General features: G+C 42.8%; 1 protein-coding gene and 1 pseudogene across 1 annotated transcript; both read left to right on the top strand.

The window, feature by feature from the left end:
* Window positions 1–14,930: 14,930 nt before the first annotated feature.
* LOC118653558 (melanoma-associated antigen B16-like) lies at window positions 14,931–15,929 on the top strand. Its single transcript, XM_036304206.1, has one exon. It carries the CDS (start codon window positions 14,931–14,933, stop codon window positions 15,927–15,929), a length of 999 nt encoding a protein of 332 aa, XP_036160099.1.
* A 29,228-nt stretch (window positions 15,930–45,157) lies between these two features.
* On the top strand, window positions 45,158–48,955 carry LOC118653557 (annotated as a pseudogene).
* Window positions 48,956–72,089: the final 23,134 nt, after the last annotated feature.

Raw genomic sequence — 72,089 nt, 5'->3', positions numbered from 1 at the left:
AACTTCTTTCTGCTATATAGCTATAACAAACAGTAAACTTTCCAATCAAGCATATACCAATTTTATTCTAGTTCAGAACAGTCCCTTTTAAGTAAACTCACTCTATCTTGGGTTTCTCTCTGAGTTCCTCCCCTATTTTCCTTCCTATAGCCATGTAGGTGGGAATGAACAGTAGAGTGGAGTGTTTTTCCCTTCATGAGAGTGGTATCTCTAGATCACCAGCTGAATCCTGTTACTATCCTTTTGGTCTTTGGTGGTATTTTTCCGTTTAAAACCCAAGTCTGGTGAAAGGCTTGGGCTGTTCTCTTGTCATAGACAAGTTCTAAGGGCTGATCATCAGTTTGACTACAACTTTTTTAGGAACCACAGAACAGGCATGACCTTCCCCTTTTTTCCCCCTGCATTCCTCCCTCTCTCCTTCCCTTCCCATTTTCTTCCTTCCTTTCTTTCTCCCTCCATCTATTCTTTTCTTCCATTCTTCTTTCTTTTGCATTAGTTTTCAAATGCATTTCTTTTAATGGAAGGTTAGAGAAATTTAGAATATACGTTATGAATGATTTTGGTTATTCATTGTATATGCTTAATATCAATTTTGAGAGTAAGAGTTTTGGTACTCTGTAAAACATTGTTTGCAATCCAGAGCAAGACAATGTGGCATTTCGATCCATTTTTTTTTTTTTTAATTTGAAAGAACTCAGTAATAAAATTCTTTGGATCAAGAAATTGATATAAATAAATTAAAATGGTAAATTCGTGGCTTTCCTAGTAATTTTTCAGTGTCCTTTCATAAAATGAAAAACATGTACATGTATGTGCTTAGCTATAAAGAATGTAGGAGAAATTAATTCTTAATAAATTAGATACCAAGCTCATTTCCAAATATTGAGCATCTGCTCTTTGGAAGACACTGTGCTATTGCTTGCAATGCTCAGATTTTTGTGTCTACAGTTGGGAGTGAGATAGCATGGTAAACCAAAGGGAAAAATAAAAAGGAGTGAGCAGACATGAGTCCAAGTGAGGACAGCCAGCTATAAATGTCCTTAGGCATGGCCTTTTGTGCATTCAGAAAACTGTATTTAGTTCAGTAAGAATAAAGTTTAAATTTAGCTATCGAGTGGGCAAATCAAAGGTACTGGAGTATTCGACAGAGGCCAGATCACTTTTTGCAATCCAGGATTGCAAAATGGGTCTTAGCATTTACTCTCCAATCCTCCATAAACTAGAGAGGAACATTTGACTAATAGACCCACAGTAGGTGTTTGGGGCCATCTCAATGCATTTGATGAGTTTCCAAAGTAATTGCTTTGCATACTCAGTTGCAAACACATGCTACCTTCCATAACAAAAGAAGGATAACTCCAAAGGAGGTACCAAGAACACAGAGAATGGCCTTTGGAAAACTCTTTGCGAGTATTAGAAATGTAATTGAGGAATTCATGATATTTGCCCAACAGGATCTCATAATGATGTAGTTCAGGAACTGCTTTATACCTTTCATTTTTCCTGTTATAGTAAAACAGCAATCCCTATAGCTATTTTCCTATGTCTGTCCCACTATTATATCTTGGGTGTGTTGGGTCAGATAATTTGTTTCTTTTATTTCAGAGGTCCAAAGAGAGAAAAGTATTGTGCCCCAGTTGGTATATATTCTCTGGATTTCTATATATTCTCTGGATTTCGGCCCTCTTCCCACTCAGACTCTCCTTAACCTCAGCAAGTAGAAAGAACTGTCCCTTTGCCATTAAATACACTGAACCCTCATCAGGGGCGTCTATAATAGGGTCTCTACACTAAACAGAATCTGCAGGACACTTTACTTGGTCAAAAAATGAGAGAGAATTCCACTCCCCAATTTCTTCACTCCCAGCAGGAACACTTTTCCCAGCAGAAAAATAGGTAAGACTCTCTTCCTACCATACCTGGACAGCCTGACAAGGAAACACATTTAAGTCAATATGTCTTCTTGGTTCTCAGTGTGTCTGCAATCAACATATTTCCTGGTGTCTCTTCTCTAGAACAGTCCAGTCCAGGGTACAACTCTTGGAGGCACTGAGACAGCATGGGGAGATGATGTAGCATTCTCTCAATCCAGCAACAAGCCCCAGTTGCCACTTTTTGAAAGTAAAGGTCCAAGAGGGAAAACTACCTGTGGGACATTGGGGGAAAGAGCTACCGTTTCTTTTTTTCTCTTGCTCCTGTGCTCTGAAGCCCTATTACTGACATGATAAATATCCCCAGACTTTTTCACTCTTTCCCTTCCAGATCAACTGATGTCCTTAATGATCAGTGTTGCTGGCTCTATGGCAGGGGTGGGCAAACTTTTTGACTCGAGGGCCACAATGGGTTCTTAAACTGGACCGGAGGGCTGGAACAAAAGCATGGATGGAGTGTTTGTGTGAACTAATATAAAATCAAAGTAAACATCATTACATAAAAGGGTACGGTGTTTTTTATTTTTAGTTTTATTCATTTCAAACGGGCCGGATCCAGCCTGCGGGCCGTAGTTTGCCCACGGCTGCTCTATGGTTAGTAGGATATGTGAAGATTCTTTATGCTATGTATTGTTATGTAAGATCTATATCACAGATAACATAAGTATTGTCAATGACAAAAGTAACAAATGGTATCTATATATATAAAAGCCTAAGCGACCGAGTGACCGAACGACGGGTCGCTATGATGTGCACTGACCACCAGGGGGCAGACACTCGACGCAGGAGCTGGCCCCTGGTGGTCAGTGTGCTCCCACTGCAGGAGCGCCACTGAGGTGATGGGCGCCAGACACAGGGTTCACGGCTGGCAAGTGCCGCTGTGGTGGTGCAAGCCTCTCCTGATCGGGACTGACTAGCCGTGAGCCCATGGCAGGAGCAGCAGGCCCGGATGAGCAGGAGAGGCAGGTAGCATTGGACTGCTGGTTTCGGCCCAATCCCTGCAGGCCACACCAAGGGACCCCATTGGTGCATGAATCTGTGCACCAGGCCTCTAGTTCATTAAATAATTTTGTATCTACAATAATAAAAGCCTCATATGCTACTTAGACCGGACATCCTTCCATCTTTCTGGATGAAGCTGGGGCTGCAAGGGAAGCCCGGGTCCCAGGTGCCTGCTGGCAGCCAGAGGGAGGGCTGGGTCCTGGATCCCGGGTGCCTACCGGCAGCTGGAGGGAGGCCCTGGTCCCGGGTGCCAGAGGGAAGCTGGTGCCGGCAGCCAGGGGAAGGAAGGTCTACTCTTACACTAATTTTGTGCATCAGGCCTCTAGTAAAATATAAGTACAGCAGAGATTTAACCATTATAAAGGAACACTTGAAATAGGTTATAAAAATACCACAAGATAAACAAATAGCAGACAAGAAGAGATATCCCCCTATAGAAGAATTTCAGGTAATAAGTTAAAAAGAAGTGACAGAATAAGAGATTTAGCATTCTATAGTCCTTAATGCAGCTTGATAATGGCCATAAATATCAGAGTGCCAGGATTACCAAAAAGGAAGACACACAGACATTACATCCCTCCTAATGGAAACTACATATCACCTCTATAGTGATCTTGCCAAAGAGCAAATATATTGAAAAAAAAAAAAATACTAATCTGACCAGGCTTCTACTTATACCTATTGATGATTGTTTTTGCTGAGTGCCAGGTAAACAGGCTTCATTGTATTGTTTTGTGTACTATAGTATATGCTTAAAATTCAATGCAAATGGTTGATTATAAATATAATACCTCTAAATTTGAATACCCAAGTGAAATTATATTTTTTAGAAAAATATAAATTTCAAAGACAAACCATTAGAAATAAAAAATTCTAATGGAAACTTAACAACATGAATATCAAGTCCAAAAGCTCATAGATCAGATCAGGTTTGAAAACCAGTCACATCATATGATCAGGCAAAAACTAATCAACATCATAGGTAATATTTTCCTAATTACACAAAAAAGGTATAAAATTACTGCAGTTTCACAAGCTAAGTCTCCTTGATACAGATCTGACAGATGAGACCAAAAGAAAATACTTGAGCCAAGACCACTCCACTGTTCAAAGCCAGATACAAAAACATAACCAGAACAATGATAGGAGCAGCAAAATAAAAAGAGAAGTATGAAATGTAAAGAGAGATAATATTCATCATCTGTATATGATTTCTGCATATTGCAATATCGAATAACCTAAAAAATCAGCAACTTTCAAAATCATTCACCTCAGTCCCTCCCTGTTGCAAAGTAATTTTTTTTATTCTCACCCAAGGATATGTTTATTGATTTTAGAGAGAGAGAAGGGAGAAAGAAGAGAAAGAGACACAGACAGAAAAAGAGAGTTCATTGTCTACAGTACCTGACCCAACCAGGGATCTAAACATAACCTAGGTAGGCACTCAGACTGGGAATTGAACCTTAAGTTTTGGTGTACGGACAACACTCCAACCAAGTCAACTGAGCAACACCAGGCAGGGGTACAAACTAATTTTTTTTATAGAATAAATTATATGAGACAAAGTCTGACTGTTGAAGTGAAGGAATAGGTCAGCGTGATCTTTCTCCGGCAGCCGCCCAGCTGCCCCGCCCGCCATGTGCTCTGCCTTCGTCTTTGACACGGAGGCCGGGACAGAACTTGGTCCAAGCCCTGCAAGTTGCGGAAAGTCAGCGCACCCAGGGTTCGCTGGGATGTGGCGTTTCCCAGGAAGCCTTGGGTCCTGAGAAAGGAGCCCCAGCGGAGCCCCGGGAGTGTGGTCCGCGGGCCGCCAGAGAATACAGGCGGGGTGGGGGTGGGGTCACACAGAGAGGGGCCAGCGCCGGCTTTCTCCCCAAAAGGCCCTGCAGAGCAATGGTCTGTGGCGACCCCTCGGTTACTCCCCAGGCTCTCCGGGGCCCGAGGACATGGGCATGAGGGGTACGACCCCCTCGGTTACTCCGCAGGTTCTTCGGGGCCGAGGACATGGGCACGAGGGGTACGACCCCCTCGGTTACTCCGCAGGCTCTTCGGGGCCCGAGGACATGGGCACGAGGGGTACGACCCCCTCGGTTACTCTGCAGGCTCTCCGGGGCCGAGGACATGGGCACGAGGGGTACGACCCCCTCGGTTACTCCGCAGGCTCTCCGGGGCCCGAGGACATGGGCATGAGGGGTACGACCCCCTCGGTTACTCTGCAGGCTCTCCGGGGCCGAGGACATGGGCATGAGGGGTACGACCCCCTCGGTTACTCCGCAGGCTCTCCCGGGCCCTAGGACATGGGCATGAGGGGTACGACCCCCTCGGTTACTCTGCAGGCTCTCCGGGGCCGAGGACATGGGCATGAGGGGTACGACCCCCTCGGTTACTCCGCAGGCTCTCCGGGGCCCGAGGACATGGGCATGAGGGGTACGACCCCCTTGGTTACTCCGCAGGCTCTCCGGGGCCCGAGGACATGGGCATGAGGGGTACGACCCCCTCGGTTACTCCGCAGGCTCTCCGGGGCCGAGGACATGGGCATGAGGGGTACGACCCCCTCGGTTACTCCGCAGGCTCTTCGGGGCCCGAGGACATGGGCACGAGGGGTACGACCCCCTCGGTTACTCCGCAGGCTCTCCGGGGCCCGAGGACATGGGCACGAGGGGTACGACCCCCTCGGTTACTCCGCAGGCTCTCCGGGGCCCGGGGACATGGGCATGAGGGGTACGACCCCCTCGGTTACTCCGCAGGCTCTCCGGGGCCCGAGGACATGGGCACGAGGGGTACGACCCCCTCGGTTACTCCGCAGGCTCTCCCGGGCCCTAGGACATGGGCATGAGGACCATGAGCTGGCTCCGCAGCGGGAGGGATTCCGGGGCCTGAGAGACCTCACGTGAGGACCGTGAGCAGGACCAGCAACCACCGCGTTCGGAAGCTCGGCTGGAAGTGGGGAGGGGGTGCGCAAAGCCCGCCCCTGCGGGGACCCCAGCCACTCAGGGGTGCTAACCACTAGCCGGATGTACCGCCCCTGGACTTCCGCCTCAGACTCGGGGGTGAGAGGGCTTCCACTTGCGGCGCGGCAGGCGTGTGGGCTGTCCACTGCTGAGGGGTCTCCGGCAGGGCTGCGGGGCGCCAGGTGAGACTATTCACGAGGAGTCACAGAGAAAAGAGGGAGCCCCACCCGGTAGCAGCCCCACCGTTCCTTTGGCGACCCGCGTCGGGTGTGAGGTGGCCTGGCCCACACTGCCTTCTGCGCAACGGGCTGAGGGGACGGCGACCATTCTGTGTGGGCCTTTCTGTGTGAGCGGACATGCAGTGGGGGGAGACTGGGGGGCACGGTGTGGAGGTTGGGGGTGGGGGTGGTGGTGAAGTGGGGGTGGGTGGTACAGGTTTCAGAGCCCCGGTCGTCATGGAAAGGCCCGTGAGTGAGGACCCAGGGCTAGGGGACCGAGACCATTCTGTGCCGGCCGCCATTTTATACGGGCCACCATTCTGTGTGAGCGGACACGCAGAGGGGGGAGATGGTGTGGGGGTTGGGTGTTGGGATGAAATGGGGGTGTATGGTAAAGGTTTCAGAGCCCCAGTCGTCATGGAAAGGCCCATGAGTGAGGTCCTAGGGCTAGCGGCCGCCATTTCGTTTGGCCGCCATTCTGTGGGAGCTGACGTGCAGTGGGGGGAGATGGTATGGGGGTGGGTGTTAATGGTTTCAGAGCCCCAGTTATGGAAAGGCCTGTGAGTGAGGACCTAGGCCCTAGAACTAGGGGAGCAGGTCCATTTTGTGTGAGCCCACATGAAATGGGAAGTGGTGTGGGGGTGGGTGTTAATGGTTTTAGAGCCCCAGTTATCATGGAAAGGCCGTGAGTGAGTACCCAGGGCTAGGGGACCACTGCCATTCTGTGCGCACCGCCATTTTGTGTGATCATGCCAGTCTGTGCGAATGGACATGCAGTGGGGGGAGATGGTGTGGGGGTTGGATGTTAATGGTTTCAGAGCCCCAGTCACCATGAAAAGGCCATGAGTGAGGAACCGCAACCATTCTGTGCGGGCCGCCATTTTGTACGATCGGCCAGTCTGCGTGAGCGGACATGCAGAGGGGGGAGACGGTGTGGGGTGGGTATTAATGGTTTTAGAGCCCGTCATCGTGGACAGGCCCGTGAGTGAGGACCTAGGGCTAGGGGACCACGGCCATTCTGTGCCGGCCGCCATTTTGTGCGAGCCCACATGCAGTGGGGGGAGATAGTGTGGGGGTGGATGTTAATGGTTTCAGAGCCCCAGTCACCATGAAAAGGCCCGTGAGTGAGGAACCGCGACCATTCTATGCGGGCCGCCATTCTGTGTGATCGGCCAGTCTGTGCAAGCGGACATGCAGAGAGGGGAGACGGCGTGGGGGGTGGGGGTGGGGGTGGGTGGTAATGGTTTCAGAGCCCCAGTCGTCATGGAAAGGCCCGTGTGTGAGGACCCAGGGCTAGGGGTCCGAGACCATTCTGTGCGAGCGGACATGCAGTGGGGGGAGATGGTGTGGGGGTCGGGGGTTGGGGTGAACTGGGGGTGGGTGGTAATGGTTTCAGAGCCCCAGTCGTCATGGAAAGGCCCGTGTGTGAGGACCCAGGGCTAGGGGTCCGAGACCATTCTGTGCAGGCCGCCATTCTGTGCGAGCGGACATGCAGTGGGGGGAGACCGTGTGGGAGTTGGGGGTTGGGGCAAAGTGGGGGTGGGTGGTAATGGTTTCAGAGCCCCAGTCATGAAAAGGCCCGTGAGTGAGGACTCAGGGCTAGGGGACGACGCTCCCCTCTGGGCCCTTCCCTCAGCCTGAGGGCCCGAGCAGCGGGGCTGCAGTGTCGCTGAAGGATTTCGGCCCCTGAATCTGAGGGATGTGAGGCCTGGGAGGAGCTTGGCAGGGTCATGTCAGCAAAGGAAGGCGTCCCAGGCCCCGTGGAGATCCCGAGTGCACCGCGGGGAATTCTTAGGCTTCCACCGACCCCAGGGCCAAGAGTGTGACTGCTCCCTTCTAGTTGGGGGTCTCAGAGAGATGGCGCCTCCATTGGAAGGTGGTGCCTGAGGGAATAGTGGAGCGAGCATATGGCCATCCTGTACCAACCTGAGGACAGCATTCAGAGACTGAGGGACTAGCCAGCGCTTCCCCTGCTGTCAGCCTTGCATGGCCCGGGGACGGATGGCAGCCACCCCTCCCTTGCTACTCTGGGTCCCACAAGGTGAAGAATTGGTTCTGAATAGATTACTCAGCAGAAGGAGTTCTATGCTTTGGCAGGTGTGAGTGATGCCTGAAGGGCAAACTCAGCACGTGAAAGGGTGGCCCAGGGGTCTCAGGGAACCCTTGGGAGATCCCAAGCCGTGACGGTCAGATGAGACAACTAATCACTCTGCCATGGTGTTCACTGGGAAGTGAGGCTTTATGATAATGGGCAAAATCAGAACAAAGGGACAAGTCCCAGGCCATGCCAGGCTTCCAGGTGAAGAACCCATGACAAGACCATCTCATGTTTTGCTTCTCAGTGTCTCAGTGAAAAAAAGCCTTTTCTGTCAGAGTTACATCAGGTATCAGAAGCTAGGGACTGAGCGAGGTCTGACCAGTCGCCAGAGTAAATACCTTGACCAAAGGCTGAGAAAGCCGTCCATCCCATAAGTCAGGAGCCAGCATAACTCTGCTGAGCCTGCGGTTGCCCCTGGGAGGCCCTGGGCAGAGCTTTGAGGCTGAGATATCACCTTACATCCTGTTCCTTGAACTAAGGATGAACATGATTGTTCTGTGGAAGTACTGATCTCAGTATCTATAATTAGTCATGGGAAGGACCCTAAGTGAGGCCTAACTCATGGGGACACGCACTCTACAGCAGACTGTTCTCAACAGAGCCCTGTCCTGCTGTCACACTTGGGAAACTGGATGTGACAGCCTCTTAATTCACCCTCAGTGGTCACAGGGACAGAACTGTTTAGTGGGAGAGAGTGACATCAGGTTAGCAGAGGGGAGGCGTCTCAGATACTGTCAAGTTTCAAGGCCTAGACCTTGTTTGAGCAAAGAGCAGACCATCCACTTGTGAGGATGGGATCCCTTGGTATGTATCTACCCTGCCCCTGTAGTCATCCCTGGGAGGTTTCAAGCAAGTATGGCTAATAGTCTTTTTGTCTTTCTTGCAGTTTACAAGTTTGTTATACATGTTTTCAATATCAAAATATTTTTGTGTTTCCTGATTATAAAAAATGATATGCTTGTATGGAAAAATTAAAACAGTAGAGCTATGAATAACATTCTCCAAAATACCCCACCTCCACAGACAGCCAGAGTAAATATTTTGGTGTATATCCTTCCAGAATTTTCAATATGCATATACATTGTTTTTAAATATAATGAAATAATGCCTATTGCAACTTTTTTATTGAAATATAATTCACATATAACATATTTTTTAATTTTAGCAAAAGTTTGAAACCACCACTGTACATCAGTAAGCATATAATATTTAATTATAAGGTGTCTGTATAGCAGAATACCTTGCAGCTACTAAGAGGAAGAGTTAGATCTATACACATCGACAATGGCAGATGCTCACAGTACATTTTAAGTGAGAAAAGCAAGGTTTAGACTAGTAAATGGCATTCCAAAGTTTAAGCATCTTGTCATTTTATCTCATTTTTTATTACTTATATTTGGGTGAATGCAAAACTGCCAGGTCAGCATATAGGAGGTCGAGGGTACTCATTCTCTGGGAAGTTTTTTTTTTTTTTCATACAGTGAACCACTTCCTGTGGACCACCAGCACTCGCCAGTGAAATTGTTAGACTGGCCCGGGGGACCAGTTCCCAAAGGACCTCATCCTCTAGTGAGCTCTCCCTCTAAACCAGTTCAGGCCTGAGACCTCTGGCAGAGTTTTTCACCACCAATACCCTGAATGGAAACTCATAGACATGCAAATTCTGTCCTATCTGGTAAAAGCTTAAATAAATGTATTTATTCTTTAGTGGGAAAAAAAAAGATTGCTCTCCCTTTGCCTGTTCATTTCAACATTCTTTATTCTGCATACATTTGTGCTTCGTGACTTTTTTTTTAACCCGTTAAAACCTCAGCTTGTTTTCACATGAGTTAAAGTCTCTAGCTTGTATTTACTTTTATTTCTGTGTGACAGCCAAGATTTTCCAGTTTTTCGAAAGTTTTTTAAAATTTATTTTTTTATTTTTTATTGTCTAAAGTTTTACATATGTCTCCTTTTTCCCCAACTGACCCCTCCCCCCCGCCCCCTAGCCATTCCCACCCTGGGCAAGCCCCCACCACCCCAGTGTCTGTGTCCATTGGTTATGCTAATATACATGCATACAAGTCCTTTGGTTGCTCTCTAACCCACCCCCCCCCCTACCAATTATCTCTGGATCTATTCTTGTCCGTCAAATTATGTTGATCATTATATCCCACATATGAGTGAGATCATGTGATATTTATCTTTCTCCAACTGGCTTACTTCGCTTAGTATAATGCTCTCCAGTTCCATCCATGCTGTTGCAGATGGTAAAAGTTCCTTCTTTTTTATAGCGGCATAGTATTCCATTGCGTAGATACACCACAGTTTTTTAATCCATTTATCTGCTGATGGGCACTTAGGCTGTTTCCAAATCTTAGCTATTGTAAATTGTGCTGCTATGAACATAGGGATGCACATGTGCTTTCTGATTGGTGTTGCTGGTTTCTTGGGATATAGTCCTAGAAATGGGATTACTGGGTCAAATGGGAGTTCCATTTTTAATTTTTTGAGGAAACACTATACTGTCTTCCACAGTGGCTGCACCAGTCTGCATGCCCAACAGCAGTGAAGGAGGGTTCCTTTTTCTCCACATCCTTGCCAGCATTTGTTCTTTGTTGATTTGTTGATTATAGCCATTCTGACAGGTGTGAGATGGTAATTCCTTTTGATTTGCATCTCTCAGATGATTAGTGACTTTGAGCATGTTTTGATATGTCTCTGGAACTTATATATTTGAAAAGCGTCTAAGTCCGTTGCCCATTTTTTTCATTTGATCATTTATCTTCTTTTCGTTAAGTTGTATGAGTTCTCTGTAAATTTAGGAGATTAAACCCTTATCGGAAATATCATTATCAAATATGTTCTCCCGTGCAGTGGGCTTTCTTGTTGTTTTGCTGATAGTTTCTTTTGCTGTGCAGAAGCTTTTTATTTTGATGTAGTCCATTTGTTTATTTTCTCCTTAGTCTCCAATGCCCTAGGAGCTGTGTCTGTAAAGATATTTCTATGACATATGTCTGCTATTTTGCTGCCTATGGAGTCTTGTAGGATTTTTATGGTTTCCCGTCTTATATTTAAGTCCTTTATCCATTTTGAGTTTTTTTTGTTTTGTTTTTTTAATATATTTTATTGATTTTTCACAGAGAGGAAGGGAGAGAGAGAGAAAGTTAGAAACATCGATGAGAGAGAAACATCGATCAGCTGCCTCCTGCACTTCTCCCACTGGGGATGTGCCCGCAACCCAGGTACATGCCCTTGAACGGAATCGAACCTGGGACCTTTCAGTCCGCAGGCCGACGCTCTATCCATTGAGCCAAACCGGTTTCGGCTTGAGTTTGTTTTTGTGCATGGTGTAAGTTGGTGATCTAGTTTCATTTTTTTGCATGTATCTGACCAAATTTCCCAGCACCCTTTATTGAAGAGACTGTCTTGACTCCATTGTATCCTCTTGCCTCTTCAGTCAAATATTTATTGAGCATAATGGCTTGGGTCGATTTCTGGTTCTCTGTTCTGTTCCATTGGTCTATATGTCTGTTCTTGTGCCAGTACCAGGCAGTTTTGAGAACAGTGGCTTGGTAATACAGCTTGGTATCTGGTATTGTGATCCCTCCAACTTTGTTCTTCTTTCACAAGATTGCTGTGGCTATTTGGGGTCTTTTTTTTTTTTTATTCCAGATGAATTTTTTGAGAGTTTGTTCTAGATCTTTGAAATATGTTATTGGTATTTGAATGGGGATTGCATTGAATCTGTAGATTGCTTTGGGTAGTATCGACATTTTAATGATGTTGATTCTACCAATCCATGAACATGGTATGTTCTTCTATTTGTTTATGTCTTTTTCTATCTTTTTTTTTTTTTTTTCAGTGTCCTGTACGTTTCTGAGTACAGGTCTTTTAAGTCCTTAGTTTATTCCTAGGTATCTTAATGTTTTTGTTGCAATGGTAAATGGGATTTTTTTGTTGTTACTCTTTCTGTGAATTCATTATTGGTATATAAAAAGGCCATAGATTTCTGGGTGTTAATTTTGTATCCTGCTACATTACCAAATTCACTTATTAGGTCTAGTAGATTCTTGATGGAGTCTTTGGGGTTTTCTATGTATAGTATGTCATCTGTGAATAAGGACAGTTTAACTCCTTTTCCAATTTGGATGCCTTTTATATCTTCTTCTTGTCTGATTGCTATGGCTAGCACTTCCAGTCCTATATCGAACAGGAGTGGTGAATGTGGACATCCCTGTCTTGTTCCTGTTCTTAAAGGAAATGAGTTTAGTTTTTGTTTTGCCCATTGAGTATGATGTTGGCTGTAGGTTTGTCATATAAGGCTTTTATTAGTTGAGGTATGATCCCTCTATTCCCACTTTGATGAAAGTTTATATCAAGAAAGGGTGTTGGACTTTTGTCAAATGTTTTTTTCTGCATTGATTGATTCGAAAGTTGTTGTTTTTTTTTTTTAACAATGGTAACAAAGTATGACCAGTTATTAGTTTCCCATTGCTGTTGTAATGAATTAACACAAACTTAATGACTTACAAAAGCAGAAATCCAAAATGAGTCTCACGGATCAAATCAAGATGTCTACAGTGCTGGTTCCTTCTGAAGGCTCCAGGAGAGATTGTGTTACTTGTCACTTCCCAGCTTCCAAAGGCTGTGGGCATCCCCTGACTTGTGGCAGCAACATTATAATCTCTGCTTTCATCATAATATTCCTCTCATTTCTCACTCTGAATCTCTAGCATCTTCCTTTCTTTATTATTTTTTATTTATTGAAATTACAATTTACATTCAATATTACTTTGTACTTGTTTGAGGCATACAACATAGTGGTTAGATAATCATATACTTTAGAAAGTGTTCCCTCTGGTATTTCCAGTACCTGACTGGCACCATACATGCTTATTACAATACTAGAGGCCCAGTGCACGAATTCATGCAGGGGTAGGGTCTGGCTGGCCTGCCCCGATTGGGGCTGATCTGGGCCTGGCCACTGCCAGAGGTTGCCTGGCCAGCCGTGCCCCCCACCAGGGTGAGGGGACCTATTGGGGGTGGGACTGGCCATGGGGAGGGGCCATGGGTGGTTGGCCAGCCAGCCCCGCCTCCAATCAGGGTGGAGGACTGGCCAGAGGGAAGGGCTGCGGGTGGTTGGGGGGACGATTGGCTGGTTGGCCACCCCAGTGCACGTCATAGCGACCAGTCATTCTGAAATTCCAGTCACTTGGCTTTTATTTATATAGATTATTGACTGTATTTCCTATCCTGTACTTTACATTCCCATGATAATTTTGTAACAATCTATACTTCTCAATCCCTTCACCTTTTTCACTCGGTCTCCCAACACCCCTTCTTGCTGGCAACCATCAGTCTGTTTTCCTATCTGTGAGTCTGTTTCTGTTGTTTGTTTGTGTGGATGGCTAATAGTCTTAACACCTCACTTCGCTGTAACTGTAGCCTCTCCCTGGCAGTTTTGGTCTGAAGGGGACAGTTTGAGATCAGTTTTAGATAGAGTTAACAAACAGTACAGATTCCTTAGGGAGATATAGAGTAAGGACTGAAAAGAGATGTGACTTGGTCTTAGGGGGACAGTATATATAGCATGAAGAAGATGACTGACAGTCCCTAGGGCAGGGATGGGCAACCTCTGGCACGCTGGTAACTTTTGCTGGCACACGAAACCCTCTCTTACAATCTTCCATTTACAATTTTTTTTCTTAATATCGACTTCTTTATTTTTCAGGTAAATTCAGTGTAGGTGCATCTTAGATAAATAAATAATTTTACGTAACAAGTTATCTTAAAGACCATAGGCGTGGATTGACGAGAGAGGGGAAGAACAATTTCAATAGTGTCGAAAACAAACTATTGAGGACTTGGAATGCCATTCCAGAAAATTTTTTCTGTTTAAAAAACTTTGCAACAGCATTACTCTCCCTGTTTTCATCCACATACGCTTGTGAATCTTTGTTCTCAGTGATGAATTTTGTTAAGTCTCATAATAGGAGTAGCCTGACGGATGAAAGCAGTAGCTCGTGCGTATCTCTGAAGGTCACAAAATATAAACCTCATGTAAAATTTCTGTCATCAGTGATGCAGCAGCAAAAGTCCCACTGATAATATCAAACAGAGTTATAAATTTTTTGTTGGACTATCAGTGTACATGTATACATTAGAAAATAAATGTATTTTTTATCATCATATACTGTTTTTGTCGCTCGAATGAATTTTATTATTTCTTCAAGGTTCTTCACATACGTACACCTTAAGAGATATCAAGTAGGCGTAACATGTTCTCAAAAAATTAGGGTGGCATGCAGAAGAATGTTGAGTCAGAGATTTTGCTGGTTTTGGCACGCACTCATAAAAAGGTTGCCCACCCCTGTCCTAGGGAATGAACCTGAGTAAAGACTTGAAGGGACCATACTTCTCAGAAACAAATGGTTCTACAGAGCCCAGCCACACCTGCCTACTATTATCCCTGAGAATTCTCAGCCTGGCTTGCCTTGTTGTACCCTGAGGAGCATTGAGTATTTGTCTTTCATGTCCCTGGGGGACACAGCATCCAGGAGGTCAGGTGATCTATGAGGCCCTGTAGCAAAGTTGTCAGGAGAGGACCATTAGAGGTGGCTTTTATCAGAGCCATCACAGTTGAGATTGGAAGCTGAGGCCACTCACATCTTCCTTCTTTCCCTTAGGGAGTGATTCCCCATTGTCTTCCTGTTCACGCTCCTGATTACCACCACCCACAAGAGTCCTCATGGCTTTTCCTCAGAAGAATCCACAATGCTCACCTGATCAACTCCTTCAGGCCCACAGTGAGACACAGGGCCTGGAGGTTGCACAGGGGTCCAAGGCTCTAGAGGCGGCCTGTCTCTTCTCCCATCCTGAAATGCCTGGCAATCTGAAGGAGGCTCTTGATGCTGCTATCCCCAGTACCTCTCAGAGTGCTCAGAGTTCCTCCTCAATTGTCACCACAGTCTCATCATCAAGAAAATATGGTGAGGGCTCTAGTAGCGAAGAGGAGGAGGATAGCACCTTAGAGGCTGATCCAGACCCCAAGAAGGTGCTCATAGATGCTATAAATGAAAATGCGGCTTCATTGGTGAATTACCTCCTATTCAAGTATCAAATAAAAGAGATAACAACCATAGAAGATATGTTGAAGGTTATCAACAAAGAGTATGCAGACCACTTCATTGAGATGTTCCGGAGAGCACGTGAACGCCTGGAGATAATCTTTGGCCTTGATGTGAAGGAAGTGGATCCCTACAACCACTGCTATGTCATCATCATCAAACTGGGCCTCACCTATGATGGGATGCAGCATGGTAAAGTTGGTTTGCCTAAGACTGGTATCCTGATACTCATCCTGGGTGTGATCTTCATGAAGGGCAACCGTGCCACCGAACAGGAAATCTGGGATGTTCTGAGTGTGATGGGGTTATATTCTGGGAAGAAGCACTATATCTTTGGAGAGCCCAGGGAGCTCATCACCAAATATTTCGTGGAGGAGGAATACCTGAAGTACCAGAAGGTGGCCAACAGTGATCCTGCACAATTTGAATTTCTGTGGGGCCCAAGAACCCACGCTGAAACCACCAAGATGCAAGTCTTAAACTTTCTGGCAGACGTTCATGGGACTGACCCAAGTTCTTTCCCATCTCAGTATGAAGAAGCATTGCGAGATGAAGAAGAGAGAGTCCGAGAAAAAATTTGGGCCATGGATCTCGACATCTATGGCCCCTCCCATTTCTAAGGCCAAGCCTGGCAGCTCCTCCCACACCTTAGGGAAGTCAGGGATAGTTTACTTAGGCATTGTTTGAAGAGGCAGTTTGTGTTCATAGAATTTAGGTCTGTGGTGAGGCTGAAAGGAACACACTATGCTTGTGTTCCTCTTTTATATGTGTAACTTGAAAATTTCTTTGTTGACATGTATTCAAATACTGGTTTTAGTATGCCTTTAAGTAGCTTTAAAATCTCCAAGTTTATGAAAGATAATGGTCACATATTTAATGCTCTAAGGCGGTTTCATAGTAAGCTTTTGTTAAAATATGAAACCATCCATCTGTTGTCACCTGCAATAAGATAACATCACATTGCTATAGACACTTACTAGAAATGTGAAAGAAATTTGTTTTAAGATACTTGGGTTCAAGAAATAGAGCAGAAGTAAAAGATTGTCAGTTTGCTCCTTATACCTTTTATCTTTATAAAAGAAAATTACATATGCTTGAATTTGGTTAACTTGTTTGTGTATGCATAAGAAATAAATCTCATTAAAGTATATCCTATGCTCACTCCTTCTATTATTCCCATACTTTATTGAACTTTTGCTGTTTGGAAATCACCACCTTAGCCCTGGAATTTTTAGGATAAATAAGGCCTAGGACTTGCCCTTATAATTTTTACTTACAGAATCGGCAATTCTATAATGAGATATCTTCTAATATCTAGAGGTCAAGTGAAAGAAGGAGATAACAGGTGAGTGGAGTTGTTTTATTTGATCCAGTCAAGCATAAATGCCCTGAGTCAAGGAAATTGGGGTTTGGAGAACGCTTCAATTCCTTCAATTGAATGCTTCAATTCTGCAATTTTAAGGTGGATTTTAGATGTAGGGCAGGAAACGTTTGAGGGTTTGGTGATCACTGATCAGACCTACAGATGGTAGGTTGCAGAGTTGAGAATTGAAAACCTGGAGGGGAAAATTGTTCACATATAACTTTTGGGTCATTTAAAAATAGAAATCTCCACTGGGGCAGGAATGGAAGTTGTTCTGTGGTCTTGCCTCTCTTCCATTACAATCTTTTATGCACATCGTCTTCAGGGAGTTTTTGAGAGAGAACAGTGATACTTCCTGAGATGAGATACCCAGAAACCACTTTGTTAGCATTTGCTGTCCTGGGCTGAGAGAGTCAGAGACAGCTCCGTTTAAGGATATTTTAAATGTTATTTTTGGTATAGTCTTAGGAAATGCTTATAATTTCGAGGAGTGTAAAATTAATGAAAATAGGGGTTGTTTGAATGGAACAGAAAATAAAAAGGTGAGTAATTGGTCCTTGTCAGAAATACTAGGAATTTGGAGTTGCATCAGCTAGAGAAGAATTTCCTTCCCCATTATTAAAGAATACAGCATAAGATACATATATGTTTACTGTGCTTTACTTTCTAAGCAGTATTTTGGTAGTTCTGATATCCTATGTTCTGTAGTACTTCATGCTCTCTGAGTCATACTGGATTTTTAAAAATCACCTAGGTAAGGGTAGTAGGGTCAGTGCTCAAAATCATTACATTAATAACAACTACCATTTATAAAAAACCTAAGGTATGCCAGGAATTACACCGGGTGCTTTACATACAGTGCATTCTTTCTAACAGTAAATTGAGACACAGCTTATCAGACTTATTCCTCAGATGAAGAGCCTAAGAGTCACAAAACTTGGAAATGTGCTGGAGTTCACAGGTCTGGTTAGTGTTCGAGCCGAGGTTAGACTTCGGGTCTGAATTCTTCTAGAGCTCACTGTATTCCAGTCCTCCAGCCTTAGACCCACCTTCTGTCTCTCAATTCATTTCTCACTACTCCATAATGCCTCTTGGGATAAAAAGGGACTTCTAATCCAAAGTGCTAAAATCACATGTAAAGAAAAAAGGTAAAAATAATAAGTACAATTTGGGCATTGTCTGTGGGCTTCATTTACCAAGGATCTTGCTGCCCTTAACCCCAGAAAGCTAACTATGCCTAGGGGCTGGCATTTTTGTCCAGGTCCAGCTCTTTTGCATGTAGAGGTTCAGAATGTCACTCAGAATATTCCACTTCCGTATATTGAATATTATAAATTAAAAGTACTTGAGGCCCTAGTCAGTTTGCCTCAGTGGGTAGAGTGAACTGAAGGATCCCAGGTTCAATTCAGGTCAAGGGCACGTACTTTGTGCAGGCTCTATCCTCAGCCCTGGTCAGGGCGTTTGCAGGAGGCAACCAATTCATGTGTCTCTCTCAGATTGATGGATCTCTCTGTGTCTCTACCCCTCCCTTCCACTCTCTCTAAATAAAAATCAATGGAAAAATATTCTCGTGTGAGGATTAACAACAAAAGTACTTGAGAAACTACAGCAGAAGCAACAAAGCTGATAGTGCTTGCATTCTTAGTGTGAAAATGTGGAAAATATAGACAGATCACAATCTCCACCTTGACAATACTCCTTCATAATTCAGCCACATTCTCAGAGATTGCCACAATTAATCTAATAGGTTATTTTAAATTTAATTTTAGGCTTTCCCATACATAATTGTATTATAAAATATATATTGTGATTTGAAAACATAATGGGTAGTGATACACGTATTTTGTCGTATTTTCCACTTAACATGAATACAGGATCTTTCTATGACAACACATAGATATACTTTTATAACTGCTCCCATAGCATGTATGAGCCATAATTATTTTAACCATCTTCTTCTGATGAGCACATAATTTGTTTCCCATTTGTTGCCATGACTTATAAAACAAATATTTTTGCCTGGCTAGCATGGCTCAGTGGATGAATGTCAACCTATGAACCAGAAGGTCATGGGTTCAGTTCCTGGTCAGGGCACATGCCTGAGTTGCAGGCTCAATCCACAATAGGGACATGCAGGAGGCAGCCAATTGATAATTCTCTGTCATCATTGATGTTTCTATATCTCCCTCTCCCTCAATTAAAAAAAAAATGTTTTTAACATGACTTATTGGCTTAAAGTCTATTGTTCACCATGATAGTGAAACGTGAAAATTGAACTGGAACACAAAGGTGATTTCTTTCCTGAGTTCTTGTCTCGATGGTTTCAAAGAATGAAGCCACAGACAAAAGGTGACAGGTGAAAAGTACAGAAACTTTATTGCAAGCAGATACTACCTCTAATCAGTGGAATTCATTGATGAGTTGGATGTCAGGTGACAGGGTAATCAAGACTATACAATATGTTTGAACTTAGCAAATGTGGGTGCCATTATTAAGATGAAGAAAACCTTGGGTGGGGGGCAGTAAGGGCGGGCTAGAAGGGGTCAATGGGGGAAAAGGGGGACACGTAATACTTTCAACAGTAAAGATTTAAAAATTTTTTTAAAGATGAAAATTAAAAAAAACCTAATTCTAAATTCTAAGCCTACAACTCTGTCCTTCCTGGACAGACACAGGGGCCCCTGAGATGGGTGACTGCTGCTTCTTTGTCTTGAGGCATTGAATAGGCTGCAGTTCTTTGTCTGAACCTGAACCCTTATTGGTTATTTTGCTACATAGAATTAGTTTCCAAAGCTCATATGGTGTCCCCCTCCTTCTCTCCCCCATGTTGGTTGGAGTCACTTTTGATTTATCTCATAGCTCTTCCAGTTGTGTTGGCAGAGAAAGCCTTATCTATGGCTTCCCAGCTACTCGTGGGTTCAATTCCTGGTCAGAGCACATGCCTGGGTTTCAGGTTCAATCCAGGGCTACTTTTGGCCGAACTTATGGTCATTTTAATTGCTCAGGCCGGAGATACCCTTGGTTTATGGCTGTATTAATTGCACGGGCCAGATATATTTCTATTTGCCTATTCCATTTCTCTACTCTCTGTACCAGTAAAATAAACACCCTGGCATCTTCAAGTCTCCATTATATATTCCTCTACTATAGACTCCTTTCATTCCTAAAACTTTCTAAACCTGCCTAATTAAATTAGCTAGCTAACTCAATAGCAAGGTAGAAATAGGGTTAAAGTGTAGAGTGTGTGAAGACTGTGAATTTTTGTAAATATTGCCAAAATTATATCCCAAAAATATTTCTCCAATTCATATTTTCACAAATTAATGCATATAAATATCATAAACATTCACATATCATTTTAAAAGTCAAAAGTACATAATTTGAGAAGCAAATATTTCATCAAAATGACCACTTGACAGGGAATGGGACCAGATAGGACATTTATACTTAGTGAGGGATGAGGATTTGGGGAAAGAGAAATGTCCAGGATCTGTGAGAGAGACCACATGTAAATCCAAGTACAGAGAACCAAGAGCAGGTTGGTAGTCAAAGTTCTGAATCCAGAGTTCAATGTTGAATGGAGAAAGGACCAGAAGGAATGGAAGTGGGGAATCTGGACGGTGAGTCCAGGACAACTCAGATGAACAGGCTTGGGAAATCTCTGAATCACTGCTAACAGCTAAAAATTATATAGTTATCTGAGTGAGAAAATCTACTTGAAATAGCCATCATCTCAGGGAATTCCCCCACCTACTGTTAGGCCAACTATACTGTCTCTCCTGCATCATCCAGTAATATTACTGGTCGAGTCTGGAGAAGCTACATGTCTTGACCACTCTAGTAGTCCTTTGCCAGTATATCAGGGTTGGGGTCTGCCTTGATTCCTACTGGAAGTGGGCATTTTGTCCTTACTATACACTGGACACTCTCTACTGAGTTATGGCCTACATCAGTGGTTCTCAACCTTCTGGCACTTTAAATACAGTTCCTCATGTTGTGACCCAACCATAAAATTATTTTCGTTGCTACTTCATAATTTTAATGTTGCTACTGTTATGAATCGTAATGTAAATATCTGATATGCAGGATGGTCTTAGGTGACCCCTGTGAAAGCGTCATTTGATGGAAAAAGGGGTTGCGACCCACAGGTTGAGAACCGCTGGGCTACATGAATGTTAATGAGTGGTGACAGAGAGTTGAGGCAGACCAGAGGTACCAATGAGCAGTGCAAGATGGCATATAACTGCAAGGAGGAAATTTAAAGTGGGATACCCTACTACTAATTTCCTTAGTTAGTGTTCTGATAAAGGGCTAAATGTGGACATGTCTTCTGAAATAATGCAGGTGGTGTTCCCAGTACAGGTTGCTTCCCATGTTTTCCAAATTTATGGTACACCAGAGTGTGGGTATCTTCTGAGTATGCTCATGGTTCTACTGCTTAAAGGAGAGGTTAAGCAATGGTGCAGAGATTTGCAGAACTTGTGGAAATTGTACTCTTCCTTTTTGAAGTGACTGGGGGTGGTGAGGTTGTGAAGTGTCCAATGCAGGAGTATTATATGCCGTCCTATTGTGAGCATCCCCAACTATAAGATAGTGTTTCAGCCTTCAAACATCACAGGCTATTAAAAAACTTATAAATATCATTTATAATGGGGGCAAATTTTTCTTTTAATTAACTACTTTATTTCTAGTGGCCATTAAAATATCATTTTAATTGTCATATTTATCTGCAACATGATTGAAAATACTAATTGCTATTGTTAGGAAGTAAATTTTGAAAATCATAGTAGATTCGATGTGAACCATTATTAGTTGATAGCCCTGGAACTCCCATAACCACCCCTGAAACCTTAAGGAATGAATTAAATCTAATTATGTCTAATGACACAAAGACATTGAATGCATCTATTTTACCAAACTTATATTTCATGGAGTAGTAGTGAGAGGTAGATGGGGAAAAGAGAAACTGCTCAAGAGAAGGAGAAAAAAATGGAGTCTCTACTTCTCTTTTGTAAGAGATTTTTATTTTAATTGCTGGGCTTCTATGTAAATTTTGTTAAAAAAATAGAGAGTTTTGGTCAAGATGGCTGTGTAGGTACTACAGCATGGGAATTAAAGAAGCACATGGAAGGACACTTAAGACTTAATGGTTTGGGAGAACCAAGGTGGTAGGGTAGGTAAACATTATTACTTGCCGCCTCCCGCAACCACATCAAAATAACAACCAAGATACAGAACAACCATTATTCAGAACTGCCTGAAATCTAGCAGAATGGAAGTCCTATTACTAGAGAAGTAAAGAAGAAAATACATTGAGACTGGTAGGAGGGGCAGAGGTGAGAAACGGGCTGGTCTGGCACCCACATATGGTATTTTTAAATCGGGAGGGATATCTAGGCTGTGGAGGCCTCCCATGAGAAGCAAGGAGTCCAAGTCTCACATAAGACTACTCAGCACAGGGTTTCAGAGCAAGGAAGAGAAGTCCCTGTAACTTTGGGCTGTAAAAACCAGTGAGGATTGTGGCTGAGTGACACAGAGGCTGCTGGAGTTTCAGGAAGTTCCATTTAAAGGGTCAGCACACGGACTTACCTGGACTTGCTTCCTCTGAGCTCCAGCACTAAGGCAGCGACTTGGGGAGATCCAGGGACATATGGGGAGGAAGTGGATTGTCTAGCATCAGGGTAAGAACTCGGGGCTGGCTTTCTCCCACACAAAAGTGTTGGCAGAGGTCATTGTTCCTATGTTGAGACCTCCCCTTATCCCAGAGCTGACCGGAAAGTGTCATATCTGACTTTCCATCAGCCTGGGTCACACTGTTTGCTCCACTCTGATTCCCTGAGATTCCCACCCCACCCAATTTGCAGCCCCACCCAAGCTGTTTGAAGTGGCTTTTCCATATGAATGGCCTGTCCAGGCTCAGGAATCAGATCTCCCTAAAAATCTCTCAAACAAGCAGCTGCTAGAGTCAGCATGCCCCATTCCTCTCAGTAAGAGGCCTCAGGCCTGGCACTAGCAGCAGCCTGCCTTGTTTCACAGCTTGGGCTCTTCTGGGCATTTACAAGCCCAAAACAAGTAGCAGCCATCTGCAGATGGCTCTGTAGCTACTGATGGGTGGCCCCAGGCAGGGCACAGGCCATGGCTGACTTTGCACCTCCCACGGGGCCACAGCCAGTGCACCTGGTGGATAGCTTTAGATTACTCCGGACGACAAGTCTAGACATCCAAGTTCAACACACTCAAGGGGAAGACTCAGTGAACACCAAAGTCACATTGAAGCAGGTCCTGCTTGATAGGGGTATCTCCAGCACAGCAATTCTTCCATTGTAGTTGCAGATGCTCCTCACAGCCAGTTGGCCAGGAGGTCAGTTCCTCCCAGTGACAACAACAGCAATTAAGGCTCAATTACAACAAGACAGTGCACACAGCCCACACAGGAACTTACCTAGAATGCCTAGCTCAAGTGACTGGGGAGGCTGAGCCACTGGGTTGTACAGGACACCTACTACACTAGGCTGCTTTACCAATTCCAGAGGACATAGAAGCTCTACCTAATGCATAAAAACAAACACAGGGAAGCAGTCAAAATGTAAGACAAAGAAACATGTCACAAATGAATGAACAGAAGAAATCTCCAGAAAAAGAACAAAAGGAAATGGAAGTAAGCAAAATTCTAGATACAGAGTTCAAAACAATGGTTGTAAGGATGCTCATGGATCTTAATGAGAGCTTCAAGGGACTAAGTGAGAATTTCAAGAAAATTAGTGAGAATATCAATAACATGTAAAAGAACCAGTGAGAAATGAAGCATACACTAACTGAAATGAAGAGTACTTTGCAGGGAATCAACAGTAGAGTAGAGGATGCTTGAATACCTTATAATCTTTTACTGAAAAACACGATAGTTTGTCAACTTGTCATTGTTCATTTACTTAATTACATATTTATTTAAGGTAGAAATAGTGTTTTAGTCCTTTTAATCATTATTTATAGTGCATATATTCTCTCTGATGTCTTTTATGGGATCTTTGAAGGTCTGAGGTCAGTGTTATTTTTAGAACACTCTTAATTCATGTTTCTAATTAGTTTTTAAGCACTTAGGCTAAGATCTTGTGATTCATCTCAATATACTGTTTGCTGTGTCACATTTCAGTGTATTTGTCACTTAGTAACATTTTTTGAAGTAATGCAATGATTCCTGTACTATGTTTCAATTCTTTTAATATATTTCAATTAATCTGCATATCCTCTTAGTTTATATTTTTCTTCTTTGTAACTAGGCTACTGACATCTGTGACCCAAATTCAATCCTGATGCTCATGCTTTTTGTCTCCATATATGAGAGTTTTTCTACACACCTCCCCAAGAATAGGAAGCCCTTTCATTGTACTTCCTTACCACTGTGCTGATACAGGTATAGATACTCTCGGGCAACAAATACACATGAAGTTAAGCACTTAAGAAGGATTTTAGCTATTTTTTCCCTAACCTCAAATTCACAAGTGCCTTCTTGGTGAAAGGTTTAGAAGAGTGAAAGAAACATTTCTTGAGCTGTATTGAGGTATAATTGATGTATAAATAACTGCACATAACTAATGTGCATAATTTGATGAGTTTTTATGTATGCAACTTCTGTGTTACTGTCACCACAATCAAGGTAATAGGCATATCCAACATCAATAAAAAAATATTTTTTTTAAAAAAAGAAGAACAATGTATGCTAAATTATATTTTTTAAACAGTTATTTTTAGCTTCTTGTGAACACCTACCAAACTTTCAAGGGCTATCTTAAACATTGTCCCATGCAGTTTTTCCTGGTTCCTTTATCAGTGTCCTCTAGAGACTTTGAGTCTTACAGCGCATTGTTTCTGTGTTGATAGTGGCATTAGTTGTCTGTGTTGCATCAGCCCTGTTTTATGTACTTGTCACTATTAGTCTGTAAGGTCTTTTGAAATCATGAGTATAGTTTAACCATATCTGTACACCTTTCAGATCTTATCCATTCACAGAGAAGGGTCAATAATTTGTTGCCTTGAAGGGAATTGTAACATTACAATTCTTCCAAATAGCTTGATTTATAGTTGATATAGCTTGTCTTCACAAATATATCAATATGAAAGAATGTAAATAACAGCCCTAGTACAAAGCGACTTTAACATGCTTATATTACAAGGTGAAAAGTAAATATTTACAAACCATCTTTTCTCTGGCAAGTATATGTAACTACTTTCTATCAAGTCCTATTTTGTCAATCTCTCTATATCAAAAACTGGCAAACCCAGTCCTTTTTCTGAGCCCTATTTTTGTGGCTGGTCACTAGGTCTGGGAAACCTCAGGATCTCTCCTACATAAGCTCTTACTTTAAGTCCTCAGCACAATGATCTCAGTAGAGATCGTTAATAGTTTCCTCCTTCAACATTTGGAAGAACATTCTGATTGGTCTGTGCTTTTTGTCTCCAGTACCTCTCATTTTAATTCATCCCATTTGTTGAAAGAGTAGATGCCTTTATTCCCATAATGCCCACATAACAAGCTCCTAACTTTTTATGCTATTGCCCAATATCTCAACTATATGACAATCTAATTTTCTAATCTCAAACTTCCACTACAACAATCTAGTTACACAATTTCCTAAACGTATATATCATTTGTTCACACTCTATGCTCTATTCATGCCATTGCCTCTTAGCAAACATTTTTCTCTCCACTTCTGGTCCAAATTCAAAACATATTTTAAGAACTTAACTAAAGAGGTAAAAGACCTCTACTCAGAAAACTACAGGATGTTGAAAAAAGAGATAGAGGAAGACATAAACAGATGGAAGAACATATGATGTTCATGGATTGGTAGAATCAACATCATTAAAATGTCCATACTACCCAAAGCAATCTATAAATTCAACGCAGTTCCTATTAAAATACCAATGGCATATTTCAGAGACCTAGAATAAACTCTCCAAAAATTCATCTGGAATAAAAAAAAGACCATGAATAGCTGTAGCGATCCTGAGAAAGAACAAAGTAGGTGGGATCTCAATACCAGATATCAAGCTCTATTACAAAGCCACTGTTCTCAAAACTGCCTGGAACTGGCACAAGAACAGACATATAGATCAATGGAATAGAATAGAGAGCCCAGAAATCGACCCAAACCAATATGCTCAATTAATATTTGACAAAGGAGGCAAGAGCATACAATGGAGTGAAGACAGTCTCTTCAATAAATGGTGTTGGGAAAATTGGACAGACACATGAAAAAAAATGAAACCAGACCACCAACTTACACCATACACAAAAATAAACTCAAAATGGATAAAGGACTTAAATGTACGACGAGAAGCCATAAAAATTCTAGAAGAATCCAAAGGCAACAAAATCTCAGACATATGCTGAAGCAATTTCTTCACTGATACAGCTCCTAGGGCACTTGAAACTAAAGAGAAAATGAACAAATGGGACTACATCAAAATAAAAACTTCTGCACAGCAAAAGAAACCATCGGCAAAACAACAAGAAAGCCCACTGTGTGGGAAAACATATTTGCCAATGTCATATCTGATAAGGGCCTAATCTCCAAAATTTATAGGGAACTCATACAACTTAACAAAAGGAAGATAAACAATCCAATCAAAAAATGGGCAAAGGATCTAAATAGACACCTTTCAAAACAGGACATTCAGAAAGCCAAGAGACATATGAAAACATGCTCAAAGTCACTAATCATCCGAGAGATGCAAATCAAAACAACAATGAGGTACCATCTCACACCTGTCAGACTGGCTATCATCAACAAATCAACAAACGACAAGTGCTGGAGAGGATGTGGAGAAAAAGGAACACTCGTTCACTGCTGGTGGGAATGCAGACTGGTGCAGCCACTATGGAAGACAGTATGGAGTTTCCTCAAAAAACTACAAATGGAACTCCCATTTGACCCTGTGATCCCACTTCTAGGAATATATCCCAAGAAACCAGAAACGCCAATCAGAAAGGATATATGCACCCCTATGTTCACAGCAGCACAGTTTACCATAGCGAAGATCTGGAAACAGCCTAAGTGCCCATCAGCAGATGAATGGATTAGAAAACTGTGGTACATCTACAAGATGGAATACTATGCTGCTGTAAAAAAGAAGGAACTCTTGCCTTTTGCAACAGCATGGATGGAACTGGAGAGCATTATGCTAAGTGAAATAAGCCAGTCAATGAAGGAAAAATACCCCATGATCTCACTCATTCATGGATAATAAAGACCATTATAAACTTATGAACAAAAATAGATACAGAGGCAGAGCTGCCTCAAACAGACTGTCAAACTGCAGCGGGAAGGCCAGGGAGGGTAAGGGGGCAGAAGTGGGGGAGGTAAGAGATCAACTGAAGGACTTGTATGCATGCATATAAGCATAACCAATGGACATAAGACACTGGGGGGTAGGGGAGGCCAGGGGATTGTCAAGGATGGGGGAAAAAAGGAGACATATGTAATACTCTTTGTAATACTTTAAGCAATAAAACAATTAAAAAAATAATTTCTGCTTCATCAGAGTCTTTGGTTGATAAATTTAAATCCCATTGATCTTTTTCCTTTTCTTATTTATTGAATTTATTGGGTTGACATTAATTAATAAAATTATGTAGGTTTCAGGTGTACAATTCTATGATGCATCATCTGTATGTTGTATTGTGTGCTCACCACCCCAAGTCAAGTCTCCTTCCATCACCATTTATGCCCCCTTTACCTTCTGCTATATCTTTCCTTTTCTGAATTCTACTCTTGTCTTTTGCATGTCTCCCTGTTAGTTTGCATATTACTTTAAAGGCAGGAACCATTTTTATATCACCAAATTCCCCCACAAGAACAAACATGGTGCTCAAAAAAGCATAAGCAAAAGAAAAAAAGAGAAAAAATGATTGCTCTTATGGATTTCATGTGAAAGGCCAAATAGAATTATAAAAAGAAGCCAAACACAATGAAATATGCTATTATTATTGAGATCATCACATATATACTTAATTTAAAAACAACAAACATTTAAAAAATATTTATTGCTACTAAAATAAAAATGATAATATAACATCTATATAAATGCCACTTTGCTTTTGAAATATTATTTTTTAGAGCATAGGTAATATTAATAAAGTACTCAACCTTCATTCTCCCAACTTATGAAACCTGGTCGTTCTCACTAGGACTACTTTCTCATGCACACTTGGATGTACATACTTCTACATATATTTTAATGTGGTGGATTTATATAGAGTCATATTTCAATTTCCACTCTGGTAATATCCCACAAAAATTCTTTTTCAACTCAGACATTTAAAATGTATGAATAAAACAATAATACAAAGGAGTAAAGTAACAAAGACTCTCAAAAAATGTTTATACAATGCATGTCATAAAGGCACTGACTTGTATGTCCATGTTAAATACAATGTCACAAAGAACTTCCTTAATAATCAGTCAACATGCAGCACTTTTCAGGACTGTTCAGTCATGTACACACACACACACACACACACACACACAATGAGAATAAAACCCACTATTATTCTTTTAATAATCATCTTTCTTAATTTTATCCTGAATCTTCACATGGTGTATTCTAGATCAGACATAGATTTATCATTCATTTAAAATGCAAATTAACTTAATGCAAATATTGACCACATTGTCAGATCTTGATTTTTACTCCTGAGATGATATGATGAAGATCATGTCAAATGTCCTATGCTCAAAAACTTTGAAGTTGTTATAATAGGGAAGCAATGGAGAAAAATTATTTTTTTCTGCTTATACACAGGAGTAAGAGGCAACTACCTTCTTTTCCCCTGCTACTTTTGCTCTATGGAGATGGGATGGAAAAATCCCCGAGTTCTCACTCTAACCTTTTGGAATATAAATACATCTTTCCAAGGGTAAGATAAGCTCTGATGTCCCAGGACTCTACAACCTAGAGATGTCTCCAAGGTCTCATTTTTTGTTGAAATCCAAATAATTAACCTATGGATTTAGCTAAATCTCTCTGGAGTTCTCTCTGACTTCCCAAGACTTGTTCTTATGCTAGTGGTCCAATGGTTTTTCCTGAGCAGGATGCAAGGGTGGTTTCTTTCCTGGGTTCTTGTCCAGGTAGATTTGAAGAATGAAGCCACAGACAAAAGATGGTAGATGAAAAGGGTGGAAATGTATTGGAAACAAGTACAGACTCCTACATAAGGAGGGGATTCCAAAGGGGGTGACCCACTAAGCTCTTTTTTCCTAAGGTTTATAAAGGCTGCAGTTCTGTTTCTTGATGCTGCCTTCCAATAGGTAGAATTATCAGCTTCAAAGCTCAAAAAAACCCACGTGGTGTCCCTCATGTACCCGCTCCCCGCCCCCTTTAATGATAAAATTCTCTATCTCCTGTGAAAATCTGTTTTCCTCAGCATTTCTCTATCCTCTGTGAAATTTTGTTTCCTCTTTCTCCCCATACGCTATGGCTTTTCCCTATCTTCTGTGAATGGATGTCTTCCTCTCCCCTTATCCCGTGGCACCCTTTTTTCTTCTCTGTGAATGTATGCCTTTTGGCAACTCCAAGCCCTCACCTATGGGCTCTAAGCTTTCCTCCCCCATGGACCCCCTAATTCCTAAAACTCCTAAACCTGCCTATTTTACCCCTAAGAACTCCTTTTACTAGGATCTCAAATGTAAGTGAATTTTTTTTTTAAATCTTCAACTCTGCAAAAATACACACAGATTTTCTCTCCACCCTGGGTTTATAGCATGTAATATTTTTTAAATCATCAATATTGATGGGATACATAATGTCAGATTTCCCACTTTCTATTGTCCATGTATATTCCAATCTTGTAACATCTATGATAACAACAGGCCATTGCAACATCCATCATAGATACTTAATGCTGAAATTTAAAGTATGATTTGTAAACTCTATAAAAGAAACAAAAATTATTTGCAAATAATGATTACTTTCTGATTCAATGAAATAGAAAATTAGACACATTTGAAAAAATTCAATGCATACAGATTTAAGGCTTCAACACCACATTAATTTTAAGAATACACACAATTACTAAAAGGCCATCACAATGTCCCATACATTTATTGAATATTCTTTACTGTAGCAAACTATTACAAAATGAACACTTAAATTTCATTCAAAAAGTCAAGGGAATCTTTAGGTGATACATAACATTGAACATAAATGTTACCAAATACTTAAAAATAGCAGTATTTTTCATTCATAAGAACTACAGTTATTGTTTCATCAAAAATGTCAAAATAGACATAAGATTAATGGTAATAATTTATTTGGTAAAGCAGTAGTTCTTTAAACTGCCAGTTCAAAATGCCCCAATTGACAGATTTTGCTAAGAGTGTGGTGCAATGAAAGTACTGAGTCCTTATGACAAACCCACAGCCAACATCATAATCAATGGGCAAAAACTAAAACCATTCCCACTAAAAACAGGAACAAGACAGGGATGCCCCCTCTCACCACTCCTGTTCAACATAGTACTGGAAGTACTAGCCATTGCGATCAGACACGAAGAAGAAATAAAAGGCATCCAGATTGGAAAAGAAAAAGTAAAACTGTCCTTATTTGCAGATGACATGATACTGTACATACAGAACCGTAAAGACTCCATCAAAAAATTATTAGACTTAATAAATGAATTCGGCAATGTAGCAGGATACAAAATTAATGCCAAGAAATCCATGGCATTTCTTTACACCAATAGTGAACTTACAGAAAGTGAAACTACAGAAGCAATCCCATTTACCATTGCACCAAAAAAATTAAAATACCTAGGAATAAACTTAACTAAGGAGGTAAAAGACTTATATGCTGAAAACTACAGGACACTGAAAAAAGAGATAGAGGAAGACATAAACAGATGGAAGAATATACCGTGTTCATGGATTGGTAGAATCAACATCATCAAAATGTCCATACAACCCAAAGCAATTTATAGATTCAATGCAATCCCCATTAAATTACCAACAGCATATTTCACAGATCTAGAACGAACGTTCCAAAAATTCATCTGGAATAAAAAAAGACCCCGAATAGCTGCAGCAATCCTGAGAAAGAACAAAGTAGGTGGGATCTCAATACCAGATATCAAACTGTATTACAAAGCCACTGTTCTTAAAACAGCTTGGTACTGGCACAAGAACAGACATATAGATCAATGGAATAGAATAGAGACCCCAGAAATCGACCCAAACCACTATGCCCAATTAATATTCGACAAAGGAGGCAAGAGCATACAATGGAGTCAAGACAGTCTTTTCAATAAATGGTGTTGGGAAAATTGGACAGATACATGCAAAAGGATGAAACTAGATCACCAACTCACACCATACACAAAAATAAACTCAAAATGGATAAAAGACTTAAACGTAAGACGGGAAACCATAAAAATACTAGAGGAATCCACAGGCAGCGAAATCGCAAACATATGCCGAAGAAATTTCTTCTCTGATAATGCTCCTAGGGCAATGGAAACTAAAGAGAAAATAAACAAATGGGACTACATCAAAATAAAAAGCTTTTGCACAGCAAAGGAAACCATCAACAAAACAACAAGAAGACCCACTACATGGGAGAACATATTTGCCAATGATACCACCGATAAGGGTTTAATTTCCAACATTTACAGGGATCTCATGAAACTTAACAAAAGGAAGATAAACAATCCAATAAAAAAATGGGCAACGGACCTAGATAGACACTTTTCGAAAGAGGACATACAGAAGGCCGAAAGACATATGAAAACCTGCTCAAAGTCACTAATTATACGAGAGATGCAAATCAAAACGACAATGCGTTATCATCTCACACCTGTCAGAATGGCTATCATCAACAAATCAACAAACAACAAGTGTTGGAGAGGATGTGGAGAAAAAGGAACCCTTCTGCACTGCTGGTGGGAATGCAGACTGGTGCAGCCACTGTGGAGAACAGTATGGAGCTACCTCAGAAGACTAAAAATGGAACTCTCATTTGACCCAGTGATCCCACTACTAGGAATATATCCCAAGAAACCAGAAATGCCAATCAGAAAGGATATATGCACCCCTATGTTCATAGCAGCACAATTCACCATAGCTAAGATTTGGAAACAGCCAAAGTGCCCATCAGCAGATGAGTGGATTAGAAAACTGTGGTACATATACACAATGGAATACTATGCTGCGGTAAAAAAAAAGGAACTCTTGCCTTTTGCAACAGCATGGATGGAACTGGAGAGCATTATGCTAAGTGAAATAAGCCAGTCAGAGAAAGATAAATACCACATGATCTCACTCATTTGTGGATTATAGAGAACAACATAGACTGATGAAAAGGGACAGACCCAAAGACTGAGAAACAGCAATCAGGCTATCAATCCCCAGAAGGAAAGTAGGGGAGGGCGGGGGTAAGGGGAAGAGATCAACGGAAGGACTTGTATACATGTATATAAGCCATACCAATGGACATGGACAACAGGGGGATGGGAGCATGAGTTTGTGTGTGGGAGGGAGGTTGGGGGTTAATGGGGGGGATGAGGACACATTTGTAATACCTTAACTAATAATAAAAAAAAAAAGAAGAATATCACTATCCCAAGCAATCAGTGGGATCTTTATTAATCCTTACCCTCCATCTCACAGATAGTTAGCATGGAAGAGCAAGGTCACTGTCACCTAACCTAATCCTGCATCTGCCCTTCTTTCCTGAGAGGTCCCGTGCTTGGGCACATGGTTTTGTGTGTCTTCTAGTTCTTGGTCACTTTCTTACCAATAATTTATGGGACTAGGTTGAGACAAGCCTCAAAGAGTGTGGCAGAATGAAGCCCAAATCAGTAATGAGCAGATGGCAAGAGCCAAGACAGATGGAAAACCAAAACCAAATTTTCAGGGACAGAATATAGTGTTTGATTAATTTAACAAAAAATATATATATTAGGGGAGAGAGTGCCTATTTTCCTCTTACACTGTGTTTTTCTCTCATTCTTTCTCACACACATTCTTATTAAATTTAAAGCTCGGAAAACATGCAAAGAAGGCAAAATATTTGTCATATTTGTCTCTTATATTTTCTTCTATAAAATATTGCAATGGCTACTGTTTTTCTCTCAAATCTTATACCTCCCCTCCCCTTTAGGCAATCACGGTCCAGATTTGGTTGAATAGATTCTTGGAACTCACAATGTTTATGTATTCAATAAATAAAATATCACTTTATATAGTAAAAAAAAAAAGAAAGTACTGAGTCCTGTTAGAAATTGTACTTAATGTTACAAGGTCTGATGTTGCTCTCAGAATCACTAGGTGACTATAGGATGACAAAATTTCTGTTAGTAATCCAATATAGCAATTGAAGCTGTTGGGGCCAAGGAAACCTAGCTATTATTACCCTTTTAGATCTTCTGGCTGATTAAATAATTTAGACAATATATAGAAGATTAACAGGGAAAAAATCAAAAATTTACTATGCATCTGCAGGTCACTCAGGTAAACTTGAAAATTCCCAAAGCAGTGAGGCAACATTAAGTATATATGACATTTTGGACAAAGGGGAAAAAAGAGGAATGGGTATTACATTTCAGAAATGAGAATGGGTGATTTACAGGTAGTTGCGGAAGAGTGGAACACATGAAACAGGCAAATTCTTGCTCAGCAACTCAAAAACAAAGGGGCACCTGGCAATCTAGAAAACATGCTTGGAGTCTTCCTGACAAAAGCTAGGATGAAAATGCTTCAGGTGATTATGCCAAGGTTCCCTTTCTGAAGTAGGTTTTTTTCCTATCTGAATCTCTTTAAGAAAAAGGGGAAGTAAAAAACTTTCTGAGTTTGTCAGGTTTTAATTTATTTCAGTTAGAAATAATCTATAAGCCATGGTAGCACATTCAGGGGACACTCACTCCCAACCCCCACAAGCAAAGGGTCCAAAAGATTCACATAGAAGGCACTTCCTTGCAGCCATGATCTACTGAAGAAGATACTGTCACTGAGGTGTGAGAAAATGTTAATCAGTGAAAAAAGTTAACAATAGTGTTAATACTAAAAGGGTTTAAGCACATTCAGTGCAATGAGTAAGAGCAACCACTAGCAGGCATTACAAAGCAGGTATCAATTTATTAAATGGAAAATATTGAAGCTAGACCACCAACTTACACCATACAAAAAAATAAACTCAAAATGGATAAATGACTTAAACAGAACACCATAAAAATCTTGGAAGAATCCATAGGCAGCAAAATATCAGACATATGTAATAGAAATATCTTTATAGACACAGCTCCTAGGGCAATGGAGACTAAGGAGAAAATCAACAAATAGGACTACATCAAAATAAAAAGCTTCTGCACAGCAAAAGAAACCATCAACAAAACCACAAGAAAGCCCACTGCATGGGAGAACATATTTGCCAATGTTATATCTGATAAGGCCTAATCTCCAAAATTTATAGGGAACTCATGCATCTTAACAAAAGGAAGATAAACAATCCAATCAAAAAATAGTCTAAGGACTTAAATAGACACATTTTGAAAGTGGGCATACAGAAGGCCGGGAGGCATATGAAAACATGCTCAAAGTCACTAATCATCCAAGAGATGCAAATCAAAAAGACAATGAGATCCCATCTCACACCTGTCAGAATGGCTATAATCAACAAATTGATAAATAACCAGTGCTGGTGGGGATGTGGAGAAAAAGGAACACTTGTGCACTGGTGGTGGAAATGCAGGCTGGTGCAGCCACTGTGGAAAACAGTATGGAGTTTCCTCAAAAAATTAAAAATGGAACTCCCATTTGACCCAGTAATCCCACTTCTAGGAATATATCCCAAGAAACCAGAAACACCAATCAGAAAGGACATATGCACCCCTATGTTCATAGCAGCACAATTTACCATAGCTAAGATTTGGAAACAGCCTCAGTGCCCATCAGCAGATGAGTGGATTAAAAAACTGTGGTACATCTACACAATGGAATACTACACTGCTGTAAAAAAGAAAGAACTCTTAACATTTACAACAGCATGGATGGACCTAGAGAGCATTATGCTAAGTGAAATAAGGCAGTTGGAGAAAGATAAATATCACATGATCTCACTCATTTGTGGAATATAATGAACAACATAAACTGATGAACAAAAATAGATCCAGAGACAGAGAAGCATCAAACAGACCATCAAACTTCAGAGGGAAGACTGGGGCGGGGGTGTTAAGAGATCAACCAAAGGACTTGTATGCATGCATATAAGCATAACCAATGGACACAGACACTAAGGGTATGAGGGCCTGTGCGGGGGTGTGGGGATGGCAGGGGAGAGGTCACTGTGGGAAAAAGGGAGACATATGTAATACTATATGTAATACTTTAAACAATAAAGCATTTAAAAAAATAAAATAAATGGAAAATATATTTTTTTATTTTATCACTTAGAATAAATCACCACATGTTTTAAAAATTTTCAAACAGAATGGATATATTCTTTTTTTTTAATGTGGCTCTCAGCAACCATCTGTGGTTATGAAAGTGAGAAGGCTAAAAAGGGCTAATTCAAGTATAACCCTGATATTTGGGGGCTAGCAATTGGAATTCATGCCAGCAAGTTCAGTGTGCATTCTTGATGACCTATAATTAGGTCATTGCCTCCATCCCAGAAACTGGTCTTGTAAGGACTTGTCAGGAACAATGAACTTCCCTGGGGGAGGGCGGGGAGCCATTATCACGGGCGCCAGGACAGATAATCAACACCGGGGGTCTTCCTGCAGGGCCATGAAGGGGGGAAGGGGGGAGAGGGCATATCTGCAGAACAAAAACCCTGAAGGTTATAAAAAGTGAAGCCTTCCAGGTGCTGCTTCACTCTGATCTGGGAATTATTCCCGGAGTCCGCCGGTGTAATTAAAACAGTGTCTTTCCACTTCTTCAGAGCGTCGCTTGGTTTTTCTGGCGTCTTCTCCAACAAAAGGACATTTCTCCAAACTGTGATTGACTACCTAATACCTTGTGCTCTGGGGCAAGTGCACAGAAAGCCCAGGTCTAAGACATTTCAGTCAGTTTTCATCTCTGCTGCCAGATCAAATGCTGATTTTATCGTACAGTCCCCATTCATTCATCTCCCATGACTCTTCCAGGCTGGTATTTTAACAATTAATGTTGCTTTCACACAATAAATAGTTTAATATAACTGCAGATCTATGAACTATTCTTTGACATTCCAAAGTATGTTTTTTCAGACCTACTCCCCAACCCTTCTCTTCAAGAGACATCTTCCAAGCTTCATCATCAAAATTGATCATCTCCATTCTCTAGATTTCTTTAGTGTTTATCATTTATAACACTTGCTTTAGAGACCTAACAAATATACAGCTCTGAATGACACTTAGCTGTTACCTATGTATGGTTAATTCCCTTACTGAATTTCGAAGAGCAAGGACCATGTATTCAGTTATTTTGCATCTATCTCCGCAACTTGAAGTGTTATTCAAAATAAATCCAAAATCAGTAATTTTGATGCAAATAAAAGGAATTTTAGAGACAGGAAAGGAGTTAGGAAAAAGGGGGGTCCATGGGAGAGGAATGGATATGTGAGGGGCAGAGAGCCACCAGAATTCTTATCTTAAATACACAGAGGATAGAGGAATGTTACAAGTTAAGGGGAAGAGGAGACATACATTCACAGAGGATAGAGGAATGTTATAAGTTAAGAAGGAGAGGAAGAGTGGGCACCGGGTGGGCTGCTTTGAGCTTTGAAACTGATATCATGCAGAAAAGTAGCCAATTAGGAGAGCATGGGGGACATAAATTAAGGAAGGATCCAATTAGAAAGAGGAACGTTCAGACAAAGAGCTTCCAGCATTTATAAACCGGTAGACAAAGAGATTCAAAAAACTATATTTTTTTCCCATTTAGAGAGAGAGCAGATTTTTCCCAGTTGGGGACACCTGCCCAGGGGAAGTCTGTGTACGCTTGCAATAAACTTCTACACGGTTGCTTAAAAATCTTTCAGTCCGCAAATTTTATTCTTCAAACTTTGTAGGACAAGAACGCACAGGGAGAGTCTGCTCGCCCCGATTCCATGTAACACAAAGATTGCAGTGGATTAAGTGGAAGGTACACTGACACTCTCCCAGGCCCAAACTGGAATTATAACTAAAATATAGAAAAAGCATCCTGAATAATCAACTGAAGACTAGTTGGAGAGAACCCTGATGACCAAGGATGGAAAGTGGAAACCACATAGAGACTGGTAGGAAGTACGGTGGTGAGAAAGGGCTGGCCCAGTTCCCACAGGCAGCAGATGAAGTCCTGGAGAGATATCTCAGCTGTGGAGGTTCCCACTGAGAATTCTGGGGTCTAATCCCAAGCTGGACTCCCCACCCCAGGGCACCAGAACTGAGAAAGGTGCCCACATAATATCTGGCTGTGAAAAGCAGTGAGGTTTCTGTCAGGGAGAGAGGGCTGGAAACACAGGCACCCTCTTAAAGGAAGAACACACAAATTCTGTATACAGTCACTCACCTTGGGCTCCAGCTGTGTGAGGAGAATCCACAGTAGGGGGCTCTGAGGATGGAACTTGGAAAGCAGCCACCCTGGTTTTCTGTGCTGAGTCATTTCCTCACACTGTAGAGGACAGCTTTCTCCAGCAGACCTTTACCAACAAGGCAGCTTTGCCCCACTCTATGGAGTACAGCCTGAGGTTCATTAAGAGACTGAGAATAACAACCAGCCTGCAGGCTTTGCCTAATCTGTTTCTGGAATTCGGCTAGGAAAAGCAGATCTCAGTGCACATCTTGATCCTTTCCAAACGCACCCAGCCCCAGCAGAGGGAGTCACAAGCTGTGGATTGCTGATAGCTCCAAACAGGGTTCTCAGGGCCAGTCACAAACAGCATCTGATGTTGTCCTGCAACAGAGACCCTCCAAAAAGACTGGAAGTCCTAACAGATCTACCTAATACATAGAAACAAACCCAGGTTGCGGGCTCTATTAATGTTTCTCATGGATGTTTCTATCCCTCTCCTTTATCTCATTCTAAAGTGAATAAAAACATATTTTTAAATAAATAAATAAATAAAAGACTGTTGATGCAATTGTTTCTGTTTATAATAGTCACCTTCTGTAGTCTGTTCCCTTCTTTTTTCACACATTTCTTTGTCTTCTATGACACTTCTTCTGTTCCCTCCCTAGTTCTACTACTTTGTCTTTTCTTTTCTGCTCCTTCATAGAATTATCCTCTCCAACATTTTCATTCTCACTCTTTCTATTTATCCTAGTATCTTTCCTTGGCCTTTATCAAATGATTCCCAAACCTATCTCAATAACTTCAACCTCACTCCCACCTTTCAAAATGTTCTCTGTATCTATAACTCTGTTTCTCTTCTGCTTATTCATTTATTTTGTTTTTTGGATTTCACATATAAGTGAAATCTTATGGTATTTGTCTTTTTCTGTCTGACTTATTTCACTCAGCACAATACCCTCTAGGTCCATGTTGTTGCAGATAGAGTATTGCTATCCTATATAATAAAGAGCTAATATGCTAATGGTCATGATGCCCTCATGCCATAATGACTAATCAACAGGAGGCTGCATGCGCGGCAGGTGCGAGTGGGCGGGGCCACATGTGCGGGTGGGCGGGGACTTGATGCTGCATCCCCCGCCAGTGGGGCTTGACAAGGGTGGGGTCAGCTGGGTCTGGGTCTTGCCCAATGGGGGTTGGGCCAGCAGGGTCTGGGTCTCTTCCCTTTTAATGTGCATGAATTTCATGCACTGGGCCAGTAGTACTTTTATACATCTGGTAGCACAGAAGGTTTTCTTACATCAGCATCACCACAAACATGTTAGTAATGCATTGTGTAAAACATTACAATGGCTAGAACATCATGAGATAGGAATTTTCCAGCTCCATTATAATCTTATGGGACCACTGTTTTAAGTGCAGTCCGTTGTTGACTACATTATGTCGTGCACACCTGCATTCTATTTTTCAGGTAAACATTTCATCTTGGGGTTTTATTTTTCTGATAGGGTGTTTGGGGACAGAGATAAACTTACTCATCTTTCTAGGCCCTGCAGGACCTTGCATACTTCCTCATATAGAGAAGATTTTATTGTTTTATATTATAAAAATATATTAGAAGAGTGGATGACAAATACCTTATACTTCAAAAGGAAAATAAAAGGGTTTTTTGTCAGAAGGAAGAGTTGGGGGGGGGGAATTAGAAGGCATAGGGATAGACCAACCATCAGTTGGTCTGCCAAACCAAAAGTACAGCTAAAACAATTTTACCAATGTATATTTAAGGCAAGTGAGAGATGATGAGAGAATGATGTAGCAACAATGGGTTTGTTAGATGTAGGTAATGCTTGGTTCCTTATAACACACTTGTGACCTGAGTTCCTGAGTCTTCAACCATTCAATTTGTTCCTTCTGAGCAGTCATATCTTGGCACACAGCTCTGATCCCAGCTGTGTATGAGCAAAAAAAATACATTTCAGTCTTAAAATTTTCTACTGAAAAGGATTTTTCTATAGTACTTTGTCCCCTGTGGCCTTTGGGAAATGTAAGTAGTGGCTTCAAGCATCCACTTTTCTTTTCAAGTACCATGTGGTCTCAGTTCATTTAATGAGTACCAATGCACACCTTATTTCAAAGAAACATTAAAATCTCCTACAAAAAATAAAACAAAAGAAAAAATTCTCCTATAGTTACCGTAATAAGAAAAAATAATAATTCCCCCTCCTGCCATAAAATTTGGAACATGACCATGGGTTAAAGGAAATTATCAGCAACAAAACCACTAGTAATTAGTGGGCTGACTGAGATAAGGAAAGAGTGTGAGGGTGGGGTGGCAGAGGGAGGGGGAGAATGCTGCCACATCCGGGGGAAAAGTGGTTCTCAAGGTTTAATGTGCACAGTAATGCAATGGTAAATTTGTTAAATAGGAGATTAGCAGGTAATAAGCCCAGAAATTCTAATTAAGGCCATCCTGAGTAAAGCCTCAGAACTGCATTTTAACAAGCATTCTCAGGTGATTATATGCCTGAAGTCTGTGGTGTCTATTTTGAGTTAAATTACTGTAGGTTCTGGCTTTGCAGTAATTTTCACATCAGCACCTCCTAAGGCCAACAGTCATATTTAAATAATATAAAACATCCTATTTACATGAAGATACATCTTATGCTAATTTTTAAGATGAACTCTACTGAATATACTGATGCCATATATTAAAAAGTTTATTTGCTTATTCTAAATCACCATCAGTAATTTCTCTAAAGCAGTGGTTCTCAACTTCTCAACTTTGGCTGCACATTAAAATCACCTGGGAATCTTTTGAAAATCCTGATTTCTGGGCCTCATCCTCCGGACATTCTGTTTCTTTGTTACTAATGTTGTGGCCCCACCCCATAACAAAGAAACAGAATTTCTGGAGGATGAGGCCCAGAAATCAGGATTTTAAAAAGATTTCCATGTGATTCTAATGTGCAGCCAAGGTTGAGAACCACTGCAAAGGTTCTGATACCATTGTAATAATCTGGTTATTATTTAACAGGAACGAATTAAAGGGAAAACTAGATAATATAGGCATGCCATTTATACAGCTTTGCTAGATAGCTGCAATTTAACATTCTCCAAGTCTGTTCCACACAGATCTCTGGGGGAAGGGACTGGACAATAGACACATGCCCAGTAAGTCATACCAGGGAGCAAGTCAGTAGCCAGAACAGGTGTGGCCACTTCAAGGGCATAAAACCTGAGTATTTAAACTCCTGGACAGAGGAGTCTCTCAGTGTCTGTCTGTCTGTCTGTCTCTCTCTCTCTCTCTCTCTCTCTCTCTCTCTCTCTCTCTCTCTCTCTCTCTCTCTCTTCCCCTCCCTCTCCCTCTCTCTGGTGCATGCTTGCACTGGGCTCCAGGCTCTCCTGTTGCACGGATGCGCTCCCCTGAACTCACATGGCTCATGGGCATGTGACTAGCTTGACACTCTGCCAGACCCAGCTCCACCATGGAAAGGACACTCTGGATACTGGCCCTGCTTTTTGTTTTGCTGGAGCCCCAGCTGCCCCTTTTCCAAGACTGGATTGAGGGACATGGAAGTTTGGAACCCAAGGAATGTACCTCCATGCAAATGAAGTCTTTTGCTAACATCTCATTCTCCTGTGGGGGCTTCTGAAAATGCTTATTTCAGCAGTACCCCAAGAACCCCATTCCCATGAGTGAGGAAGGAATTTGATTCTCTGGCAACAGTGCTATGTGGTTATACTCTAAAATGAACAAAAGATATAGATGTATTTACAGACTTTATTTGGAACCTTTTACTTTATGTCATTGGAACTATATTTAGTTTTTGACCATGAAGAAATGCTCATAAGTAACCAATTTTAATGTCATTAAATAACTTTTTTGTTATTGTTGTTAATCCTCACTGGAGGATACTTTTCCACCGATTTTTAGAAAGAGTGGAAGGGAGAGAGTGAGGGAGAGGGAGAGAGAGAGAGAGAGAGAGAGAGAGAAACATCGATGTGAGAGAGGCACCTGGATTGTTTGTCTCCCACACACGCCCAACCAGGGCTGGGGATTGAGCCTACAACGGAGGTACGTGCCCTTGATCAGATTTGAACGCAGGACCCTTCAGTCTGTGGGCCGATGTTCTATCCTCTGAGCCAAACTTCCCGGGGCTTAAATAACATTTTTAAATGTCCACTGAAACAATTCTGAGCTAAGTAATCATTTTATTTTGGAGTACAATCCATGGTGTCTCCAACTGTCATCTTGCCAACATACCTGAACTCTAATTAGTACATAGTTAAATGTATTTTAATAACACATTTATTGAAATTGATATGAAAATGTAACTGCAACAGTTTTTGCCTGTGAATAAATTTTATCTAATATATACTACATGGCCTATGTCAAAATAAAGCATTGAAAAGAGAAGAGAGAGACTGAGATTTGTTCCAACTATAAAGAAAAGGTCTGAGTTATTTGATTTCTATCTCTAGATCGGAAACTATAAATGTACCTATACATATTTTTCTGCAAAATCTGTGATGAATCAATTTTTGTGAGGGCGGTCATATTTTAAGTGCACAGGGAGGCTGTCAATGGCTCCAGTAAAGATAATAGTCATTCTAATTTTATAATTGTTAGTTCATTTTATATATAAATCCACAATTTACATATCAACCATTGTTAAAATTAAGCTAAAGCTAGATAAATCTTTTTGTAATATTATTCTGTATTTCCTGCCATTTATAGATATTCTTAACAATGATAAATCATAATTTCATCATGGTGATGCCATCTTCCAAATTTGCCTTTCTGGATCCCTGAAAGGTCATATGGCTTAATATACCATGTGCCATGTCAAATTTTATTCCAGTACCTCCTCATCAAAGATACTGGGCTTGTGCAGTACCTTGCCAAATAAAGTCGACTTATTTGATGTTTGTTATCTTCGTAGTATTTTTTAAAGGAGAAATACCCAGGATATGACATTGTTCTTTGACATTTTTTATATTATTTTTTTACTGAGGTAAAATTCACCTATTATGGAATTCATTATTTTAATGATTTCAAAGTGCATGCTTCAATGGTTTTAGTACATTCAAAATGTTGTGCAACCATCATCACCATCCAATTTAAGAATATTTTCATCACCCAAACATGGCAAACAATAGTCATTAATAACAGTCATTCCCCATTCGGATCCCTCCCCTCAGCTCTGTATAATGATTAATCTGTATTCTGTATCTATGAATTTCCTATTATGGGCATTTCATGTAAATTAAATAATAAATTGTGTCCTTTGGTTTTTGGAATTCTTTTTAAAAAATGTATTTGTATTGATATTTATAGAGAGAAGAAGGAAGAGGGAGAGAGAGAGATAGAAACATCAATGAGAGAGAACATCAATCTGCTGCCTCCTGTATGTCCCCTACTGGGGATCAAACCCGCAACCTGGGCATGTGCCCTGACCAGGAATGGAACTAGCAATCTATTGTGCATGGGATAACACTCAACCAACTGAGCCACACTGGCCAGGGTGGTATTTCATTTTTTTGTGGCTAAGTAGTATTCCATTGTATATACATATCACATCTTCTTTATCCAATGATCTATTGAAGGCACTGTGATTGTTTCCATGTCAAAATTTTTTAGGTAAATACCCAGAAGAGGGATTGAGGGGTTATATAACTATATTTTTAATTTTTTTTGGAAACTTCCATACTGCTTTCCATAGTGTCTATACCAGTTTACATTCCCACCAGCAGTGAATGAGGATTCCCTTTTCCCCACAGCCTCTGATAGCTTTTTCTTGGACTCTTGGATTTTCATTTATATAAGATCATGTCCTTTACAAATAGTTTCACTTTTTAATTCCCAATTTGAATGGCTTTTATTTCTCTTTCTTGCTTCATTTCCCTGCCTCCAACTTCCAGTACAATGCTGAATACAAATGGCAAGAGTGGGTACCTTGTCTTGATTCTAATATTAGAGAAGAAACTTACTATTTTTATTATTTAGTATATTATTAGCTGTGGGGTTTTTATAGATGCTTTTATCCATTTGAGGATGTTCCTTTCTATTCCCATTTTCTTATTTTTTTAATCAATAAAGGATATTGGATTTTGTCAAATATTTCTTCTGCATCAACTGGAAAGATCCTTCTGTCTTCATTTTATTAATGAGGTGTATTAAATTGATTGATTTTCACATGTTAGCCCACCTTTGTATTCTAGGGAAAATCCTGCTTGATCATGGCATTCAATCCTTTTAATATGCTACTAGATTCAGTTCACTAGTATCATGTTGAGGATGTTTGCATCTATATTCTTAGGGGATATTGGTTTGTAGGCTCTTTTATGGTGTCTTTGTCTGGCTTTTGTAATACTAGCCTCTTAGAGTTATGAAGCAACTACTCCACTATTTTTTAGAAGATTTTGGGAAGGATTGGTGTTAGTTCTTCTTTAAATGTTTGATAGAATTGACTAGTAAATTCTATCTGATCTACCTGATAATGGGCTTTTCTTTGATGGAAATTATTTAAGTGCTGATTTAATCTCTTTGCTTATTACTGGTTTATTTATATTCAGTTAGTTCAGATTACAAGTCTCTTCAGTAGAGAGATGGATCCTTAGATCTCCTGACTACTCTGTATTTCATGACATCATGATGACAAGTTTTTAAATATACTTTAAAAATGTTTTGTAAAAAGACAAGGAAAAAAGATATTTACTTCTCAATTGTTAATAAAAATCTCTACATTTACTTAGACTATTTAGATAATTTGCTTTACTCTGCAGTATTATCTTGAATAGTTTTATTTTGACCAGAAGGAAATGATTAACAGCCAGTTTGTAACCTTTCTTTTAAATTTGGGGGTGCCTGGGGGCTTGACATTTGATTGGAGCCTGTCTGCACCAATGACTCAAATAATTTATAAGAGTATGCCAAATTCAAGTTAATTGAGAATCCAGTTGAGGATTGTGTGCTGGACCAAGTACCCATACCTTATTGTCATGGTTGTTATTGAGTAATGGATAAATAATTGTTACCCTGAGTGTGATATCCTATCTAATAAAAGAGTAATATGCAAATTAACCATCACTCCATCACAAAGATGGTAGCACCCATAGCCACAAGATGGCGGTGCCCAGTCCCCTCAACCCTGCCAGAGTCCCCGGTCCTGTCAGCCCCGCTGGGGGGGGGGGGGAGGGGAGGCAAGTGGCGTGCGCTGGAGACCCCGGTCCTGTCAGCCCCGCCGGGGGGGCAGCTGGAGTCCCCAGTCCTTTTGGTTTCTGTAGCCCTTGGACTGGAAGTGGAAGCCGAGAGCACAGGGAGCACCAGGAATTCTGGAAATCGTAGTTCTGGTGGTGGCCCCTGGACCAGAAGCAGAAGCCGAGAGCATTGGGATCACCAGCAATGTTGGGGATTGTGGTTCTGGTGGCGCATGCATTGTGCAATCTCCTAGACCCGTGGTCAGCAAACTGCGGCTCGCGAGCCACATGCGGCTCTTTGGCCCCTTGAGTGTGGCTCTTCCACAAAATACTATGTGCGGGCGCATGTACAGTGCGATTGGAACTTCGTGGCCCATGTGCAGAAGTCGGTTTTCAGCCTGGGCGAGTCTATTTTGAAGAAGTACTGTTGATATTTGGCTCTGTTGACTAATGAGCTTGCTGATCACTGTCCTAGACACTCGAGGGAAGTGAGCCTAGAGCAAGTTACTGTTGCGGGTGCGGGATGGAGGGAAAGCAAAGGTGAGAGACATAAGTAAAGTCAGGGTGTTGAGGAAAAATTAAAAGGAAGATATTCTACAACTTCTAGGAAATCTCCACCAATGGAGCAAATTAAAAAAAAGGCCTCTATTTTTCTGTGAACACCAAACCAGACTGGGCTTGGGTCTCACACAATTCGCTCATATGATTGCAAAGACAGACAAACTTCACCCTTTTATGTACCCAGGCAGATGCAATGCACAACATGCACTTTTTCATGGAAAAGGACTTAACAGCACCATTTGCTATACACCCTTTGGTAAGTCACCGTTTGGTGGCCATTGTGTTAGTTACTTGCCATAATCAAGAGTATAAATTAAAATTTTTCTCTCTCAATGAAAGCAGGTCCTTACAGCTTGGAGCAAGGCAACTATCTATAATAATAAACGTGTAATATGAGGGGCAATCAGGCAGGCAGGCGAGTGGTTAGAGGTGATCAGGCAGACAGGCAGATTGGTTAGGGGTGATTAGACAGGCAGGCATAGGTAATTAGGGGCAATCAGGCAGGCAGGCAAGAGTTTAGGGGTGATGAAGCAGGCAAGCAAAGTGGTTAGGGGCAATCAAGCAGGCTGGCAGGCAAGCGGTTAGGAGCCTGCGGTCCCAGATTGTGAGAGGATGCGAGCAGGAATGAAGGACTGCCCCTCCACTCATGAATTTCGTACACCGAGCCTCTAGTATAAGAATAAAAACTGAAAAGATCTCAGACTTAAAGGAATACCTGGATTTAAATGATCTATGCCCACTTAGTCCCATCTCTTGTGATTATTTCTGACTTGAGTATGAAGTGAATTGGGACATAATAAGCTATGCCTTGAGTCACACATACTCCACTTTCAGTTGAGCATTCTGTGTGGTTTCCTAACCCAAATTTTAGTACCATAAGTCACTTAATATGCATTCAATAGCACAAAGTTTGTCAATTTTGGTAAGTAAAACAAGATTCAATATAATTTTATTTATTTATTTGTTAATCCTTACCCAACGATATTTTTCCATTGATTTTTCAAGAGAGTGGAAGAGAGGGGGAGAGAGAGAGACATCTATGTGAGAGAGACACATTGATTGGTTGCTTCTAGCATGCACCCCTACCAAGGCTGGGGATTGAGCATACAACCAAGGTATATGGCTTGACTGGAATCAAACCCAGGACCCTTCAGTCCTTGGGCTAATGATCTATCCACTGAGCCAAACTGGCTAGGGTGATATAATTTTAAATAGTAAGAAAAAGCATTATTATAATCTATATATAATATCTATATATATCTATATAGCTATATAAAAGCCTAAGCGACTGTTCGACAGGTCGACTGGTCACTAGGACATACACTGACAACCAGGGGGCAGACGCTCAATGAAGAAGCTGCCCCCTGGTGGTCAGTGCACTCCCACAGTGGGAGCACTGCTCAGCTGACTGAGGGTCACCAGACACAGGGCTAATGGCTGGCTGCCACAGCCCAGAGACCGCAGCAGAGCAGCAGCAAGCCTACTGAAAAGCAGTGGCGGCAGGTGCAGCAGGGCCAGGACGAACAGGAGCGGCAGGCAGGAATGGCAGGAGGCATTGGATTGCTGCTTTTGGCCCTATCCCCGCAGACCATGCCAAGGGACACCACTGTGCTCCGGGCCTCTAGTATATAATCCTATCTAATAATAGACAAACATGGTAATTAACCGTACCACTGACACGCTTCCCATTGGCTAATCAGGGCGACATGAAAATTAACTGCCAACCAAGATGGCGGCCGGCAGCCAGGCAGCTGAAGCGAACAGGAGGCTTGCTTGCTCCAGTGAAGGAGGAAACCAAGGTTCCCCGCCTGCAGCTGCTGGGCTCTGAGCTTGCACTCTAAGAAATAAGTTGCAATTATAGAAGCTAAACAAACCCCATGCTTTCAGCCAGCCTCTGAGCTGCAGTTGCAACAGTGTTTCAATTATAGAAGCCAAAAAAAGCCCAGATACCTGCTTTCAGCAGCCGAGGTTTCAGAGCTGGAGCCGAGCCTCAGAGCTAAAGCCAGCTCTCAGCTCCAGTGACAGCCATAGAAGGTAAATAAATCCCAGAATAAAAAAAAAAAGAAAGAAAAAAAAGAGAGGTTGGGAGCTTCAGTCACCTGCCAGCCTGAAAATGGCCCTCAGCCCCTCAACCAGACTGGCCAGGCACCCCAGTGGGGACCCCCACCCTGAAGGGGGTGTGACCAGCTGCAAACAGCCATCATCCCCTCATCCAGGCTGGCCAGGCACCCAAGCGGGACTCCCACCCTTATCCAGGACACCCTTCAGGGCAAACCAGCTGTCCCCCACCCGTGCACCAGGCCTCTATCCTATAAAGTAAAAGGGTAATATGCCTCCCCGCACTGGGATCAGCAGAGCCGTGAGGCCTCCTGGCACCAAGATCAGTGGAGCCCCGAGAACTTCTGGCACCAGGATCAGTGGAGCAGCGAGACCCCACTGCCTCTGTGTCAAGCGGAGCCGCGAGGCCTCCCAGCACTGGGATCAGAGGAGCCGCGAGGCCTCCTGGTCCCTGGAACAGCATGACAGGGGGCAGCACCCAAACCCCCTGAACGCCCAGCAGCTCTGTGAGTGACAGGGGGCGGGGCCACAACCTCCCTATCTGCCCTGCTCTGTTCATGACAGGGGAAGGTGCCCCAACCCCCTGATCAGCCCTGCTCTGTGCCTGATAGGGGGGAGCTCCCCAACCCCCTGATCGGCCCTGCTCTGTGGGTGACAGGGGGTGGCACCCCAACCCCCTCATCTGCCCTGCTCTGTGCGTGACAGGGGGCTGTGCCCCAACTCCCCTATCGGTCCTACTCTGTGCGTGATGGGGGGAGCTCCCCAACCCCCTGATCCGCCCTGCTCTGTGTGTGACAGGGTACGAAGCCCCAACCCCCCTGATGGGCCCTACTCTGTGTGTGATAGGGGATGGCGCTGCAACCTCCCCATCGACCCTGCCTTGAGTGTGACAGGAGGCGGCGTCCCAACCCCCCAATCAGCCCTACCCTGAGCATGACCGGGGTGGTGGCATCGCAACCTCCCGATTCGCCCTGCTCTGTGCATGACAGGGGGCGGCGCCCCAACTCCCCAATCAGCCCTGCTCTGAGACCGACCGGGGACTGCACCTAGGGATTGGGCCTGCCCTCTGCGACCCAAGAGCAGGCCTAAGCCAGCAGGTCATTATCTCCCAAGGGGTCCCAGACTGTGAGAGGTCACAAGTGGGGCTGAGGGACACTCCCCCCCCCCCAGTGCACACGTTTTTGTGCACAGGCCCTCTAGTCCTATATAATAAGAGAGGGATATGTTAATTAGCCCGGATATGCTAATTAGTCACTACCAGTCAGGCACAGTCCAGGAGCAGCCGGATGGGTATCTTGAACAGGCATGCCGCACCACCTGGCCTAGGAGCAGCCCCTGGCGGAAGTGGCCACCTGCGAGGCTGTCATGATCCTGTGCTCCCGGTTGCTGGATGCCAGATGGAAACGCTGGAACTTCAGCAAACAGGCCACCGAGGTCCTAAATGAGTATTTCTATTCCCACCTTAGTAACCGTATCTCAGTGAGGAGGCTAAGGAGGAACTTGCCATCACCGTCTCTCAGATCTCCAACTGGTTTTGCAACAAGCAGATTCGCTATAAGAAAAATATCTGAAAGTTTCAAGAGGAGGCAAACATCTATGCTGTCAAGACCACCGTGTCTGTCACCCAGGGGACCCACAGCCGCACCAGCTCCCCGATACCCCCTTCCTCCACAGGCTCTGGCGGCTCTTTCAATCTTTCAGGATCTGGAGACATGTTTCTGGGGATGCCCGGTCTCAACGGAGATTCCTACCCTGCTTCCCAGATGGAATCACTCCGACACTCGATGGGCCCAGGGGGCCACAGAGATAACCTCAGGGGACGCCAGATGGACAGCCCTAGGGACATGAGGGCAAATGGCGCTGGCAGGAGGCCATGAGCCCGTCCTCAGTGATGTCCCCAACAGAAGGACCAGGGAGTGTTCATTCTGACACTTCCCACTGATCTCACCCCTCAGGGCCACAGGGTGGGGGCTCATGAGGTGACTCTTGATGAGAGGACAAAGGCATCCCAGACACAGGAGAAGCAAAAGATGGAGAAGGGCAAATGCGGTCGCCCTACCCTAGCTGACTCAGTGCTGGGGTTGCTGACTACATGGCAAAAAGAAGGGGATCCCCTAAGGGGAAGGTGGGGTCTGTCTCCTCTTTTCTCCCTTCTTTTCAATCTTTTTCTCTCCCCATTTCTTACACAGAAACACACCCAGAACCCTATCTTTCAGATCCTCTCTCTCTCATAGACACATACACAACTATTCTGTTTCTCTCTCTCATAGATACATACACAACCATTGTTTCTCTATAGACACATATACATTCTCTCTCTCTCAGACACATATATGACTATTCTGTTTCTCTCTCTCTCTCTTTCTCTGGTTTCACCCATTCTCTCTCAACCACCCCTTATCTTCTCTGGGATCTGTGGAGATGCCAGACTTGCTCTACCTACCAGAGATGCCAAAAATGAGGACACAACTTCTGGACAGATGACCAGCCCATGCCCCCAGGCTTCCCACCCCTCCCCCTGCAGATGGCTTTATTACCTCATATACAGCTCATCTTAAACCAATAGAATTTTTCAGTGGGAAAAAAAGAAGGGAAGAAGGGAGGGAAGAACTTTATAAAGGTGTTAGTAGAGAGCAGAATTAAAGAAGGAAAGGAGCTGTAGGAGCTATAATGAAAATTAAGTATAGTTGTGTACTGGGGACAGATTTTAAAAGTAGGAGTCAGAAAAGAAAAAAGATAAATGATAGTGAATAATTAGGCAGGTAGATAGATAGATATGAAAACAGTGGAAGTAAATAGAGAAGAGTGTATGGGAAAGGTAGCATGAGAGAGAAAGAGGGAGGGAAGAAAAGTTTTAAAGGGGAGCCAGTAGAGCTTGAAATGGGGGAGGGAGCAGAGCAGGTCTGAGGGAGGAAGTGAAGAAAAAAATTAAGGTGGGAAGAAAGGAGAGGGGGAGGGAGGGCAGGGATAAAGATAAAGGAAAGAAGGAATGTGGGGAGGGAGGGAGGGTAGAAGAAAGATGGGAAGAAGGATGATGGAACAGAAGTAGGAAATAAGGAGGAAAAAAAAGTTTATAAATGATGAGTCAGTAGAAAAAGTGTTACATAAAGGAGAGAGAAAAATTGTGTGAGAGGGAGAAGCCAATAAAGAAGTCAAATACAATTGTGTGTGAAGGGGATGAAGTTAAAAAAGAAAGTTAATAGGGGTGACCAGGCTGGCAGGGGAGGGCAGCTAGGGGGATCAGGCAGGCAGGCAGAGTGGTTAGGGCAGGCAAGCAGGTGAGCAGTTAGGAGCCAGAGTCTCAGATTGTGAGATCAGGATCAGGCCTAAACTGGCACTTGGACATCCCCCAAGGACTCCCAGATTGGAGAGGGTGCAGGTCAGGCTGAGGGCCCCCCCCAACCCATGCACGAATTTTGTGAACCGGGCTGCTAGTATAATATAATCCTATCTAATAAAAGAGAAACATGGTAATTAGCGTACAACCGCTACTCTTCCCATTGGCTAATCAGGGCAATATGCAAATTAACTGCCAGCCAAGATGGCGGCCGGCAGCCAGGCAGCTTAAAGCGAACATGAGGCTTGCTTGCTTCAGTGACGGAGGACTCCAACGTTCCCCACCTGCCGCTGCAGGCCTCTGAGCTGCAACTCTAAGCAACTATGTGACAAATATAGAAGCTAAACAAAACCACAGAAACCTGCTTTAGTCGGCCGGTCTTCAGCCAGCAGGATCACAACATTCTTTCAAATACAGAAGGTAAACAAAGGCCAGAAACCTGCATGCAGCTGCGGAGGCCTAAGAGCTGGAGCCAAGCCTCAAAGCTAAAGCTGGCCCAGAATAAAAAAAGAAAAAAAGAAAAAAAGGATCGGTTGGGAGCTTCAGTCACACGCCAGCCTGAAAACAGCCCTCAGCCCCTCACCCAGACTGGCCAGGCAACGCAGTGGGGACCCCCACCCTGAAGGGTGTGTGACCAGCTGCAAACAGCCATCATCCCCTCATCCAGGCTGGCCAGGCACCCCAGTGGGGACCCCCACCCTGATCCAGGACACCCTTCAGGGAAAACCAGCTGTCCCCCACCCGTGCACCAGGCCTCTATCCTATATAGTAAAAGGGTAATATGCCTCCCAGCACCGGGATCAGCGGAGCCTTGAGGCCTCCCGGCACTGGGATCAGTGTGACAGGAGGCAGCGCCCAAAACCCCTGATCGCCCTGCGGCTCTGTGTGTGACAGGGGGTGGGGCCACAACCTCCCTATCGGCCCTGCTCTGTTCGTGACAGTTGAAGGTACCCCAACCCCCTGATCAGCCCTGCTCTGTGCCTGATAGGGGGGAGGTCCCCAACCCACTGATCGCCCTGCGGCTCTGTGTGTGACAGGGTGCGGCACCCCAACCCCCCCCACGGGCCCTACTCTGTGTGTGATGGTGTAGAGCCATAACCTCCCCATCGGCCCTGCCCTGAGTGTGACAGGGTGTGGCGCCCCAACCCCCTGATCTGCCCTGCTCTGTGTGACAGGGGATGGTGCCCCAACTCCCCTATCGGTCCTACTCTGTGAGTGACAGGGGGCAGCACCCAACGCCCTGATTGGCCCTGCTCTGTGCGTGACAGGGGGTGGCGCCGCAACCTCCCCATCGACCCTGCCTTGAGTGTGACAGGGGGCGGTGCCCCAACCCCCCAATGGCCCTACCCTGAGCGTGACTGAGGGTGGCATCGCAACCTCCCGATCTGCCCTGCTCTATGCATGACAGGGGGCAGCGCCCCAACTCCCCAATCGGCCCTGCTCTGAGCCCGACCAGGGGCTGCACCTAGGGATTGGGCCTGCCCTCTACCACCCGGGAGCAGGCCTAAGCCAGCAGGTCGTTATCTCCCGAGGGGTCCCAGACTGCGAGAGGGCACAGGCCGGGCTGAGGGACCCCTCCTCTCCGCCGAATGCACAAATTTTTGTACACCGGGCCTCTAGTCTAATCTAATAAAGCGGAAATATGCTAATTGACCCTCATGCCATCACAAAGATGGCAGCACCCACAGCCAATAAGGAGGGAATATGCTAATTCCCCTCCCTCAAATATGGTGGCACCCACACCCAATAAGGAGGGAATATGTTAATTGACTGCCCCACCCTCAAAGATGGCAACACCCACGGCCAATAAGGAGGGAATATGCTAATTACTGCCACACCCTGAAACATGGTGGCGCCCACAGCCACAAGATTGTGGCACCCAGTCCCATCAGCCCCGCTGGGTTGGCAGGCACATGGCAAGGCCGGGCCTGGCACAGGCCTGGCCACTCCATGCGACTGCCTCTGGAGTCCCCCAGTCCCCTCAACCCCCCAGCCACCCAGGGCCACCCAAGGCTCAGGTAACCAGGGCTGGCTGAGGCTTGTGCTGCCGGCAGTGGCACCAGAGGTGTGATGAGTGTCACCCTCTTGTACCAGCCTGGTAGCCCCTAACTGCCCTCCCCTGCAAGCCTGGTCCTCCCCAACTGCCCTCCCCTGCTGGCCTGGTCACCCAGAACTGCCCTCCTCTGCTGGCCTGATTGCCCACAACTGCCCTCCCCTGCTGGCCATCTTGTGGCTGTGAGCACCACCATCTTTGAGCGTGGGGCAGCAATTATCATATTCCCTCCTTATTGGTTGTGGGCATCTCCATTTTGAGGGCGAGGTAGTCAATTAGCATATTCCCTCCTTATTGGCTGTGGATGCTGCCATCTTTGCAATGGCATGAGGGTCAATTAGCATGTTCCCTTTTTATTAGATAGCATATGCATAATCCATGGAGATGGGTAATAGGGTGGTGAAGACCTGGGGTGGAGGGCAATTGGGGTTGGGCAGAGGGTGGTAAAAGAGGGAAAATGGGAGACATCTCTAATACTATCAACAATTACAAATATATAATAAATAAATAAATAAATAAAAACATAAATTGAGACATTCTATAGAGGTTTCTCATGGAAATTTACTATCGAAACTACCAAATGCTAAACTGTGTTGACAATCTTACCTAATAATAGACAGACATGTAAATTGACCGTACCTTCACTACACTAACCAGCCAATCAGGAGAGTATGCAAATTAACCCAATGAAAATGGCGGTTAATTTGCATACGTAGGCTCCAAGTGGTGGAGTGAAGCCTGACAGCTCCGGGGCCGGAGCAGTGAAGCCTGACGGAAGCCCTGTGTGTTTATGTCTCCCATCAGGCCCCAGCTGCCTCAAGCCCCGCCACCTTGGTGCTGGGGCTGCTGGGGGCCGGATTGGAGACACAAACATGCAGGGGAACCTGGCACCCAGCAGCCCTAAGCCCCGCTGAGGCAGTGCTGGGGCTGCTGGGGGCTTGATCGGAGACACAAACCAACAGGCCCGTCACCCAGCAGGCCCAAGGCCACTACCTTGGTGCTGGGGCTTCTGGGGGCTGGATCAGAGACACAAACATGCAGGCCTGGCACCCAGCAGCCCCAATCCCCGCCATCACGGTGCTGGGGCTGCTTGGGGCAGAATCAGAGACACAAACCTGCAGGCCTGGCACCCAGCAGCCCTAATCCACGCCATCATGGTGCTGGGGCTGCTTGGGGCCTGATAGAAGACACAAACACGCAGGGGGGCCCTGTACCCAGTAGCCCCAAGGCCCACCACCTCAGAGCTGGGCCTGCTGGGGGGATCAGAGACTCAAACCCGAAGGACTGGCACCCAGCAGACCCAAGCCCTGTCACCATGGCGCTGGGGCTGGTGGGGCCGGATCAGAGACACAAACCTGCAGACCTGGCACCCAGAAGCCCTAATCCCCGCCATCATGGTGCTGGGGCTGCTGGGCGCAGGATTGGAGACACAAACCCGCAAAGGGGGGCCAGCACCCAGCAGCCTCAAGGCCCACCATCTCGGCACTGGGGCTGCTGAGGGCAGGATCAGAGACATAAACCCTGTGAGCCCTGCACAGGCCCGGTGCTCCGCTCCAGGCGAAGTGCTTTCCCTCCGACCCCGCTCTCCCTGGGAGTCCAGCATGGAGGGCACTCTCCCTGGGAACCTGGAAATCCACCTCTGGGGCGACTGCGCAGCAGCCACGCCTGGCGAGCCACGGAGAGGGTGATCTACCCATGCAGATGTGTACACTGGCGGAGGCCACGCAGCTGCCATAGTTGAAGTCATCCTTGATGTAGGAGTGGGGGTAGTGGGGATCAGAGTGGGCCAGGTTGGCAACGGAACCCCAGCTCCCCACAGAATGACTAGAGCACAGGGTCCTCAGTCACTTCTTGAGCAGCAGTCAGCCCCGATGGGGGATCAAACCCGAAACCTAAGTAGGTGCCCTGGCAGAATGGAGCCCAAACCTTTGCTGTAGCAGAGGAGCTCCGACCCACAGTAGGGGCCAGGGCAGCCAGAGGGGTTTTGTTGAGGGGCCTAACAGGCAGCCCACAGCACAGTGGGTTAGAACCTCCTCCTGATACAGCAAGGTTGTGGGTTAGATCCTGGTCAGGGCACAGACAAGAAGCAACCAAAGGAAGTATAATAAGCGGAACAATACACTGGTGTTTCTCTCCCTCCCTTCCTCTCTCTAAAATAATCAATCAATAAAAATTAAAATAAAATAAAAAACCCTCTGGCTTGCAGAGTTGCTAAAACAGTTAGAAAGTGAAGCCCCATTCCTTCCCGCTCATTCAACAAATACTTCATATGCTCCTTCAATAATCACACTGGGGATGGGTACTTATTGGTTTGTTTTGATTAATCCTCACCTGAGGACATTTTTGCATTGATTTTTTGTTTTTCAGAGAGTGGAAGGGAGGGAGAAAGAAAGAAACTAATGTGAGAAACATCAATTGGTTGCCTCTTGCTGAATCCCCAACCAGGTCCTGGATTGAGCCTGCAACCCAGGTACGTGCCCTTGATTGGAATCCAACCCGGTACCCTTCAGTCCACCTGCAGAAGCACTATCCGCTCAACCAAATCAGCATTTTTTTTCTTTTTAAGTCCTCCCCTAAGGATATGATTTTTCATTGATTATAGAGAGAGAGGAAGGGAGAGAGAAAATTCCCCAAGCATTCTGACAGGGATGGAACCCACAACCTGTGTATGTGCCCTCACCTGGAATCGAACCCATTACCCTTTGGTGCGTGGGAGGGCACTCTAACTACTGATCCACACTGACCAGGACCTGGAGGTACACTTAAAAATTTTTTTCAGGTCTTCCCTGGCCAGGTGGCTCAATTGGTCAGAGTCTCAACCTGTACACCAAAGGATTTCCTGTTGGATTCTAGGTTAGGGCACATACTTAGGTTTAGATTAGATCCCAAGGGGTCAGCAGGTGCAGAGGTAGCCTACTGGTATTTCTCTGTCACATGGATGTTTCTCTCTCTAAAAATCAATTTTAAAAACATCCTCAGGTGAGAATTAAATATATATATATATATTAAAAAATTTTCAGATCTAAAATTTTATTTGGTTCTTTTTTAAATTTTATTTTTCGTTTACAGTTCACATTCAATATCCTATCCTATATAATAAAACCCTCATATGCAAATTGACCAAATGGTGGAATGACTGATGGCTATGAACTGACCACCAAGGGGCAGACGCTCAATGCAGGAGCTGCCCCCTGGTAGTCAGTGTGTTTCCACAGGGGGAGTGCCACTCAGCCAGAAGCAGGGCTCACAGCTGGCTAGTGCAGTGGCGGTGGCGGGAGCCTTCGTGGCAGCACTAAGGAGCAGCAAGCCAAGCGGTGGGAAGCAGCAAGTAGGTGGGTTGTAAGGAGGGAGGGGTCCTGGACTGCGAGAGGGCACAGGCTGGGCTAAGGGACCCCCTACCCATCCCCAGTGCATGAATATCGTGCACCGGGCCTCTAGTTTTTTTATATTCAATAACAGAAGTCAAAATAACTTAACTTGGGATAGAGAGGCAAACATAAGAACAATTTTCATTGTTATTCAAAGTTTCTTTAGATTCTATTACCAGAACTTTACTAACCTGTACAGAAACTTCGTACAAATTTTTTAAATGTGCCTCCCCTTCTATCTTTAAAGGCATAGTCATGGGTATACATGGTTTTAGCTGATGGTATCTTTGTGCAAAGAAAAATTCATCTGTTCCTTTAGGCCAGTGGTTCTCAACCTTCCTAATGCCGCGACCCTTTAATACAGTTCATCATGTTGTGGGGACCCCCAACCATAAAATTATTTTCGTTGCTACTTCATAACTAGAATTTTGCTACTGTTATGAATCGTAATGTAAATATCTGAGATGCAGGATGTATTTTAATTATTACAAATTGAACATAATTAAAGCATAGTGATTAATCACAAAAACAATATGTAATTATATATGTGTTTTCCAATGGTCTTATGCAACCCCTGTGAAAGGGTTGTTCTATCCCCAAAGGGGTCGCGACCCACAGGTTGAGAACCGCTTCTCTAGGCAGACACAACTTTGAATAGTTTATTGACTTAGCAAGTAGCATTTTGACTGGATATCAACATTTATTACCTCTGTTGTGATTGAATTATATACTGATAAATAACAGTTATATCCATTCAGCATTTGAACATTATAGCTTATATCTTCACAGAGCAAATGAAAATATGTAACCCAGTGGCCATCATTTAAACAGTATTTGCAATTTTCCTGTTTCATTAACATTGAACAAGGAGAATAAAACTGACTCCCCACATATCCCTGTGAATAAGGTTTTAGTTGCAACCTCCCTTATTCACATAAACCTCTCTCCCTTACTCTTCCCATGTCTCATGCTCTATCACACTTGTCCTAAATTCTCTTCAGTTTCATGAATTAATTTTTAGTGTAATGTCAAAATTATCTTCTCCTATATCATGGTCTTTCAGTTATAAACAGAACAAAATATCATCAGACTTCTCTCCCATATATGTACCATACACATAGAAACAGTTGTAGATACATTCCCTTTTAGAGGTATCATCTGGGAAAATGACTGCTAACATTGTGAGTAATTGTTCTTCCACATCATGTCAGAATATTGTGGAACATCCTACAGAGACATTTAATAAAATGCTTTCACCTATTTTATCTTCTCTACAATCATATCGTTGAATTGATATTGCATGCTCTTCCTCAACATTCAATCCATGTATTATTATTGTTATTTTATTTTTGCTGCATTTTTGTAAACCTTTCAACATGCCTCTGTGGTTTGGGCCTCATCCTTGTATGTTCAGTAAAAAAAAAAAAAAGCATCAATTTAATTCTATAAAAGCATAATTTAATATTGGTTTACCACAGATATCCCTGTTCTTTTGAAAATGTCAAACTTTATGATGGAATTATGCCACTATTTGGCAAAACTTTATGACAGACATACTTGGAAGAAAATCATCAACAATCCAATTAAAACAGCTTTTCAAAAGAGATCTTGCCAGTTGTGACAACATGGATGGAATTTGAAGTGAATTAAGTCAGAGAAAGACAAATACTATATGATCTCCCTTATATATGGAACCTAAAACAAACACACACACACAAAATGTGAAGGAGCCCTTGCGCACTGTAGGTGGAAATGTGAACTGGAGCAGACACTATGGGAAACAGTATGGAAGTGCCTCAAAAAATTAAAAATAGAGCAAGCATATGATCCAGTGACCCCTCTTTGGGGTATTTATCCAAAGGAAATTAAATCACTACGTTGAAAAGATGTCTGTATCCCATGTTCATTGCAGCATATTTTGCAAAAGCCAAGGCATGCAAACAACTAGATCTAGATCTAGATCTAGATATAGATATAGATATAGATCTAGATCTAGATATAGATATAGATGTAGATATGATGTTATATCATTCAGTCATTTAAAAAATAGGGAATCCTGAGAACAACATGAATTAAAGAAATTAAAAATGTACTATTCCTGACTTTTGCTATCATAGCATCTGAATCCTAACATGTTGCTATTATATCACAAATTCCCTATTTCTTTTTCACATGTGACATATTTTTGTGTCAACTGAATTGAATTACCCTGGCTTTGTCGTTCCATTATATTTTTTTAAAGAAAGCCATAATGCATGAGAATTTTAATTTCTATTTTATAATGGAATATGCCTTGGTTAGAAAAATATAATTTAACTGATGATTCACAGAAACAGGGACTTACCACAAAGATCAAAACATAAATTAGTTTCTAAAGCCTCCCTTAACAACTAAATTTTGAATTCTAATAGTACATCCTGTGTCACTGATTCAAGGCTGTCCTCAAATCCCCTCCTACTACTACCAGTTCATTGAATTTTATAAATATTATTTTATTTACTGATTTGCATTAGGAAATAGACTTATGCATTTGCCAGATTTCTCACTATCATAATTATTTAGAGGAAGCAAGTCTCAGAGGTTTTGGTGATTTCATTGCCCTCATCTAATTAACTGATGGAGACTTCCCCTGGCATTTGCTTGACCTTAATTTAAAGGCAGGTTTTATTCCATTCCTCATACTTCTTTGAGTGATAACAAATAAATTCCTTCTTGTTGAATAAAGCATCAATAAACTTTGAAACATTTTAGGAGATAATGATGCTGTCATGATGGAAAATTTCAAATTCTCTTCATATTGCCCCTCCAGAACATGCCTTTGATACTTCTATTTCATCTTTCTCCTGATGTGGGCATAATCTAGTTTGTGAGTTCTGGAATATGTCAGGTACTGGTTGATGGATTTATATTTACTGAAATAGTCACTAAGTGATTCTGCTACCAGATGTCTTTCTGTAGCTGTATAATTAATGGGTTAAAAAACTTCTTTTGTGTTCCAGATATATGTATATGTGTCCACACATATGTGTACATGCACACATAATTGGTGTATGCCTATGAGAAGGAGAGGAAGGGGGAGACCAGCATATATGATACAGAAGGAAAGTGATTTAAACTTATTATAACAATTACTTTTAAAACCAAATTAATTTAATTAACATCCTACCACTGCATCAACTTACCTATCACAGAACTAAGAAAAATATTATAGCTCATACATAAATAGTTCTCAAGGATATTAAAACTATTTCTTTCCCCAGCATCTCCACCAAAAAACACACAAAAAAAACAAAACTATTTCTTCCTTGTAGAATGCATTATCTATTTATTTTCACCATTTCAATGTCTTCAAATTTGCAAAACTCACATACTCAGTTTTCTTTTTTAGAAAATTTATTGTTGAGAGTATCACAGATGTCCTTCTTCCCCCGCCCCCCACTCCCTCTCCCCCTATTGCTCCCCTCCATTCAGGTCCCTTCCCTCTCCAGGCCTTAACCACCCCATTGTCTGTGTCCATAGGTAAAGCATCTAAGTTCTTTGGTTAATCTCCTCTCCCTACTTCCCTCTAAGATTTGTCAATTTGTTTCATGTTTCCATGCCTCTGGTTCTATTTTATTCATCAGTTTATTTTGTTAGATTCCTTGTTCATTTACTTTGATTTTTAGGTTCAGTTGTTGATAGATATGTATTTATTGCCATTTAATTGTTCACATTTGTGATCTTTTTCTTCTTCTTCTACTTACTAACTGCTTTTCTCTTGCTGCTTTTAAGATTTTCTCTTTGTCTTTAACCTTTGGCGTTTTAATAATGATGTGTCTTGGTGTGGGCCTCTTTGGGTTTCTCTTGTTTGGGACTCTCTGTGCTTCCTGGACTTGTAAATCAATTTCTTTCACCAGGTAGGAGAAGTTTTCTGTCATTATTTCTTCAAATAGGTTCTCAATATCTGTTCTCTCTCTTTTCCTTCTGGCAACCCCATAATGTAAATACTGGTATGCTTGAAATTGTCCCAGAGACTCCTTATACTATCTTCATATTTTTGTTTATTTTTATTTTTTAAATCCTCACCTGAGTATATTTTTCCATTGATTCTTTTAGAGAGAGAGAGGGAAAGACAGAGAGAAATATCAATGTGAGAGAAACACATAGATTGATTGCCTCCTGTGCGTGCCCTGACCAGGGTTTGGGCCGGGGAGAAGCCTGCAACAGAGGTACATGCCCTTGACCAGAATTGAACCCCAGGCTCCTTGGTCCACAGACTGATGTTCTATCCACTTAGCCAAACCAGCTAGGGCTATCTTCATATTTTTACATTCTTTTTTACTTCTTTTTCTACTGATTGGGTGTCTTTTTCTTCCTCATATTCAAAATCATTGATATGATTCTCAGAATCCTCTACTCTACTGTTGAATCCTTGTAAATTATTATTTATTTCAGTTAGTATATGCTTAATTTCTAACTGGTACTTTTTCATGTCTTTGAAATTCTCACTAAGATCCTTGAAAGTCTCACTAAGTCCCTTGAAGCTCTCATGAAGATCCTTGAGTAACTTTATAACCACTGTTTTGAACTCTATATCTAGTAGTTTGTTTGCTTCCATTTCACATTTCTTTTTCTGGAGATTTCTTCTGTTCTTTTATTTGTGATATGTTCTTTGTTTCCACATTTTGGCTGCTTCCTTGTGTTTGTTTCTATGTACTCATAGCAGGTGGAGTTGCTATGTCTCCTGGAATTGGTAAAGTGTAGCAGGTATCCTTTAGGGTTCAGCCTTCCCAGTCACCTGAGCTTGGCACTCTATGTGTGTCCCTGTGTAAGCTGTGTGTACAGTCTTATTGTAGTTGAACCTTGATTGCTGTCGGCGTCACTGAGAAGAATTGACCTCCAGACCAATTGGATGTGAAGGCCAGCTATGACTACAGTGGAAGAGCTGCTATGCAGGAGACACCCCTTTGGAGTCGGATTTGCTTCAGTGGGGCTTTGTTGCTCACTGACTCTGCCCCTTGATTGTGTCACTCATGGATATATAGAGTTGTAATTTGGCGTAGTTTGAAGCTGTCCACTGGGTGCACTGGCTCTGGGGCCTCCCAAGAGGTGCAAAGTCAGCAACTGCCTCTGGCCACGCAGTAGGAGCTACAGAGTGATCTTCAGATAGTTTCTACTTGTGTTGGGCTTGGAAATGGCCTGGCTAGGCCCAGCTGTGAAACAAGGCAGGCTGCTGCTAGTGCCTGGCCTTGGGCCTCTTATTGAGAGGTATGGGCACACTGACACCAGCTGTTGTTTGAGAGATTTTAGGAAAGTCTGAAGCCTGAGCCAGGAAAGGCCATTTGTATGGAATAATCGATGTAAATTGTTTGGGTGGGGCTTCAAATTAGGTGGGGCAAGGTTTCAGGGAATCACCAGGGTGGAATGAACAGTGTGAGCCAAGCCGATGGAAACTCAGATATGGCTACCAGCCAGCTCTGTGGCAGGGGAAGTTACAGCATAGGAACAATGACCTCTGTGAATACTCCTACCTGGCAGAAAGCTACCTCTGAATTCTTGCTCTGATGTCAGAAAATCCAGTTCCTTCCCATAAGTCCTTGGATCCCTATAAGCCACTACCCCAGTGCTGGATCTCATAGGAAGGTAGACTGTGAAAGTCTGTGTGCCAGTTCTTTAAGAGGAACTGCCTGGGTCTCCAGCAGCCTCCATGTCACTCAGCAACAATCCCCACTGTTTTTACAGCCCAAAGTTATGGGAACTTCTCTTCCCAGCTCTGGAATCTTGGGCTGTGGGTCTGGTGTGTGGCTTAGACTCCTTGCTCCTCACAGGAGGAATCTGTAGTGGAGATATCCCTCCCAATTTAAAAAAACAAAACAAAAACAAACAACAAAAAAACCCCACACACATGGGTGTTGGACCAGCTCTTTCCATGCCTCTGCCCCTCCTACCAGTCTCCATGTGCTTTGTTCTTTACTTCTCTAGTTGTAGGACTTCCATTCAGCCAGATTTCAGGCGGTTCTGCATGATGGTGGGTCTGTATTTTAGTTGTAATGGTGATGTGGTTGTGGGAAGCAGTGAGTACCTGCATTTACCTATGCCACCATCTTGGTTCTCTCCTCAGAGTTTTCTTTTTATACCATCTACCCAAACCAATCATTCTATTCACTGACGCCTAAGAACATACATCAGATTTTCTTGAAAGTGTTAATTTTTCATCTGTATGCTGTGATAAGTAGTATTCTAAAGATAGTCCCCCAAGATTCCAGCCCCTTGGTTATTCAATCCATCCCTTATCTATGTTCTGCTAGTGTTATCTGAGAATTGCATAAGTGGAAACTGTGGACTCCGACTCTCCCTCTAGCTTTACCAAAACCCCAGCTACACTTCTTCTATGACTAGATTAAGGAAAATGAGACTTAGAAACCTAGGGATTCCATTCTCCCATTCCAGTCTCAAAAAATTATTTTCCTTGGGATAGTGTAAGAACTCTACCCCCCAGCAGTAGAACTGAGGTCCTATGTTCTTGCTGGATATCAAACAGGGGTGGCTTTCAGGTCTTAAAGGCCTCACATTCACAGGTCTTTTCACAACATGGTACTTTATTCCCTCTTCTTTAGGCCAGTAGGGTCACATTTCTTGCTGGTCACTATAGCAACTTCAGAGCTCATGTGAAGTATGTGAGGTTCCCTCCTTCTTCTCCCTTATTGTTTCCCTCTGGGCTTTTTTTCTTCCTGCTTTGAATGAGGAGCTTCCTTCCCTTTATTCTGTAAACATACACCTTTCTGCAGCTCTCAGCTCCCTTATCTTAAGGAAATGTATCCTTTGAAGTTCTGTAGCCCTGTGCTTTTTCCATGGACTCCTTAATTCCTAAAATTTCCTAAACCTATTTCACCATAAAAACTTTTTTCACTGGTACTATAAGACAGATTCCAATAAAAAGTCACATAGAAGTATAATAACATGTATACCTGCAGTATACATGGAAGAGAAACAAGAAAACCAAGTAACTCTCCTAAATGGCCCAAGAAATCACCTTAAGTACTATCATCCAGTTAAAGACAAAAGATGTTGAGGGGAGAGGAGTTATGGGAAGTTACCAGGAAATGAACAGTAAACAAGAGTATGGTTGTTATGCAGATCGAAGTGCTTGTCTTCTCCAGAGATAAGAGTTTCAGTGTCTAGAGCAGTGGTTCTCAACCTTCCTAACGCCGCGACCCTTTAATACAGTTCCTCATGTTGTGGTGACCCCCAATTTCATTGTTACAAATTGAACATAATTAAAGCATAGTGATTAATCACAAAACAATATGTAATTATATATATGTTTTCCGATGGTCTTAGGCGACCCCTGTGAAAGGGTTGTTCTATCCCCAAAGGGGTCGCAACCCACAGGTTGAGAACCACTGTGTTATGGAAATATATCAGTTGCTGCTCCCTTGTCTTATGGAAATATAACTACACCCGGCTTCCTTGTGTTATGGAAATGTACCTTCTCTCAGTCGGTAGCTTGGTGTTTTTTCCATGGACCCCAATTCTAAAAATTCCCTAAGCTTGCCTTTATTACCCTAAAATTCCTGTTTCAGTACATCTTCTTTTAATCAAAATGGTCAGAAATTATTATTTCTCTTTTTTTCACAAACATTAGGCCATGCATGCAGCCCTTTGCAACTTCTCTATATCCTTCCAAGAGTTTGTCTAAGAATAGCAGTCTTTTACAACCATATAAAGCTAAGAATTATAGGGATAATTGATCTATTTTATGCAAATCAATTATTCTTATGTTAACACTTTAACTATGATGCATCCTTTCTGTATAACTTCATTTCCAAATATGTTGTATTAATCTTTTGCTGGTTCATATTTCATAAGATTCAAGTTAGTTCATTCAACCAAATCATTTGGCTGCTACTAAGATTTTAATGACAAGAATCTGTCAGTTTCCAATATAAATCAGTGATTCCTTTTATTTTTCCTTTTGTACACAAATAAATGCTATTGACTCACAACTGTGTGGATAAAAAAGGGCTTCTATGAAAAGTAACCTCAAACTGAAATAGGAATTTTTAGGGGAGAAAAAGGCAGGTTTAGGGAATTTTTAAAATTAAGGGGGTCTATGGAAAAAACACAGGGCTACAGAGTTGCAAAAGGTTACATTTCCATAAGACAGAGAGCAGGGAGCCAGCAGAAGTTACATTTCCATAAGACAAGGGAGTGGTAGCAGTTATATTTCCATAAGACAAGGGAACTGGGAGTAGCCAAAAGGTCTATATTTACAAAATTAAGAAGGAGGAAGAAAGCCCAGAGTGAATGGGAGAACAATGAGGGAGGAGGGCCTCACATATCCCATGTGAAGTTTGACCTTTGACTTCAGGAGTTACTATAGTAACCAAATCAATAGGGGAATATTGACCAATCAGAGGAGATATTGAGACACAAAAACTGCAGCCTTTATAAACATGGAAGGAGGAACTTGATGGGACTCTTTCCCCCTCCCGACATGGGAGTCTGTGTTTGTTCTTCAATAAATTTCATCCTTTGCTATACCATCGTCCATCCCTGGTTTCATTCTTTGACTCCAACAGATCTGGGAAGCCATCCTGCCCAGGGGAACACCGCATGTTTCAGTCCAAAAATCCTGTATCAAAAGGGTTATCTAATTTTTATTGGAGAAATTGAGGTATCCCTTTCCCCACTTAGTGCTGGGGATGGGGTCCTTGTGATATCTCAAGAAAAATAATTTCTTGGGACTCCCATGGGAGAATAAGTGATTTTTATTCATGTAGAATTATATCTCTGTGCTTCTAAAGCCCCATTCCAATTGTAGAAGTATAGTTGGGGTTTCAGTAGAGCTAAATGCAAAGCCGGTGTCCACAATTTCTGTTTCATATTGCAGCTGGATCCAGTTTAGCATCAAACTAGTCACAGACCATTAGTCCATTGTGTGTGATGGTCCACATGGCCATGGGCCACACAGGAGAATGCTGAATGGCCGTGGGTCACATAGCAAGAACTCAACAAGGCAGGAGTCAACAAAGAGCACAAGAGGAGCTAAGAGTGAATTCCTTCTGTTTAGGCGGATTAAATATCCCAATGTCACGCCCTTGCAGTGGCCAAGCCCATTCTGGCCAATTACCTGTTCCCAGGTGTGACTGACAAAAAGCACCTTTGCTAGTCCTGCCTTTTGGATATACATTTATTTCCCCACTGGCCAGACTCTTCCTCCAGTGACCTGCAAGGAATAGATCCGTGACTCCCTGGGGACTGTAAAGTTTAAGCTTCCTGGTGAAGCTGCCCAAATGACATGCCTATAATATTTGGCCTTCTTTTTGCTTCTTTCCTGTTATTAATAACTAGGTTAATTACAACAGTATCACAATAACAAATTTCTAACTGGGCAGGTCATGATAGTTAGTCATGCCGCAGGCATATAACTTCTTTAATAAAAGCTTGCCTTTGTCTTAAGCAAGCCCTATCCATTGTTTTTGTGCATCTAGGAGTAGCACACCTTTGAAAAAAGCATATCCACCCTCAAAAGAAGCTATCTGGAGTCCAATTCATCTTTTTCTTTTTCCCACCTCCAGGTGATCTTCAATACATTTTCTCCTTAATCTCAAAGGCATAAAAGAAACTGCAAAACTGCTATTCTCCAAAGCATTTGAGATCTTGCTTCCTCACAATTGTCATTTAGATTTAGTACAAATAAACTCTTTAAAATTTTTTTCTACAGGTATGGACATTTCTTATGTTGATAGCTGAAATGATAGTTCTAATATGATTCCAAAAATGTATTTTTATAATGTCTACATTTTCACAGTATGGGTGCTCTCAATCTCCTATGAAACTTCGAAAGCTAGAATTAATGTACATTGCCTTAGAATTCCCATGCCTTAAAGTGTTTTTTTTTTTCTTTACATAAATAACCTAAGAAATTAAAGTATAATATTTCAAATGTTTTTAAAATCACAACAGTCACATGGTTTCTGAGTGCAATTCAAGAGCAATATAAATCAATAGGTCATTTTATACTGCTATTATAACATGCTGCTTTATTTCTATCTATGGAATCTATCATTTTTAATGTATTCTTCTAATGTCTATGTGAATCTTTTTTTTTTTAATATATTTTATTGATTTTTTACAGAGAGGAAGGAAGAGAGATAGAGAGTTAGAAACATCGATGAGAGAGAAACATCGATCAGCTGCCTCCTGCACATCTCCCACTGGGGATGTGCCCGCAACCTAGGTACATGCCCTTGACCGGAATCGAACCTGGGACCTTTCAGTCTGCAGGCCGACGCTCTATCCACTAAGCCAAACCGGTTTCGGCGTCTATGTGAATCTTAAATAAAAATTATGTACTGGTAAAAACAAGACAACGGGGTGGGGGGTGGGATCGTAAGAGATCAAATGAAGGACTTGTATGCATGCATATAAGCATAACCAATGGACACAAGACACTGTGGGGTAGGGGAGGCCGGGGGAAAGTCAATGGGGAAAAGAAAAAGGAGACATATGTAATACTCTTTGTAATACTTTAAGCAATAAAACAAAATTTAAAAAAAAAACACACACAAAAAACTAAAACAAAATAAACCAAGACAACAGGCCCAAAATGGAGTTGCTTATGCTAAGCTTCACATTACTTAATTACTGTTTTGGCTCTCCAGGAAATGGAATCTTAAACCAATCAATCAGGAACTGCTTGATCAGCACTAGTTAGATTTGCCTTATATACCCCAGCCATCCCCTAAAGGAAATTAACCTTTCCATAACCAACCCACCTTTTTTCCCTAGTATAACCTTTTTGTTCTGGCTCCCTTCTATCTATAAAAGTCTGTCATGTTATACAGTTCCTCAAAGCTCCTTTCTACCTGCCATATTAGATGCTGCATGATTCATGAATCATTGACTAAAGCTAATAAGACATTTAAAATGTACTCAATTGAGTGTTGCTTTTTAATAGTCTACAGATAATAATATTGTCTTTCAATGTATGTAGTAGGTAATTAATAATTAATCTGTGGATAAAACATTGATATTTCATGAACATCCTTTTCCTCATCAACCTTTCACCATATGGGAATATGGAAGAAAAAGGGGCCACATGCTAACTTGCCAAGCTCAGGGAAGGCCTGCATGGTGGTCTTGCAAACTCAGAGACCTAAAGTAACCACCAAGGAAGGTCTGAAATTAAAGCTTTAGCTAAAAGCAGTTTATGGTGGGTAGTCACATCCTAAGCCAGTATCTTCCTTGACAAAGATCAACTTTGATCTTTACTGAGCCTAAGATAATATGTGAAATGTCAGGATAACTTGTAACTTCCCTTTTTCTGGACTCCTCATGGCACAACCAAATGGGCCTGGGCACCTGGACAGATACCACAAATTCCTTCATTGTTATTGTTATCATGTTAATTGTTGACTGTAAACTATCCTGTGCCCACCTAAGTAAAAGAAGTATGTGTCCATCATTTTACTTTTTATCCAATCCCAGAGGTTTCCCTGCTTTGCTTTCTCCTGCCTCCCTAATCTATCACCAATGGAGTTCATGTAACCCACTTTTGATTGTAATGTATAAAACAAGGTGCAAAACTGCCATTCTCTGGAGCATTATGCTAGCGTTTGGCTCAAAGTCACAAAAATTCTTTACAAGTTTGAATACTTTTACGTTAACAGTGATAAACATATTTTTGCCCTTAACATCCATTACTGTCCTAATTCTATTTCCCAGTCATCCTCACTGCTGGATTATAGAGAAGTCACTATGAACGGAAATGCTATGAAGGGAAAAACAAAGAAATATCTATCTATATATATATATAAAACGCTAATATGCTAAGTGTCCGTCCTACCATCTGACCAGTTGCTATGATGCACACTGACCACCAGGGGGCAGAAGCTCAATGCAGGAGCTCCCATGACATGCACTGGCCACCATGGACCTGGCGCAGACAAACCAACACTCAGCTTCTCCCAAGTGGGACACAACCCCTGCCACCAACCTGAAGTGACACCCCACCAAATCTCAGCCAACACTGCCAAGACCCTATGGCACAAAATGCAGCCCACAGCCCAGTCCAGCCCGGAAACTATCTCTGTGGGCTCTGGGTAATGATATCATGTAGCAATGCCCAGGTTCCTCTCCCTAGTGACTAACCTCCTTGCAGTTTTTTCAGTCCAGGAATACAGGTGCAAACATTTTACACTTTAACCAAATGTTTGTGAAGTGTTTTTCCCGTGCCTCATCTCATTTGATCCTCACAGAAGTCCTGGAGTAGGTAGATAGAAGACTCAGTGGAATCTTATTTTCTTTTCATTAGCCAGAAAACAGAGATTTAGAAAGCTTAGAAACTTGCCCCGACTGAAAAGAAGAAATGGTGGACTTTGAAAATGACTTCAGGTTTTGTCACTGCACAGAATATAGTCAAACACTGCTGCAGTTAAATATTTTACCTTTTGTTTTCCCTGCATGATCTATAATAATAATCTTCTTCATGTTGATATTTACTGTTGTGTTGCTGACAATTATCTGAAAGAGAAATTTGGGTGCTACACTGGGCTGGAAAAAGTTTAACTAAATAAGAAAGCAGGTCTAATTAATCAAGTTTATTCTATATATATAAAAGGCTAAGTTGACTCACTCATGTGTGATACATCTAAAGCTCTCGCTAGCGCCAATCGCACGTGTGTGTTTCAATCTGTCATTGTTGATTGTGAATTTAATTGACACTTCTAATATAAAGAAAGAGCAAACAGCGATATTAAAATATTTCTTCTAATTAATTTCCTTTTAATGTGCACAATTTTGTGCACCGGGCCACTAGTATCTAAATGAAAAAGTAAGGTAAACCACGAAAGGACTTTTAAGTACACAATAGAGTATTACCAGTACAACATAAGTGAGTTTTAAGGACCATAATTTTGAAAATGGGTGACATGATGACCATTGAAGAATAGTAGAAATATGCTACCCCAAAATATTTCTCTTTGTCGTAAGGATTATTTTGAGTTGATCATTATTGAGAAAAAGCAAACAGAAGAATCTCTGAAATAGAATAGAATTTACTCTTTGTACAAGGAATAGAAGGATGACTCTAAATATCCAGAAACTCTTGTCATTTGAAAATGCACAGCCTTAAATCTGCATTTTAAACATTACCCATTTTTAATCACTTTACTGTAATAACCTTCCATAACTACCCCCCCCCACACTCACACACACACATCTTTCTTTTGTCTTTATCTGAAGATGGTATTTAAGGTGATGATTTTGGCTCTTTCAGGGGATTTCACTAATTTTCCTGAGTCTCTCCCATATATACAGGAGGTATACAGGATGGGACAAAAGTAGGTTTACAGTTGTCAGTATACTGACAAGAATGTATTCTTGTATTATTATTTATTAACTAGGGGCCCAGTGCATGAATTTGTGCACCTTGAAAGGAACTGTGGGCTGCAAGGCTGCAGTGGGCATAGGGTTGGGTCTCGGCCCATCCTCTGTGTCCCCACCTGGCCCATCCCACCACAGCCCCAGTCCCCTGTCTGCTGGCAGCCCTGCTCCTGCCACCGCCATTCCCAGACGCTGATGGTGCCAGCCCTGCTCGCACTTGCTGACAGCACAGATTGATAGGGGTCAGCGCCATCAGCAGGTGGGAACAGCAGCTGCTGCCCCGATTGCCCCTCAGGAGCCGGGGGAGGTAGAGAAGCCCTGAGGAGTGATTGGAGCCAGCAGCCATCACTCGCACCTGCTGATGGTGCCGAGTGATTGGGGCTGGTGCCAGTTAATGGCAGCATGTGAGAGCAGGGCCGGCACTGGCAGAAGAGGCAAGCTCTCTGCAGGACCGTGGTGCGCTGGAGCAAAGAATTTTCAGTAATCACCAGAGGATTGCCCTGATGACAGCGACCGGCATCCCACCGTGGTCTGGCGCCCACACTCACCTACTCCACCATCCCGCAGTGGTTGATGCTCGTCATGTTCTGCACTCTGCCGCCTGCTGCTGATGCCCGCCATGTTCTGCACACGCCTTGTGGTGGTCAGCACATGTCATAGCGACCAGTTTTTCGGCTGGTTGGTTGTTCCGCTGTTCAGTTTATTTGCATATTAGGGTTTTATATATATAGACTAGAGGCCTGGTGCACAAAGTTCGTGCATGGGGGGGCGGTCCCTCAGCCAGGACTGCACCCTCTCCAATCTGGGACCCCTTAAGGGATGTCCAACTGCTGGTTTAGGCAGTCAGACATCCCTCTCACAATCCAGGATGACTGTCTCCTAAACGCTCACCTGCCTACCTGCCAGATCACCCCTAACCTTTCTGCCTGCCTGCCTGATCACCCCTAACTGCCTCTGCCTGCCTGCCTGGTCACCCCTAACTGCCCTCCATTGCCAGCTTGGTCACCCCTCACTGCCTCTGCCTTGGCCTCTGCAACCATGGCTTTGTCCGAGGATGTTGGGATGGATGTTTGGAAGATGTCCAGTCTAATTAGAATATTACCCTTTTATTAGTATAGGTTATTGCATTAATATCCATACAAACAACTGAAAAACTACTTTTGTCCCAACCTGCACATGTTTTTAAAATCTGTTTTTCTCTTATTAATCTTTTATTCTGGGGGAGGACAGTCTCAGCCAAGGTAGAGTGAAAGTGATTACCCCCCACCACCATCTATAAAACATTATAAATAGCATATAAAGTCTCCTTATTCTGTAATCAAAAGGCAGTTTTGGTTGCCTGCTGCAATTAAAGCCAAACTCGTGAGATAGGTTCTGGTGCAAAATGAAGGAGGTTTATTCAGGTTTCCTGACCTGGGAGAAGGGTGTACATGCATCTCAAAGATCACCCTCCATTTCTGGCTTAAGCCTGTAGTTCCTTTAGGGATGAGGGCAGAGTTTTTTTTCTCTATCCAATTATCTTGCTAGCTTTTGGCATCCTGGGGTCCATTTCTAGCTTTTGGTTCGCTCAGTGTAAGAACCTCCCCCTGAGCCATCTTGGCTAATGGCAGAGACTCCCCACGCTCCCTGAGTGTCTACAGCAAGCATGTCAAACTCAAATGCTGTAGACCAATTCCAGCATGTCATAATTTCAAGAGTTTCATCAAAAGGTTGATGAGACTTGGGGGACTCAACAGGGTTGAGTCACACATGTAGTCACCTGTTGGGAATGGCTAAAGGCATTTCCCCAAACCTGAATAGGAAACTGATTGTGGCTGCCAGACAGTTAAAGGGCATCTTAATCTACATGTTATTGCCTCCTGTTGGCCAAACACCTGAACAGCTGTAGGCCAATTCCCCAAACTGACAATGCTTCTGTACCCTTTGAAACCTTACCCATTGAAGTGTATTATCTCCACCTTGCCTTAGAACAAATTGCGTTAATAAAAGAAGGGTCCTAGACAAGGAGGGGCTCTTCAGTTCCTTTAGCTGAAGGTCCTCTGACCCCCAATGCCTTTCAAAATTATATCTCGTCTCTGAACTCTTTATTAGTCTCTGGATTTCTATGTCATCTATGTGCAGCCCCTTTTCCAGATTCCTGAACCCTTCTTTATGCTGGGACAAGAACCCCGGCATAAATGGACGCCCGAAGTGGGACTTTCTGAACACTAGAAACACCAACAATACTCAAAGGCTAACATGGACCAAATAAGCATGGTTTAAGTTTATGTGGGTTGCAAAGAAACAAAAGCTTCCATTTTCATAGACTCGTAGGTTTATTTCAATAGAGACATGCTGAATACAATGGGCTGAAATAAATGAATAATCCTATTTAGTAAAGAGCTAATATGCAAATGGTCATCTCACCCTCACACCGTCACACTGTAATGGCTCAGACACTCAACACTGGAGAGAGGAATAGGGATCAGCCAGGCACAAATGAGCTTGCAAGAGAGGAATAGGGACCATCCAGGCTGTGGCCTGGGAGAGGGATAATCCTCACGCCCTATGGTCCCCACACTCCCGGGTGCCAGTAGCTGCACCTGAGGCCCAGGAGAGGGACAAGCCGCCCACCCCACAGTCCTGGGTACCAGCAGCTACATCTGCACCTGCGGCCTGGGAGAGGGACAAGCTGCCTGCCCCGTGGTCCTGGGTGCCAACAGCTGCACCTGCACCTGTGGCCTGGGAGAGGGACAAGCCACCCACTCCATGGTCCTGGGCACCAGCACCTGTGGCTGTGACCCGGGAGAGGGACAAGCCACCCACCTTGTCATCCCGGATTGGAGAGGGTGCAGGCCGGGCTGAGGGACCCCACCCATGCACAAATTTCATGCACTGGGCCTTTAGACGTTAACATAAAATAGAACATTTTAATAAAAATTAGTATTTTTCTTGAACATTAACTTACCAG

The sequence above is a fragment of the Myotis myotis genome, unplaced genomic scaffold (assembly GCF_014108235.1).
Source record: "Myotis myotis isolate mMyoMyo1 unplaced genomic scaffold, mMyoMyo1.p scaffold_m19_p_4, whole genome shotgun sequence".
Lineage (NCBI taxonomy): Eukaryota > Metazoa > Chordata > Mammalia > Chiroptera > Vespertilionidae > Myotis > Myotis myotis.
Note: the sequence above shows the minus strand (reverse complement) of the source record. Positions and strands in the feature narration are given on the sequence as shown.

Coding starts and splice junctions, on each gene's coding strand:
- LOC118653558 (XM_036304206.1), top strand. CDS start 14,931: ATGGCTTTTCCTCAGAAGAATCCACAATGCTCACCTGATCAACTCCTT.